General features: G+C 35.2%; 1 protein-coding gene across 1 annotated transcript; it reads right to left on the reverse strand.

Annotated features, from left to right (window-relative positions):
- Nucleotides 1-34,626: 34,626 nt before the first annotated feature.
- On the reverse strand, nt 34,627-52,968 carry LOC124365327 (F-BAR domain only protein 2-like). Its single transcript, XM_046821301.1, has 4 exons — nt 52,938-52,968; nt 48,598-48,675; nt 47,832-48,516; nt 34,627-34,729 (listed from the first exon to the last, which is right to left on the reverse strand). The coding sequence occupies exons 1-4, from the start codon at nt 52,966-52,968 to the stop codon at nt 34,627-34,629; spliced, it is 897 nt and encodes a 298-aa protein (XP_046677257.1).
- Between the last annotated feature and the right edge of the window lie 19,121 nt (nt 52,969-72,089).

Raw genomic sequence — 72,089 nt, forward strand, 5'->3', positions numbered from 1 at the left:
CACTGTGGTGTATAATTTCGCAAAATATTGTGTAGAGCGATGACTAGCGTCTAGTGCAGTTAATTTTTTAGTTCACAATTGCATTCAGCTGCAATATAATCATTAAAAAGAAACGTATTTACTTCCGAATCCAGACTTGCATATGGATGGGTAGAAGTGTGATTACTGATGTTAAATAAAACACTTACACTTCATCTAACATTTCCTTACCTACCATACTATATTGCTTCAGTAGTACAGATAGACTAGACAATGTTGTACTGCAACAAAACTGTTTATGGGTTAGTGAGCAGGGGTAGGGTACGATAAGCGGACCCGGGTTTTTATATCGAAGTATGTAATCATCCTAATATTCACATCTCAAATCCTAAACTATCAATCAATATAAAAGTATCTATAGTCCGCAATAACAAACATATGTTTTTAATTAAAATTTGAATTTAATATTAACGGTGATCAAACAAATTATTATAACCGAAATCAGGAAAACTGAAGACGACCATATTTGCTCCTCTCACAGTTAGATTTGTTTCTTTCCCACAAATTTAACATAATGGGTTTTTCGGTAAGAGTCTTACATGCTGAAGGCACGAAAAACATTTCTTAACATCTTTCAAAGCAATGTCGTGTAGTTTACTAACGTTGACTGCCATTTTTAATAATCAAATGTTACTTATATAAAATTGAAATATTACCCTACGTGTATTATTTGAAAGTGTTTACAGCTGTCGATATAGAAGTTAATTGTTCAAAATAATTTATTGGTATCGTTTGACTTTATTGATGGTTATGATTAAGTAATATCAGAATTCTATATATTTTTAGTTTACACACTTATGATATGGTACATTATGATATTTTACTCTAATTTATTACAAACCTTATTAAAATAAAACTATACAAAGAAAATGTTCTGCGCGTAACATGAGATTTGTACAGTGCAATTGACTGTGACAGATAAGTAACATCAAATATTTACTATCATTGTGTAAATTTGTGTACACATTTATACGTATAATTAAAAACACATTTAATATTTGCGAATTAGGCCAAGTCCATCAAATATAACGTATAATGGAGAGATAATTTAGCTATAAAGCGTAGCCTCAAGGGATTTTTTAAATGAGAACAGGCTTATATAGTATTTTACCCAAGGAACCTTAAGAATGTCTAACCAAACTTTTAGTACAAATTGGTCTACTTGTTTTTTTTGTGATTGAGTAACACACACACACAAGCACCAACACTTTATTTTTACATACATAGACTTATTCTGTAGATTTTCATATTCAATTTTGGATCAAATATAAAATAAATATTAGTAATACTATTAATTAAAAATATAAAAGGTACATTTTTATTTCAAAAATATCTTCTGCTATTTTTTTTTTTTTACTAATATGTTTACCTATTAGACCAACGTAAAACAAATCACTAATACTCAGCAACATTATAAGGAGGTACATGCGTCATCATTGAATTCTGTTTAGATAACATAACAAATTTAGCCTTATGCAAAGTTTCAAATAAAAACGCCATACAGAAGTAAAATTGTTCCCGCTTCTCGAGAGATAGCCTTTGCTGACGCTCAGCCAAATTTATTAATATATATAAATGTTCCAATAAGTATAGCAAACATCTATGCTTTGTGAAATTGGCTCAGCAGTTAGAATGAACAAATTAAGAAATATATCATATTATTCTTTTGAATGATTATTAACTTGATATCCTAACCTTTCTGATATCTAAAGAAGGTGACTTTAATCCCCATACATCAATTCAGCCACAGTCACATTTAAAAGCTATCATATGACTTGCTTCGTCACCAGTTGTAATTTGTGTTATTATAACCAAAATATAGTTGAGTACTGTTCTCGCACTGGAATTCCTATATTCTAATGACTAAGAATGGGAAATATGAATTTTTTCATATTTCAGTGATCACTGAAAATTTAAAAACATATTTGTTTCAGTCCATGAGGAATATCATTTGAAGTAGCGAATAAATTAGAATCTAATATACATGTTCTTTCAATGCTTGTAACCTATTGAATTATGATGATAGGCTACAATTTTTCATTCATTTTGAAGTTTCATCTTTTCTGGATGTTCCTTGAAACCTTTTCTCTAGATCATGAATATTTAAACTGGGTTAAGACCACATTTATCTTCAGAGTATCAAAGTATTTATAAAACATTACAAATATTACGTTCATTCATGGTTTTTTTGAGAAAAGTATTACAAAGTAGACGTTCACAAAGAAAGAGCTTTACATGATACGTATCAGAAGGATTAGTTTAAGATGACAATATTATGCTTCCGAGAACAGTAAAAGAATTGTAACGAAAACATCCTTTGTCAGCGGAAAGAACATCATTCTAACAGGACTCACGTTTTTTTACTTCCTTTGAACAAATATCTATATTTGGATACAATGAAACCTTTCGAGGTTTTAAGAAAAAGAAATGTATGTTTATTTCTTTGTAGGTTTGGATACAAATATTAAATTTCAAAATGGGGCAATGTAAATAAATTTTTAATAATAAATATAAATAAATGTCGTTCGACAGGTATTTAGTCTTTTGATAATATTTTAGTTTGGTTTTTTGAAGACAAATGTGACAGGAACGTCCAAACATAAAATAATTGATTGATATCCTAACCTTTCTGATATCTAAAGAAGGTGACTTTAATCCCCATACATCAATTCAGCCACAGTCACATTTAAAAGCTATCATATGACTTGCTTCGTCACCAGTTGTAATTTGTGTTATTATAACCAAAATATAGTTGAGTACTGTTCTCGCACTGGAATTCCTATATTCTAATGACTAAGAATGGGAAATATGAATTTTTTCATATTTCAGTGATCACTGAAAATTTAAAACATATTTGTTTCAGTCCATGAGGAATATCATTTGAAGTAGCGAATAAATTAGAATCTAATATACATGTTCTTTCAATGCTTGTAACCTATTGAATTATGATGATAGGCTACAATTTTTCATTCATTTTGAAGTTTCATCTTTTCTGGATGTTCCTTGAAACCTTTTCTCTAGATCATGAATATTTAAACTGGGTTAAGACCACATTTATCTTCAGAGTATCAAAGTATTTATAAAACATTACAAATATTACGTTCATTCATGGTTTTTTTGAGAAAAGTATTACAAAGTAGACGTTCACAAAGAAAGAGCTTTACATGATACGTATCAGAAGGATTAGTTTAAGATGACAATGTTATGCTTCCGAGAACAGTAAAAGAATTGTAACGAAAACATCCTTTGTCAGCGGAAAGAACATCATTCTAACAGGACTCACGTTTTTTTACTTCCTTTGAACAAATATCTATATTTGGATACAATGAAACCTTTCGAGGTTTTAAGAAAAAGAAATGTATGTTTATTTCTTTGTAGGTTTGGATACAAATATTAAATTTCAAAATGGGGCAATGTAAATAAATTTTTAATAATAAATATAAATAAATGTCGTTCGACAGGTATTTAGTCTTTTGATAATATTTTAGTTTGGTTTTTTGAAGACAAATGTGACAGGAACGTCCAAACATAAAATAATTGAATCGTAAATAATGAGGGCTTTGTGGTGTAATGGTTGCGAACTTGCCGGGAGTATGGAAGATCTGGGTTCGAGTCCCTGCAGAGCAAGTACTTTTTATGATTTAATGTATATTGATATTAAATTAGACTATGCTAGTTACATGCACAATCATCGAGATATGCGTACAAAGAGAAGGGAACGTTTGTCAGCTCTTTCCTCAGTAATAGGCTTCGCAAGCAGGCATACAATAATTTTAAATATTATGAAACAATCCAAATAATAACATAAAATTTTAAGCCGATTGTAAGCATATTTATCGATATTTCAGTTAATATTAATTATTTTTAGTCGTTACACCATATTCTTCACATACGTAGGACAGGGTAAACAATGATAGGGACTTACAGCCCTTCCACCCCATAATGCCAGGATAATTTTAATCACAGAAGATCAGTGCTCTCCTGCAGCATGTCTATTGTTTATTTTCCAACGAGTTGTTACGATAGATTGATACAAAAGCCAATTAAAATATTTTTTTTATAAACATTTTCGAGTACTGTCAGCGTTCTTGACCCCAGAAGACTTCAGAGGTAAACTTTCTTCTAAAGCAATCACTACACTGCGGATCGTTTGTAACGACTAATTGCAAAAAAAGTGTTTAAAATTTTATAAAATACAAAAAAATATCAAATATAATAAATTGTTTGATTTGATGAAGTACTCAATGACAGAAGATGGAATCAATGAATTGACGCAACCTCGCCGAAAACTTGTTCTCTCTAATGGTCTAAATGGGTTCCACAACCTCGATTACAGGCAATACACTTATTGTGCTCTCTATTACGCTATAAGGTTCAGTCTCTATGCATTTGGCTCACGGAGCTATGAGACAAAACTTTGAAAATACTATAACACAGAAATATTACAAACAGTTTGATCTGTTTTTGGTATGTCCATGTGAAAATTCTGAATTATTACACCTTAATAATTTTTTGAGTTACTGCTTTATAACTTAATTTTATAAATACATTTAGAACAAAATATTCATAATTACACGATATTATTTAAAAAATAAAAATGTATTGTTAAAGTTGTTTTGTTTTTTAAAAACTGCATTTAATTCTCTATGATTGATTCAAAATCTTAAATTTTGGAGGCAATGATTTTTTTATATTTGCATTGGCTGGGCGTTAGCGAAGCCTATCAAATGAGGCGATGGGGTAAACGTATTTTTTATCTGGCTGTGCGTCCACAAATTATTTTAAAAACAAACAGACCTAAAATATAATTTAAATATTACATGAAGCTTTATTTATTTACAAACAACTCTCAGTTCAAACGACGGTGCTTATCATGAGACTTAGTGAGTATTAACGAATATTATCATCTTGTTCTTATGGATAAGAATGATGGAAATGATAAAAAAGGAGAGTAAATACATTATTGAACAAACTCAGTATACTCACATATATTTTAACAATGAGTTATGAACACTTGTAGCCTAATTGACCCAAACCATCTAACATCCTTTTATGTTCGTATATGGACTATAGTATCACGTCCCATTAGTATATGTGAACTGAAAAAACAACAAGAAAATCAATATCGTTAGTTCTTACAGCCTCGCAGCGTGTCATCTGAAACACCTGACGAAGAGGGTTGATTTTAATCCTCGAAACGTAGTGTTATACATTTTGTGACATATAACAATGGTAATGTCCAAAATCGTATTGTCCTTCTTTTATATTATAAAAATCATCTTAAAACTTTTTATTTCATAAACAAAAAAGATATAAATTATATTTTTATGGTTTAGACCTAATATAGCAATATGCGCCATATATACTAACTTATCTGAATTGCTAGGAGGGCAAAAAAATTCAGTTAAATGAATTTCAGTATAATGAACAAAATCAATATTTTTATAGGACTTTTCGTGACACGTTCACGACGTCAGCATTTTTTTGGACTTAATATCCGTTAAATGTTTAATAATAATGGGAAAAACCGTAAACGGTTTTTTGACGTCAAATGTAAGTCGAAAGTATAACGTAAAAAGGTATTGTAGCCTTCGAAATTTTTCACAAAAACAATTATTTCATTTTTTTTCTCCGTGTACTCTAAGCGGCACAAAAAATATTTATCTTAAAAACTAAGCAATCGTACACCTGGCGGGGCACGCGGTAGTGGGAGGTATTTATTTAAGCGCGGGATAAAATTTTTTTAACAAACCACGAAGACAGGCAAACAATAAAAATATAACACATAATTAAACGCATAGTAACGAGTACCTCATCGGGCGCAATGGCGCACTTTACAAAGACCTGGTTTGGTACACGACGGTAGTTGTGTAAAATCTCGTGTACCTGCTGGTCGTGGACGTGTTAATAATATTCTAATCTCTGTAGTTACAGTTTTCTGAAGTATTATCACACACTTAGTGGTATAGTGTTGAAGAAGGTATACAATTATAAAATTAGAAGATGAGAATAATAAAATTGTATAATGTGCATACGCTGGATAACTAAGTACAAATCCATTGCATAAAAGACCTTATATGACAAAAACTCTCTGCTGGACACTTGTGTCATATTTAACTGATTATAAATATATTTTTAGAAGCACAAAAAGAAACTAGAAACATGTCTCATGGCTGAGTTATTTATAAATAGATATGGTATGGATAGGGTCGGACATTGCAATATTGTAGTAGCACCAGCTCTTTTGGAGCTAAGCCAATGATTGCTCCGTTGGGGTATCTCTCACTTCTCTTAGCATAAGTAATATTTTGAGTGAGCATTGAGTTAATTTTTGAGTTTAGGAGTAAACTACATATTTAAAGATAATATGATATGAACATTTATATGAACGACATGTAATAAATGTAAAATGTTGAGAATATATATATATATATATATATATATATATATATATATATATATAAAACTTTTTCGGTTATTCATTGAAAAGTTCATTAATACTAGCGGTATAAGCATTTCCCCATATAACTCCAGCTTGACCCTCCAGTACGCACCCAGACCCATTCATAACTAAATTCCATTCATTCATAAAAAGCCGAATTGTGTATCTAGTATATTCATGTATATTATTAATGTGGTATAATTTCATATTTAATTGTCATTTTGAAGGATACGTAATTTGTAAGCCGCTTTTATATTTTAAACTTGAGCTTAATTTGGTTATCACTTTGTTCTTAGCAGACAACAATGGTTATTTAAAGATAAAAAATACATAGTTATGGTTCCATTTACTTTCCTATTGCTATATTGTGATAAAAACTGCAATGATGCAGAAAAACATTTAGAGTTTTAGACCTTGGAGTTCAAGAAAGAAGTAGTATCTCTATATCTATGTGATATTTTATACAAGAAAACTGATTATTCGATATATTATTTCATTATATTTCTCATTATCTCTCATCAGGTATCCTGAAATAAAACTATCGTGTTAAAACTCGATAAGCTATTTTGAGTATAATCAAATTTAGTTTTTTAAGAATACGTGAAAATATTTTAAAAGCAATAACCTAGAAGGATTAATTGTTAGTTTTGTTTTAGAAAATGCCTTTTAACCTGGTATCATTTTTAGATTCAAAACCAAAGACGATCTATGTAACACAAGTGGTTAAGATAACAGAGTATTTTACACGTACACTTACAAGTGCAGCTTAACAGGTCAAGGATTTTTCTGACATGTAGACATTCAGATGCATGAAGCAGCATAAGTTAAGTGGGATTATAGCTCATATGCAGGCCTGTTTTCGGTAGTCTAACTCTACAATATAGTTCTCGATATGTTATTGTTGCTATGTTTATGTGTTGGATTGATTCTTCCCGGATCCATCTCACAGGTTTACAACTGTAGACCAGGTAGTATTTTAGAGATAAAATATTTTAGTACATTAAAAAATCTGAATTCACACTGTAGAAACACATATATTGAAAGCTGAATTTGAAGTTATTTGTTTTATTATTTAAGTTTTGCAGAAAACTATACTTGATTTTAAACATCTCCTCTAGTATTCTGTCGATAGTTGATTTAAAGATGTATAACAACTTTTTTTTTTATCATTTTAAAGAGCCCACTGACGTCCATTCATTTAAAGATGTGAATAAAATGTCATTCACTTACATTTTATAGCTTTCAATTACTTATCTTGCCATATGCAGTGTAGCTTATACAATGGGAAACGTGGGTGTTTCTTATAGACTATCAGGAGTAATGCCTCAACTTCATTTCATAGTTTACCTAAAAATCAATATTATTATTGTGTTAAACATTTTATAATCAATTATAATCCATGGTATTAAAATCTCAAACATTTTATATTGTTTATGTTTATATAAAGTTGTGATTGTATATTCTAAGCTTGGCTGAAACCTTTGACCTCTGCTAAGTTTTAATTACATTATAAATACGTTATAACCAGTCAGCTGATATGAAGAATGAGTCAGTTACCGCTTGAGAATAACTGCTTGAGCAACACATACCTGTATGTATTTTTCCAAACAGCTGTTTTATGCAAATATAATCTCATAAGATTCTCCTAAAACAGGAATAACAGCCAAAATGACCCAGAAAAGCCAGCATATCTTAGATCTGAGGCTTAAAAGAGATAAAAAGGATTGAAAGTTTTTTAAGCCATTGTTGCAAATTCATATAGCTGGGTGTATGTCAAATCCACAAATATCTAGTTTTGATTAGAAGATAAAAAATTATTATTCTAAATATACCACTACACAATTATTAGGGATCATTTTAAATACCTCTAATCAATATAAATAATAAATAAACTCTTAATTTAGATTTAACATTCATAACAGTACAAACCTAACTAATGCTTTTAAAGACATATATAAATACCACATACTGCGTTAAATAAGCCTAAATAAAATCTCCCTATATTTTTGTCGTTCCCAGGTACGAGTCCTGCCTCCAACCCCTACATAACATTGATACCAATCCGCCCCCCTGGTTGTGGGGCATGCCCTCCTGCCGACTGTAGGACTCTGCCTCCCATAGTCTGGGGCTTCTGCTGTGGCTGTGCTCTGCCTTTCGGTAAGATCTCAAGTAAAACCCATTGCTTTGACCTCTGGCATTAAATAGTTATGCAATAAACTTGTCAAATAACTAATATATGTAACGTTCCAGATCGAACGTTTCCCGCCAACTGTTATGTCCGCCCCTGTCTCGTCTGCTGTTCTACGACTACAACTATCTAATATCTGTAATGTTACAGATGGTTTTCAAATAACGTGACCCGGCAACATGTTATGTCTGCCCCTCTCTGCTCTGCTGTGTCACGGACTACAACTATCTACGTCTGTAATGTTCCAAATCGTGTTCTTATAGCTTTCTGACCCAACATTTTATTCCCGCATCCTTCTCCTCCGCAGTGTCACGACTACTACTATCTCATGTCTATAATGTTCCAGATCGTGTTTCTATAACGTGTCCCGCCAAAATGTTATGTCCGCCCCTGTCTCCTCTGCTGTGTCATGACTACAACTATCTTATGTCTGTAATGTTCCAGATCGTGTTCCTATAACGTGTCCCACCAACTGTTATATCCGCCTCTTTCTCCTCTGCTGTTCCACGACTACAACTATCTCATGTATGTAATGTTCCAGATCGTGTTCCTATAACGTGTCCCACCAACTGTTATATCCACCTCTATCTCCTCTGCTGTTCCAATACTACAACTATCTCATATCTGTAATGTTCCAGATCGTGATCCTATAACTTGTCCCGTCAACATGTTATGTCCGCCCTTGTCTCCTCTGCTGTGTCACGACTAAATTATCTTATGTCTGCAATGTTTCAGATCGTGTTCCTATAACGTGCCCCGCCAACATGTTATGTCCGCCCCCGTCTCCTCTGCTGTGCCATGACTACAACTATCTCATGAACTGCTGTTGTTGACATTGGGGATTTTTTTTAGTACACTATAATTCTTGGAAACAGTTACAGCTATTTTGAATAATTTTCTTCTTTTCAATAATTTATTTTATGAAAACTTACTTTACAAAATAATAAAATGTGGACAATATTTCATCTAAATATATCATAAACAATAACGTTATCAACACTTTTACTCACCAGTCCCTTCCTCCCCCCCCTCGATCACAACAGCACAATTGGGAGACTATCATTATATCTTCAGTGTCTTCATTTTATCATTATATCTTTCTCCCATTATATATTTACTATGTACATCTGTACATAACATATTTAGCGCTGTAAAGCATCGGTCTTTTGCCTTCGTTTGTTAGATGCACTATATATATATATATATATATATATATATATATATTATATGAAACATATTATTTATATTTATGTATATATGAAACATCATAAACACATTCAAAATGTATTATGTAATGAATGAATAATGTAACCCGCTTTAAAATATCGCTCATTATTTGTTTGAGATTTATTATCGGCAATTAATACTATTGTTTCCGGAGTATCCCATTTAGATATACTTAATAATACCATGCGGAGTCACAGTGTGCCTTTAAGTAATTCTCATAGGATAAAACAATAAAATCAAAGACACACCCCCCTCTATTTATTCCGCCCCCCTGTTTCTGCCATATCACCACTTGCTATTGGTGGTGGTTCGGCAGTCACAGTTAAGTTGTTTGTCTCAAGATTAAATGGTAGAAATGGCTTCTTAGCCCTAATTTTGCATGGTAAAAAATCCATTACTTTACTTCACAATACGTTTAGTATTAAAAAGTACTATGCGGGCAAGCAACTACACAAACTTTTAAGCCTCACTTCATGTATTTGTGAAAACATAACTTTAGTAGGAACGTACAAGTGTTTAGATATAACAACAGATACCAATACCACATTGGTAAAATCCAGAAATTGAATTTTTCGTGTATTGCTGTATTTAATAGGTTAAATAAATATTGAGAATACATATCAGAACACCTACGGAAACATAAATATCTTATATCCAGTATACATTGTTGAATTACATACATAAACGCTGTTTCATATTTTATTTAAATTCCATATGCCGGACGTTCAAACACGCTTTAGTCGCATAGAAAATAACGTATTGTGGACTCACCTAGTGCATTGATGTGAATAAACAACAGTTGCCTGGTGATTAGGCACGTAGTGAGGTGTTAAATGTGTAACTTTTATGGACATTTGGCAACAGTTACGGTTGATTGATAATATAAGTGATGTTTTGTAATCCTACTAAGCGCAGTGAAATCAGTACACAACAGTTTCCTGGTTATTAGGCACGCAGTGAGGTGTTAAATCTCTAATTGTTTCTGGTAATGTGGCAACAGTTACGATTGTTTGATATTATAGGTGATGTTACACCGACTATCACCTACTATGCAACACAAGTGTCGCACAAGTAATAATATAATGAGCCATATAAACTATACCGTTATGTGATTTATAAAAATACTGTAAAAGAAAATAGTTTTAAAAAAATTTCAATTTTATACAATTCAAATGGTGTGCTGTTTCTTTAAAACATATCGCTTGAAGTGAATTCATTACAAATTTCATTTAACTTAAATAGACTATTTAGGGTGAAAATGTATAAACCCCCTTAGCATAATACTATTAACGGTACTTAATTTGAATTAAAAAACACTTAACTTATGTAATACCCCATTTTTCTTAGTTCAGATGTTAAACGTACAGTTATACAGTTTAACTTAGTTTAAGAAAAGTTCTTAAAACATATGCCAACAAGTTTTAAAATACATGTAAAAACATTTTGTGTTATTAGTTTTATACTTTAATACTTATAACTTGGAGTGAACAAAGTCATTTTTTATATTTCCCTTTTGTATTTCGGAAAATTAATGTATAGGGCCATTAATTTACAACAGGAAGAAACCCCTAAATTTACAGCATCACCTGAAATAAAGCACGCTTTACATATTAGTGTAAAGTTATAACATAATTATAAAAAATGGAATACTTTTTATAGCTGTGTATTTTGAAATTGTGTCAAAAAATTAAAAACTCACTATAATAGTAAGTTTCATAATATGGTAAATATGTGGTAAGGAGTTTATAGATCTAAGTAGTTTTAGAGAAAAGTTGTACTAAAAATAAATAAATAATATGTTTTCAGGTCAGTGTAAATATAAATTGTAAAAATAAAAAAAAATATTTTGTAAATAACTTGTCCGTGTGATAACGTAGTACTGCTTAATATTCAAGACGTACAGAATAAATATATACAGGCTGAATGCTAATGGAAGTTTAAAACTGTTATATACATTATAGTAATCGAGCTTTTTACAGTTTCAGTATCTAAAGCTAAAGATGTCATAAAGGTGGTGAAGTAACATGAACCATTTACCTTGCCACAGCGGAGAGGCTCTGTAGTAGTTCAAACATTACAGAGGAGTAGTGACGTCTACAGTAATGGAGGGTTCCGGCACTTAGCCGTCTACTCGTTGATCCTATAATGCGTGCACTTAGCTTTGCCCTTTTCAGGAGTACAACCATCATGATAAAGATAAATATAATGTTATAATAAATGGTTCATTTAAGCTGAATAATTATGAAACTATCACGTTGTATCGTAATCTATGAACCCACCGGTAAGTATTAATACTGATTGTAATAACTTGATTTGAGTTGTTACGAGTAAAAATATTTAGTTTTTATTTAATTTAGTATTGGAAGAGAAAAATTGAATTTAGCAGCTTTATTAAAAAAAAATGATGGCCAAAATCTATATCGAACTTTTCAACGGACACAACTTTATATGAGATAAACGTTGTATGAATCATAAGAAAATTGGGCACGTGCGCGTATATTAGGCGTGTGCGTAATCAAAGTTCTCAGCTTTCTGAGAATGAGTGGCTTATAGCGGTTTTAATACATTCTTCATGGTTTTCAAAAAAAAGGTGTTTTTCTCTTTTTTTTCCACAAGGATGGTACCTCTTAAATAGTTACGTTTTATATTAAACGTAAGGATAAAAGAGCACAAAGTAAACACGAGAAAGGGTCTCACAGGAAGGTCAAAATTTGCACATCATTGTTGGTCCGAAGACCATCATATGAATTGGGATGAAGCCAACATAATTAATCGGGAAACACATTTCTTCAAAAGGAAATTAATAAAGGCGAGATGCATTAAATTGGCTGACCAACCAATTAGTCAATGTTCAGTTGAAATTAGGCCGCTTTTATTGCCGATTCTAAAAAATTAACTGTAAAGAAAACCTAAATTATCGAACGGATCAGATATTTGTAATAAACCAATGCGGAGTCACAATAAGTGTTTTAGAAGTTCATCTAGCATGAACCAATAATAATAATAAACAAGCCCATTACTGTCCCTCTTCTTTTTTATTTCCGCCATCTTGTTTTATTCTGCCGTGACGACTGCCATTTGCTATTACTCTCTGGTCAGTAGTAGGTGGTTGGTAGACAAATTCAGACGTATTGTGACCTGTATTCTGTAGTTCAGTTTTAATGATAAATGTTGTGTATAGTATTCTTATTAAGTGCATCTTTTAGAGTTAGTGATGTTGACAAACAACATGGTGGTGTGATTCCTGACAGGCGGGCTACAACGCTTTGGTATGATTTGTTTATTTTAACCTAGTTTGTAATTATTTATGTGTTAGGTTAGTTATTTATCTGAGGAAGAGATAAGATTTTAGATCTCGAATGTCGTGTTACTGATTTTTATTTCACTGAAAGATGGCAAATGTCCGAAAAAATCCTGCTTCACTCACAATCCTTCCATCGTCAAAAATGAATTTCAAACCCTTCTTGAAATAGGGTTCTGGTGCATATTACCAGACAAAATATATATGTATCAAACTCACACATAATATATATCAGCTATAGTGGGATGGGTTTGTTCTGATGAAATGTGAACTTTAGCTCAATAATATTGGAGCTAAACTCAAAATTTGCCTAAACACTTTTTACTCCAGGCCTAGCTAGAATAATGTTTGGAACGTTCGTATTATTGAGCTATGTTTTCTCTGCAAATCGAAACCTTGATAATGAAAGATTACACAATTGTAATTACGAGCATTTTGAACAAAGACAAAATCAGCTTTGTCACGACAATAGATTGTTGTTCATTTGCTATTAAACAAAGCTAGTTAATCTCAACAAAAGCATTTCTTTGCACTGCCCTGTGTTATATAAGCAAAGTGAATTCTATTTCTAGTCTGTTTTATTACATCTAAATTATTTAAACAATTATAAACTAACAAAGTGGACGATTAAAACAGAGTAGCGCTGATTGTTTTCCTCATAATAAATTGTTTAGCCTGTTAATCGTGCCAAACTTTTACTCAGTTGGTGGCACATATGGGGCCAAGAATGTATGATAGGTTCCTTAGTACTCTTATGGTATTTATGTAGTGTTCCATTAAATAACTCCAAATGTTTCAAAAGTAAATATAATATGTATTTAAGTGAACATACAACTCACTTACGAGTATTCCAATCTAAAGCGTTGTTCCCCAGAATAGTGCTCGAGGTTACTTTTACTAATGTAGGTCACTGATATTAAAACTCAGAAACTTTAGTTATGCAAAATACCTCTCATATAAGTACGTAAATATTCACTCGTTCTCAGATTTCTTATGTTATTTCATTAATACAATTGGCTCAACTTAAGTGACTTAAGACTCGATAGTGTAGAACAGTTTTAGCTCCATGTCCGCATTTGTATGTCGCTGCGCACAATATCTCGAAAACTTAATTAACTGCAGTTTTCGGATTTTGCATTACGTTTGATTTCTATATGACCAACACTTACTTGGATGATGTGCAGGTAAATCCATGGGTTTTGGTTGAGTTTTAGCGAACATTTTTCTATTGGTTTTTAGGTAAATATGATGACAATGAGAGACGTTAGTAATAAATAAACTTGTAAAAAATCTGCGTACAAGTGAGTTAATTAACTTTCTAAAACATTTAGTCATAGATTAATACTAAAAAACTGAGTTGAAATTCAAACATTTCCAACGTCAATTTATTTTATTTTAGGGCACTATTTCAATATAGTATCCTCCATAGCCCACAGAAATTTTTGTTAGTATCGTCGTAATGTTTTGCCATGGCACTGTGTTACTTTTGAATTAACCATTCAAATGAAGTGTCACAAGATAGGGGTTGCAATTTTAAACTCTTTTCTTACCCCCCTTTTTTGAAAGGGGAGGGGATATTTGTATCTTTCTAAAAGGCCAGAAAACGTATTTTAATGGATGTAGTGAAGACTTTATATCGATAACTCAATCAGATTGGAATATATCCAGGAGTATCAGGACTTAATTTACATCCTATATATCCCTAAATGCCGGATTCAATGCTGCCAGCATCGGAACGCGTTTTTCACTTCGTAGTTGTACTGTTGTCCGCTAGATTGCAACACTGAGGCAGGCACTGAACATAATGAGAATTCTTTCTAATCTTTTCTATCATGTACAGATTAAAACTGTAATATTTTTAGTCATCTGAGATTTAATGTTACAGGATTAGTGAAATATAAATACCGTTTACATAAGATCATTAGAAATGATAAATATCACATTATCTAAAAAACGTTTTGGTAAAAATAAAGCAGCAAGATTTTGCTTACATAGACATATAGTATATATGTACATATACATACATTAGTATGGTTATTAATTTTGCCCTTTAATAATAAATTTGAAACGCTGAATGTAGAATGTTATTAAATTGGAAAATTAATTTCCTACTTAACTCAATTTTAATTTATTTGTAAAACAAACAAAAAATTGAATCTTCTAAGTTATACGGTCCGATACAACTCAGCATATAGATGGTTTGGTTATTGGGTTATATTATTAGAGGCCCTATATATATAAAATTTGAAAACATTTCTCACAATGTAATAGATGTATTATCCGGGTTACCGTTTGAAAGTAAATCACTTATTATTTTACCCATACATACAGCATAGAAATCAAATTATTATTTATTGTTTTCAAAGAATAAAACTCTATTGAAGTATGTATGAATGTGATAAAGGGACACATGCCACACACTGAGATGTTTGGACAACAGAGTAAACTGCTTTATTCATTTTTGACAGCTTTTCAGGCCGTAATGAATGAAACATCAGCGGAATCTGTCACTCGGGGGAAATCCTGCCACTTCTTTTGGGAAACAACTGCGGCTTAGAACTTATCATATTTTCATTTAATAACACATATCAAAGGAAATATTAGACTCTTAGAAGTAATTATTATTTTTAATATACATTTTATCAACACTAAGTAGATGACTAATTCATTATTTGCTTAGTGTCTGTGACATAAAACCCACAACGTTTTTACATAAAAAATATTTATTTGTAAATATACAAAGTGTAAATAAATCAGGCTCTTTAAAAGTACCAATATGTGGTTTTGTACTAAATGCACATTCTGCCTTTGTACATACGTTAATTTTGAATATATAGTTTTGAAATTACAATTAAGCATTAAACTGTCAGTTTTTTTAAATTAATCTGATAAAATATTATTGCATATAATTATTGTACTGTATATAGTATATTATTGTATGATTGTGATGATAGATTGCAGTCATCTTTTCAAAAGTCCTACGAATGTACCTTGATCGAGGACTAACTTGTAATAAGCACATTGATCATATTTGCGCTAAAATCTACTAAGGCATCTTTGTTCTTTATTTTTGTTTAGGCCTTTAGCAACATACTGGCCGAGTCAAGTATTTATTACGGTTATTATGGCTTGATCTGCCCCTATCTTGCCTATGAAGAGGTCGTTTGGGGAGCTTGCGCAAACACTTAATTATAAACAGCATTCAAACTCAAAAAAGCAATTACTAAAGTCATCGCAAAAATCAAATTCCGAGTCATGCAGCCAAGCATTTAAGAAATTATGGTAGTTGAATCTGCCGCCATGCCTCTTAATATAGGAAACAACCTTATTTTGAATGAATAAATTGTGTTTTAACCTCAGTTCAAGACATACACATGTATGAGACACGTGGCAGAGAAAACTAGCAAACTGGGCGACACAGAACGGTGGTTTATGAACGCCTGCCCTTGCAAGCGGGTGCTCAATTCGTAAACATACTGCCCAAATCAAGGCAAAGAAGCTCCAATTCCTAAGACGTTAAAGATTCGCCTAAAACACTTTTTGGTGTGTCAGGCATTTTATAATGCAGGTGAGTTTTTGGCTTTAAACTGGGAGACCGCCCAATTAGGGGTCTGACCCCAAGTGTGTTGCATTGAATGAAAGAGGCGTGATTGTAAAGATTATATGTATGAATGTGTATTGAATTATGTGTAATGAGAGAAGTTTTAGGATATACATATTATTTGCCTTTTGCAATACAATGTAATGTTATGGCAGAAATAAAAAGATTTTATTCAATTTGATAAATTATAGTGCATGACTTACAATAAATTGCATTTCCAATCCAGTGGTAATATATTTTACTTAAGATTAAATTTTAGTGTTTTATATCACTGTGCGGCAACTTAATTGTAACTAGCCAATACCTTTATCGTTTCAGAAAGTATAATTTAATTAAACTTAAGAGACTTTTAAAAGTGTGTCAGTTTGATTCATTAAGCGTGACCCTCATTATGATTTCCCTTGGAGACACTTCCACAACAATAATCAGAACTGTCCTTTCTTTGGAGGTTAATTTTTCAAGTTACTTTAATTGAGACAATAACTTGTTAAAACGGCTTAGTTTTTTCATTAGACCCATACTATTCAAATTAAATTTTTATTTGGAAACAAAAATCTGGTGAAATTGGTGAAGGGATGGCTGAATAAAATATATATCTGTGTAATAATTTTATATTTTATTTTTTATTACGAGGAAGGTTCAATAAAATATCAGGGCAATTTGATTTATCATATTAAAATGTTGCTGAGATTATAAATATTATACTATACACAGTTCAACTTAGTATCTGAATAATGTTCTAATATCGTACTATTTTCGTCCTGCAAAGGAAAACACTAAAAGTAAGGGTTCACTGTTCAGGCCTTTGTACTCAGGTCCTCGGGCTAATATTATAGTCTAGGTGTTAAAGTTTGTGTTTAAATTTGCCAAAATAAATGCAACGTTAATGATTTGGTTGAATAAAAACACTATAATTAGGGGAATCCCACCCTGCGCGCTTTGTTAGTTGCCATCTCGACTCGGAACCGACCGCGTTAGTGCAGTTGTTAGACGGCATCTACGCTTGTGACCGATTCCGTTCGTGTTTTGTATTAGAGCAAGCGTGTTAGTGTCAATACAATATTTAGTTCGATATCGTTATTTTACTGTGTGTGTGTTTGTAACAAACTTTGTTGACTATGCATTTTATGTAGTTTAATATTATTATTATTACTATTTAAATGTCAACAAATTGGACAGCATTATTCTAAGTTGAATTAAAGAGGTTGAAGGATATTTTTTCACAATTTATGGTAGTGATAACGAATCTGATGATCCGTCAAAGCAATCAACACACAATTCGAACATCGAACCTTCTTGTAAAAGTGATGGGGATTCATAACGTTTTGCTCCAATCTTACAACCCAAATGCCCTGTCAGGAAAGCCAGATTTGCGCTGTTCAAGTGTTTAGCTTGTATATGGTTTACAAGCAAGGGAAATATTACGAAAACCATGCACTGGTGCCATAATTGTGCAAAAAATATATTTATTCTGAATTTGTCCTTGTATGTTTTTAAATAATTTAAAATATTTTATATTTCATTTATGTTATTATTGTTGTTAATTAAATGTTATTATTTATTTACACCAAAATAAGTATAAATTTATCCAAAAACAGATACAGTATATGTAATAAATTTAAAATGGAATTTAGAAGTACAAAAACAAAGGTAACATATAAAAATACAGGGAATCTGCTATGCATGTGGATAGGACGGGACTTCTAACGTGTTAGCAAAGATTGGCTATATATGAATCGACAACGTGTTCACCTTCAAAATTAAAAGATTACTAAAGAATGATTTTATATTTACGTAAAAAATATTACTCTTTTACACAACGGTATATTTCAGCTAATCTTATTGAGTTTTATATTCGGTATTAATGTTATATTCATATTTGCTAATTTAATTTATCAGTTAATAGTATGGGAAACTAACTTGGTTCGTCGTAAAAATAACAAACTGTCTCCATTCGAGTAATAAAAGTCCTTATGAAAGCAAAGGAAACGTCGAAATGTAGCTATAACTCTTAGTGGCTAAGGAATCGCTCCTATACAAAGAAAACTCGATAAAGAAAGTTACTGCTTTAGCTGTAATACTTTTTCAGTATTATATTAACTGATTGTTGTAGACGTTTATAACAAATAATCTTTTACTGTTTTGCATTCTTCATTGACACTTTAGTGGGTTTAAGAAATGTATGAGATAGTTAGTGAGGCTTAGGCATATATGATTATTTTTTAAAAAAAGGCCATGCTGAAATTCTGTTTTAAAAGAAAAGTGTAAGTCAACTGGAAGGTCTAGTTTGAAGACAAAAATTCACATTCATATTCATGTGCATCAAATATTAGTCCTAACATAACCTAACCTATCATAAACTAATCAAACCTATCCTAGCATAACCTGACCTAACCGAACTATCGGATAAGTTTAGTTTATCAGATAATTAAAGCCCAATTAATGATATATTTAATCTATCAGTGCTCAATATCCTTTCTTTATAATGAGCTGCAAAATTTTCGATAACTGATGGTACTTATTTTGTAAGCTTTCTTTACTATTTATAAGATGAAAAAAATGAAAACTAATAAACGAATAGTACTTATGTTATCAGGAGTTACTCAGAATTTTACTTTTGAGCGAGGATGATTTTATTTGAACCCGAGACACGTACTATGGTGTAATATTACTTTGTTCTTAAGAGAAACGCTGATGTAACTAATTGAACAAAAACTGCATTACCTTTTTAAATTTCATCCGAAATAATTTTGAAATAAGTAAAAATTACTGAACAATATTCTAATCCTTTACTTTATTTTAAATTTACGTTTAAAATGGGATTGTTGAATTACAGGTTGGAGATATAAGTACCTCTAATATTTCTAGAATTTCTGTCTAATATTTGGTGGCACTTTGTTAAGTAGTTCAAATTTCAGTGAAAATAGAACTATTTTAGGCCAGAGTGGAAATATCCTGAGTTTAAAGGCAGCCTAAACCCGAAATCTATAGATTTTCCCTTTACCCACTTACGATATAAAACATTATGAGATTTTACTCTGGTTTATTTAAATACCTATTAAAACAAAACCAGACAAAGAAAAGCTTTTACGTGAAAAATTAGTTTTGTAAAGAGTAATTTTGAAAGATAAATAACAGGAATCACTTACTAGCACCTGTTTAAGTTGGTGTACATCCTTATAATTATGTATGATGGAGTCCATAAATATAACGGATAAATGCCAAGGTAGCTTTAAAGACTAGTGAAGCATAGCCTTGAGGGATATTGTAGACAGAGACTCAGACTTGAGATTTTTATACAATATTATGGAGAAATTATAAAACGAATATTAGTAGTACTATTAATTAACAACATTAAAATTACATTTTTATGACAAAAAATAGTGTCTTCTAACATTATCTTGTTACAACCATATTTACCCATAGAACCTCCGTAAATACCTAATACTCAGCCAAATTCGAGGGATTCACATGCGTCACCATCGAATTCAGTTATGATTACACAACAATTTCAGCCTTATGCAAATTTCCTAATAAAATCTATCCTCGAGAGCTAGCCTTTGCAGATGCTCAATCTAATTTATTCATATATAAAGATCTTTCAATAAGTATGGAAAAACTGTATGCTTTGTGAAATCGGCTCAGCAGTTAGGATGAACAAATTAATAAATATATAAGTTTTTCTTTTGAATGGTTGTTTTCTTCTTGATATCCTTAACTTTTCTAATATCTAGAGAAGAAGACTCTAATCCACATTCCTTAATTCAGCCGTGGTAACATTTAAAAGCTGTCATATAACTTGCTTCGTCACCAGTTGTAATTTGTGTTTTTTCATATTTCAGTGCTCACTGAAAATTTAAAACACATTTGTTTCAGTCCATGAGGAATATCATTTGAAGTAGCAAACAAATTAGAACCTAACATACGTGTTCATTCAATGCTTGTCACTTATTGAATTATTATGTTAGGTAACAATTTTTCATTAATTTTAAAGTTTCATCTTTGCTGGATGTTCCTTGAAACCTTTTCTCTTAATCATGAATATTTACACTGGGTTAAGACAAAATTTATTCCAAAAGTATTACAGTATTTATAAAACATTTCAATTATTACGTTCATTCAGGTTTTTTTGGAAAAAGTAATACAAAGTAGACGTTTACAAAGAAAGAGCTTTACATGATACGTATCAGATGGATTAGTTTAAGATGACAATATTATGCTTCCGAGAAAAGTAAAAGATTTGTAACGAAAACATCCTTTGTCAGCGGAAACAACATCATTCTAACAGGACTCACGTTTTGTTACTTCCTTTATACAAATATCTATATTTGGTTAAAACACATTTTAAGGTTTTAAGAGTAAGAAATATCTATTCATTTCTTTATAGGTTTAGATACATACTAAATTAAATTTGACAATGTGGCAATGTAAATAAATTTATATTAAAACATTTTGATTGACATGTATTTAGTCTTTTGATCATATGTTAGTTTGGTTATTTAAAGACATATGTGACAGGAACAGCCAAACATAAAATAATTGAATCGTAAACAATGAGGGCTTTGTGGTGTAGCGGTTGCGAACTTGCCGGGAGAATGGAAGATCTGGGTTCTAGTCCCTTCAGAGCAAGTACTTTTTATGATTTAATGTTTATTGATATTAAATTAGACTATGCTAGTTACATGCACAATCATCGAGATATGCGTACAAAGAGAAGGGAACGTTTGACAGCTCTTTCCCCAGTAACAGGCTTCGCAAGCAGTCACAATAATTTTAAATGTTATGAAACTATCCAAATAACATAAAAATTTAAGCCGATTGTAAGCAGAAGATTTATTGATTTTTTAGTTAATAATAATTATTTGTATTCCTTACAACATATTCTTAATATTCTCTTGGAAATAGGAAATACGTAGGGCCAGGGTAAACAATGCTAGGGACTTACAGCCCTTCCACCCAAAAATGCCAGGATCATTTGTTGTCCAAGGCTTTGTTGTCCAGACTAATCACAGAAGATCAGTGCACTCCTGCAGCACGTCTATTGTTCGTTTTCCAACGACTTGTTTCCAGATAGTAAGACAAAAGCCAATTAAATTATTTTTGTAAGAACGTTGACAAACTTCCGAGTTTTTGACCCCAGAAGACTTCAGGGGTAAACTTTCTTTTAAAGTAACAACTGCACTGGGGCAGCGTAACGACTAATTGTAAAAAAAGGTTTTTAACATTTTAAAAAATACACAAAAGTATAAGATAAAATCGATTTTTGGATTTTATAAAAGACTCAACGACAGAAGATGGAGTCAATGAACTAACACAACCTCACCGAACACTTGTTCTCTCTAATGGTGTAAATGGGTTCCACAGCCTCCATTACAGGCAATACACTTATCGTGCTCTCTATTACGCTACAGGGTTCAATCTCTATGCATTTGACTCACGGAGCTATGAGACTGAACTTTGGAAATACTATAACATAGAAATATTACAATGAGTTTGACCTGTTTTTGCTATGTCCATGTAAAAATTCTGAATTATTACACCTTAATACATTTTTGAGTTACTGGTTTATAACTTAATTATATGAATTAATTTAAAACAAAGAATTCATAATTACACCATATTATTTAAAAAGTGAAAATTAAATATTAAAGTTGCTTTGTTTTTTATAAAAAACTGCATTAAGTTCTCTATAATTGATTCAAAAATCTTAAATTTTGGAGGCAATGACTTTTTTTTTATTCTTACAAAGTAATTAATACATTTTTATTTGCATTGGCTTGGCGTTAGCGAAGCCTATCAAATGAGGCGATGGGGAAAATATATTTGTTTTTCGGTCTGTGTGTCCACAAATTATTTTAAAAACAAACACACCTATATACTTCAAATATTACATGAAGCTTTATTTATTTATAAAACAATCTCAGTTCGACGACGGTGTAAGCACCGTGATTTTTGGATTTAGAGATCAATCCATGAGTCTTAGAGAGTATTAAAGAATATTCTTATCTTGGTCTTATGGATAACAATAATGGAAGTGATAAAAAAGGAAAGTAAATACATTTTTGAACAAACTCGGTATACTCATATAGGTTTTAAAAATTACTTTTGAACACATGTAGCCTAATTGACACAACCCATCCCACATCATTTTATGTTCGTATATGGACTATAATCTCACGTCCCACTAGTATAAGCGAAATGGAACAACAACAAGAATATCAATATTGTTACTCCTTACAGCCTCGCAGCGTGTCATCTGAAACACCTAAAGAAGAGGGTAGATTTTAATCCTAGAAACGTAGTGTTATACATTTTGCGACATATAACAACGGTAAATTTCCAAAATCGTACTGTCCTTCTTTTATATTAAAAAAATCATCTTAAAAATTTTGATTTCATAAACACGAAAAAATATAAATTTATATTTTTATGGTTTAGACCTATTGTAGCAATATGAGCCATAGATACTAACTTGTCTGAATTGCTAGGAGAGCAAGAAAATTCAGTTAAATGAATTTAAGTATAATGAACAAAATCAATATTTTTATAGGACTTTTCGTTACACGTTCATGACGTCAGCATTTTTCTGGACTTAATATCCGTCAAATGTTTAATATGGTAAAAACCATAAACGGTTTTTGACGTCAAATGTAAATCGAAAGTGTAACATAAAAAGGTATTGTAGGCTTCCCACCTTTTCACAAAAACAATTATTTCATTATGTTTTTTTTTTTTTAATTTTTATCCGTATACCTTAAGGGGCTCCTAAAAATATTTATCTTCAAAATTAAGCAATCGTACACCTGACAGGGCACACTATAGTGGGAGGTATTTATTCAAGCGCGGGGAAACATTTTTTAACAAACCACGAAGACAGGCAAACAATAAAAATATAACACATAATTCAATGCATAGCAACGAGTACCCCATCGGGTGCAATGGCGCACTTTACTAAAGTCCGGTGTGTATCTGGTTTGGTACACAACGGCACTTGCGTAAGATCTCGTGTACCTGATAGTCGTGTACGTGTTAATAATATTCTAATCTCTGTAGTTACAGCTTCCTGAAGTATTATCACACACTTCGTGGTATAGGGTTGAAGAAGGTATACAATTATAAAATTAGAAGATGAGAATAATATAATAATAGTAATATAAAGTGCATATGGTGAATAACTACGTAAAACTCCATTGCATAAAAGACCTTAAATGACAAAAACTCTCTGCAGGACACTTGTGTCATATTTATCTGATTATAACTATATTTTGAGAAGCACACAAAGAAACTAGAAACATGTCTCATAGCTGAGTTATTTATAAAGAGATATGGTATGGATAGAGCCAGACATTACCATATTGTAGTAGCACCAGTCCTTTTGGAGCTAAGCCAATGATTGCTCCGTTGGGGTATCTCTCACTTCTCTTAGCGTAACTAATATTTTGAATGAGCATTCAGTTAAATTTGGAGTTTAAGAGATAACTACATATTTAAAGATAAATATCATATGAACATTTATATGAACGCCATGCAATAAATGTAAAATGTTTAAAATGTAGAATGTATATATATATATATATATATACATTCTACATTTTAAACATTTTACATACATATATACTGATCGCGAGAGAAAAGAAGAGACCTGGATTCTGGCCTATCTGAAATTTGCAGGCGCTAGTATTAGTAAGTTGCCGCGCCTTGTTTCGTAATTCCATTATTGTTTCACTGTTCCATTGCTATGATAAACAATTCGCAGGGTTGGCTGTGGGGCGAAGCGCCTGAAATTACCGCGCGGCAACACACTAGTACACAGCTGTGCGCCGGCACGGGCCAGGTCTCTTCTTTTCTCTCGCCAACAGTACTTTTGTGGTTATTCATTAATAGATTCATTACTACTAGCGGTATAAACGTTTCCCCATATGACTCCAGCTTGACCCTCCAGTACGCACCCAGCCCATTCATAACAAAATTCCATTCATACATTAAAAAGCCGAATTGTGTATCTAGTATATTCATGTATATTATGAATGTCATATAATTTCATATTTAATAGTCATTTTGAAGGATGTGTAATTTGTAAGCCGCTTTTAAATTCTTAACTCGAGCTTAATTTGGTTATCACTTTGATCTTAGCACACACCAATGGTTATTCAAAGATAACAAATACATAGTTATGGCTTCAATTATTTTCCTGTTACTATATTGTGATCAAAACTGTAATGATACAGTAAAAATATAGAGATTTGAGGCCATGGAGTTACAGAAAGAAGTAGTATCTCTATATGTATGTGATATAAAAAAAAAAAAAAAAAAAAAAAAAAAATTGATTATTCAATATATTATTTCATTATATTTGCCATTCTCTCATCAGGTATCCCGGAATAAAACTATTGTGATCAAAACTCGAATAAAATAAGCTCCTATAGAATAAAAATTAAATCTAGTTTTTTAAATACGTCAAAAACTTCAAAATCAATAACTTATGATTAAGTGTTGGTATTGTTTAAAAAATGCATTTTTACCTCATAACATCGTTAGATTCAAAACCAAAGACGTTCTATTTAACACAAGTGGTTAAGATAACAGAGTATTTTACACGTACACTTACAAGTGCAGCTTAACAGGTCAAGGATTTTTCTGACATGTAGACATTCAGATGCATGAAGCAGCATAAGTTAAGTGGGATTATAGCTCATATGCAGGCCTGTTTTCGGTAGTCTAACTCTACAATATAGTTCTCGATATGTTATTGTTGCTATGTTTATGTGTTGGATTGATTATTCCCGTATCCATCTCACAGGTGTACAACTGTAGACCAGGTAGTATTTTAGAGATAAAATATTGTAGTACATTTAAAACCATCTGAATTCACACTGTAGACAAACATATATTAAAAGCTGAATTTGAAGTTATTTGTTTTATTATTTAAGTTTTGCAGAAAACTACTTGATTTTAAACATCTCCTCTAGTATTATGTCGATAGTTGATTTAATGATGTATCACAAGTTTTTTTATCATTTTAAAGAACCCTCTGACGTCCATTCATTCAAAGATGTGAATAAAATGTGCCATTCACTTCCATTTTTTTGGCAATATATATATATATATATATATATATATATATATATATATATATATATATATATATACTTATCTTGACATATGCAGTGTAGCTTGTACAATGGAAAACGTGGGTGATTACTATGGACAATCAATAATAATGCCTCAACTTCATTTCATGAATGACCTAATAAATCAATATTATTATTGTGTTAAACATTTTATAATCAATCCAAGATTTTAAAACCGAAAACATGTTTAATTGTTTATATTTATGAAAAATAAGCTGAAAAATTTGACACTGGTAATTTTTAAATACATTTATAAATACATTATAACCAGTCAACTTATATGAAATTGGTTACCGCTTGAGAATATCTGCCTGAGCAACATGTGTATTTTTCCAATCAGCTGTTTTATAATAAGCAAATATAATCTCGTAAGATTCTCCTAAAACAGGAATGACAGCCAAAATGACCCAGAAAGGGTAACTTAGATCTGAGGCTTAAAGGAGATAAAAAAAGATTAAAATTCGAGTTTTTTAAGCCATTGTTGCAGATTCATATAGCTGGGTGTATGTCCACAAATATCTAGTTTTGATTAGAAAGGTTTTCTACTGATGAAAAATAATTATTCTAAATATACACTACTACAGAATTTATTAGGAGTACCGCATACTGCTTTAAATAAGCCTCAATAAAATCTCCCTATATCTTAGTCGTTCGCAGGTACAAGTCCTGCCTCCAACCCCTACATAACATTGATACCAATCCGCCCTCCTGGTTGTGGGGCATGCCCTCCTGCCGACTGTAGGACTCTGCCTCCCATAGTCTGGGGCTTCTGCTGTGGCTGTGCTCTGCCTTTCGGTAAGATCTCACGTAAAACTCATTGCTTTAACCTCTAGCATTAAATAGTTATACAATAAACTTGTCAATCACAAGGTTTAAAAATTAAATGTACTCTTTTCAAATAAATAATGTGTGCAATGTTTCATATCGTGTTCCTATAACGTGTCCCGCCAACATGGTATGTCCGCCCCTGTCCCCTCTGCTGTGCCACGACTACAACTATCGCATGTCTATAATGTTTCAGATCGTGTTCCTATGACGTATCCCGCCAACATGTTATGTCCGCCCCCGTCCCCTCCGCTGTGCCATGACTACAACCTATCGTATGTGTGTAATGTTTCAGATCGTGTTCCTATAACGTGTCTCGCCAACATGTTATGTCCGCCCCCGTCTCCTCTGCTGTGCCACGACTACAACTATCATATGTCTGTAATGTTTCAGATCGTGTTCAGATAACGTGTCCCGCCAACATGTTATGTCCGCCCCTGTCTTCTCTGCTGTGCCACGACTACAACTATCATATGTCTGTAATGTTTCAGATCGTGTTCCTATAACGTGTCCCCCCAACATGGTATGTCCGCCCCTGTCCCCTCTGCTGTGCCACGACTACAACCTATCGTATGTCTGTAATGTTTCAGATCGTGTTTCTATAACGTGTCCCGCCAACATGTTGTGTCCGCATCCGTCTCCTCTGCTGTGCCACGACTACAACTATCATATGTCTGTAATGTTTCAGATCGTGTTCCAATAACGTGTCCCGCCAACATGTTGTGTCCGCATCCGTCTCCTCTGCTGTGCCACGACTACAACTATCATATGTCTGTAATGTTTCAGATCGTGTTCCTTTAACGTGTCCCGCTAACATGGTATGTCCGCCCCGGTCCCCACTGCTGTGCCACGACTACAACTATCGTATGTCTATAATATGTCAGATCGTGTTCCTATAACGTGTCCCGCCAACATGTTATGTCCGCCCCCGTCCCCTCAACTGTGCCAAGACTACAACTATCATATGTCTGTAATGTTTCAGATTGTGTTCCTTTAACGTGTCCCGCCAACATGGTATGTCCGCCCCTGTCCCCTCTGCTGTGCCACGACTACAACTGTCGTATGTCTATAATATGTCACATCGAGTTCCTATGACGTGTCTCGCCAACATGTTATGTCCGCCCCCGTCCCCTCTGCTGTGCTACGACTGCAACCTATCGTATGTCTGTAATGTTTCAGATCGTGTTCCTATAACGTGTCCCACCAACATGGTATGTCCGCCCCCGTCCCCTCTGCTGTGCCACAACTACAACTATCATATGTCTGTAATGTTTCAGATCGTGTTCCTATAACGAGTCCCACCAACATGGTATGTCCGCCCCAGTCCTCTCTGCTGTGCCACGACTACAACTATCTTATGTCTATAATATGTCAGACCGTGTTCCTATGACGTGTTCCGCCAACATGTTATGTCCGCCCCCCCCGTCCACTCTGCTGTGCCACGACTACAACCTATCGTATGTCTGTAATGTTTCAGATCGTGTTTCTATAACGTGTCCCGCCAACATGTTGTGTCCGCATCCGTCTCCTCTGCAGTGCCACGACTACAACTATCATATGTCTGTAATGTTTCAGATCGTGTTCCGATAACGTGTCCCGCCAACATGTTATGTCCGCCCCCGTCTCCTCTGCTGTGCCATGACTACAACTATCATATGTCTGTAATGTTTCAGATCGTGTTCCTATAACGTGTCCCGCCAACATGGTATGTCCGCCCCTGTCCCCTCTGCTGTGCCACGACTACAAATATCATATGTCCTTAATGTTTCAGAGCGTGTTCCTATAACGTGTCCCGCCAACATGTTATGTCCGCCCCCGTCCCCTCTGCTGTGCCACGACTACAACTATCATATGTCTGTAATGTTTCAGATTGTGTTCCTATAACGTGTCCCGCCAACATGGTATGTCCGCCACTGTCCCCTCTGCTGTGCCACGACTACAACTGTCGTATGTCTATAATATGTCACATCGTGTTCCTATGACGTGTCTCGCCAACATGTTATGTCCGCCCCCGTCCCCTCTGCTGTGCTACGACTACAACCTATCGTATGTCTGTAATGTTTCAGATCGTGTTCCTATAACGTGTCCCGCCAACATGTTATGTCCGCTCCCGTCCCCTCTGCTGTGCCACGACTACAACTATCATATGTCTGTAATGTTTCAGATCGTGTTCCTATAACGTGTCCCGCCAACATGGTATGTCCGCCCCTGTTCCTTTTTCTGTGCCACGACTACAACTATCGTATGTCTATAATATGTCAGATCGTGTTCCTATGACGTGTCCCCCCAACATGTTATGTCCGCCCCCGTCCCCTCTGCTGTGCCACGACTACAACCTATCGTATGTCTGTAATGTTTCAGATCGTGTTCCGATAACGTGTCCCGCCAACATGTTATGTCCGCCCCCGTCCCCTCTGCTGTGCCACGACTACAACTATTATATGTCTGTAATGTTTCAGATCGTGTTCCTATAACGTGTCCCGCCAACATGGTATGTCCGCCCCTGTCCCCTCTGCTTTGCCACGACTACAAGTATCGTATGTCTATAATATGTCAGATCGTGTTCCTATGACGTGTCCCGCCAACATGTTATGTCCGCCCCCGTCCCCTCCGCTGTGCCATGACTACAACCTATCGTATGTCTGTAATGTTTCAGATCGTGTTCCTATAACGTGTCTCGCCAACATGTTATGTCCGCCCCCGTCTCCTCTGCTGTCCCACGACTACAACTATCATATGTCTGTAATGTTTCAGATCGTGTTCCGATAACGTGTCCCGCCAACATGTTATGTCCGCCCCTGTCTTCTCTGCTGTGCCACGACTACAACTATCATATGTCTGTAATGTTTCATATCGTGTTCCTATAACGTGTCCCCCCAACATGGTATGTCCGCCCCCATCTCCTCTGCTGTTCCACGACTACAACTATCTCATAACTGCAATGTTTCAGATCGTGTTCCTATAACCTGTCCCGCCAACATGTTATGTCCGCCCCCATCTCCTCTGCTGTGCCACGACTACAACTATCTCATGAACTGCTGTTGTTGACATTGGGGATTTCTTTTAGTACACTATAATTATTGGAAATAGTTACAGCTATTTTGAATAATTTTGTTCTTTTAATAATTTATTTTATTAAAATTTACTTTAATAAATATTAAAATGTGGATATTTCATCTAAATATATAATATACAATAAAGTTAGCAACACGTTTACTCACCAGTCCCCTCCCCCCACCAGCACAACAGCACAATTTGGAGACTCTTTATCATTATATCTTTGGCGTCTTCATTTTATCATTATATCTTTACTATGTACATATTTAGCGCTGTAAACATCGGTCTTTTGCCTTCATTTGTTAGATGCACTTTATATATATACATATATATATATATATATATATATATATGAAACATATTATTTATATTTATGTATATATGACACATCATAAACACATTCAAAATGTATTACATATACATGAATAATGCAACCCGCTTTAAAATATCACTCATTCTTTGTTTGAGATTTAGTATCGGCAATGAACACTATTGTTTCCGGTTTATCAAACAGGTTAGATATACCTAATAATACCATGCGGAGTCACAGTGTGGCTTTAAGTAATTAATTCTCCTAGGATAAACCAATAAAATCAAAGACACACTCCCCTCTATTTATTCAGCCCTCCTGTTTCTGCCATGACATCACCACTTGCTATTGGTAGTGGTTCGGCAGTCACAGTTAAGCTTTTTGTCTCCAGATTAAATGTTAGAAAGGGCTTCTTAGCCCTAATTTTGCATTGTAAACAAATTCATTACTTTACTTCACAATACGTTTATTATTAAAAAGTACTATGCTGGAAAGCAACTGCAAAAACGTTTATGCCTCACTTCATGTGATTGTGAAAACATAACATTAGTAAGAACGTACAAGTGTTTAGAGATAAGAACATATACTAATACCACATTGAAAAAACCCAGAAAATGAATTTTTCGTGTATTGCTGTATTTCATTGGTTAATTAAATATCAGAACACCTACGGAAACACCAATATCTTACGTCCAGTATACATTGTTCAATTAAATACACAAACGCTGTTTCATATTTGATTTACATTCCACATGCCTGTCGTTCAAAAACGCATTAGTCGCATAGAGAATAACGTATTGTGGACTCACTAATTGCAGTGATGCGAATAAACAACAGTTGCCTGGTGATTAGGCACCTAGTGAGGTGTTACATGTGTAACTGTTATGGCAATGTGACAACAGTTACGGTTGTTTGATAACAGAAGTGATGTTATGTAATCAGTTCTAACCCAAAGAAAGATGATATAGGTACAACATAGTCGCATGCGCCAATGAACTACACGTAGTTTTTATGTCTCCGGTTTAAATTAAGTTTTTTCGTGTTGAACAATTTTGCCTCTTAGTTTGTGATGTGCATTATGGTTCTAATACGACTGCGGACACTTTAAACATTGCAATAATTGCAGTAAAACGGACATTGACGGTATGTACTGTGTTCTGCATATAACCTCACTATTGTGCTAACCTGAACTGCAGAGCAACCTACAACATGCCTTCGCTTTGTTTTTCTGCAGAGTACACAGTGCCTATGTACTAGTGCCTACATCTTCCCTCCAAGGCACTCGTAGACTAGTGAATAACGCGCTGGCACCTACGACCTCTGCCTACACGGATCGAATCCTAGTGTCGAGCTTATCTTTTTACTTAAAACCAAAGAACTATTTTATTAAATCTAATACGAATTTTATCTAATCTGAGTTGTATTCGTTACTTTTTTCTATTTTATTTTTTTCGTATTGTTAATATTATTGCCTGTTATTATTTTAATTATTACTGTTATATTGTCAAATTTTTTATTATAAAATGTGTTATTGTTAGATTTATTATTGTTAAATTCGTTGTTATAAAATGTGTTATTGTTAAATTTGCATAGTTAAATCTGTTAATATTTATTATTGTTTACTAATTTGAATTGCGGCATTGAATTGCGGCATTGAATTGCTCTGGACTGTTTGTAAGTAGCCCAACCAACTAAAAAAAGGTCGCTGTTATCAGTGAGAGTGAATTGATTCCTGGAAGTGCGACGTGGACCGCAGACTGTTTCATTCATGTCCGAGTTTGCGCACGCGCACTGATAGCTCACTGCAGGCTGCCAGCCGCTCCTAATTTCCCTCCGAATGACTGGCTACCCGATAGACGAGGAGTGGTGAATGCAGCATTGTTTTGATTTCGCATAACGTTCGCCTGGACTGCAACATATCTGCGGAGCGTCGTGCACATTGCAGTGACTTGGTTGCGGGGGCGCTACGAACCTGAATAGGACACTCGAATGCATATAAACAAATTAGTATTAACTATATATTTTATTATATTGCATGCTAGGTTACATTCTTGAACATTTTTACATTTTATTATTTTATTTAATACCATTGAAAGACTAACATGGTTTTTACTCGTGCCATGTCAACAGCAAAACTAAGCAACGACAATTTATTATTAGACAGTGTCAATTTGGATGAGTCTGCTGAGAGTGTTGTTGTGAGGTTGTGTACAGAACTTAGGAACATTGGAGCAAACAATCCAGACGTGGAGCTAAGTTGCATTGAGGCGGAGTTAAAGCGTCTTGTGGCGCTGCAGAATGAACAGCTTTGTGCGCGGCGAGACCTACAGGTTCAGATGGACGGGCTCAGTTCCGACGTCATTACCTTTGAAAAGATGCTTCATGAGGAAAAATGTTTGAGACGAACTGAACTGAACGACTCATTTAATGTTCAGGAATTATTAAATGATGAAAAAGAAACTCTTGCTGTAAATAATAATTTATTGACTTCTAGTCTTAGTAAATTAGGTTCTAAGTTTAAAGATGTGACAAATGAGCAAATGTTACTTAGGTTAGAGTTAGAGAATAAGGATGCTGTAATTGATGAAATTAGTAAGGATTTAAAAACTTGTACACTCGAAAAATCTAATTTTACATCAACTGTTGAGAATCTAAAAGCTCAGTTAAAGGAAGCTGAAAACAAGGCTTGGTCTAGTAGTAGGTGGCTAGATGGCAAAGTGTTAGACTCATATTTTGATGCTTTTAAAATTGACGATGAACTTTCGTTTAGAAAAACTTTGTATTTAGGCCCAACCATAACCCAACTGTTGAAGCTTGGATCTGACGATTTTGTAGGGGTATTGTTGAAGGATTTGTCTTTTACATCGGCAGATTTCGCTTTTTTTTGTGTGGGTGACAACGAGGCGGTCCTTGCTGATGATGCTGGTTCGCACTGGAGCCTGCTTTTTATAGAAATTAAGGCAAATGTCAGTTATCATTTAGACTCTCTATCTCCTTACAACTATGAAAATGCAAGGAAAGTTTCTGAAAATCTTTGTTTTTGGGAGGGTTGTGTTGTAGAAATAGGTTGTCCGAGACAAAAGAACGCCTTTGAATGTGGTTTAAACGTACTAGTTAACACTAGGATTATAAACCAAGGTTTTTGTAAGGGAGCAGCTTCGGAAGACACTGCTTTCCCTGAATGGTTTTCATGTTTCAATCGTGAGAAACATAAACGTGGAGATGATAATGATAGTATACTAGAAGTACAAGAGAAACATGTAAGCCTGAAAGGCGCGGTTTCTTTGCTTCCTGATAAAAAAATCTAAACAATGACTTCAGTATTGTTAACAATAGGGAATGGAAAACTGTTAAAACGAAGCAAAGGCGGAAAAAAGTAGCCATGAATCACTCTAGATTACATTGTAGAAAAAGATATGATATACTAAGCACAGTTGAAACCGATGAAATAATTATTAAGAATGTATCTGGTACATGAAAACAAAAACCTGTTCACTGTACTAAAAAAATCTCACCATCAAAACATGTTAATTGTAGGCTGGCTGTAAATAAATCATCTAATTTTGTAAAAATAAAGTGTAAAAATAAGAACAGAATCGTATAGTAGTGCCATATCGGAATCAGAGATGTCAAATAATAAGGATACCCTCACTGAAGCTACTGTTGGGTTGACTTTCAGGTGTGCGGGCTCTGGTGTTGCTGGAGGGTTGGAGTCAGGAAGTGTTGGCCCTCTGGGGGGCGTATTGCTGATTGGAGACTCTATGTTGAAGTACTCGGGTCGGGGATGCGCTCTTGCGGGAGCTGAAGTGGATGTGTATCCAGGCGCGAGAATCCATAACATTAAAGAAAAATTGATCCGTACATATGTAAATAATCAGCCAAAAGTGGTTTTTATTCATGTGGGAACTAACGACCTGTGCAAAAATTACAATAGTGGTGAAGGTTATAATGGCGGCTGGGGCAAGCAAGCGGTACTTCACACCATGGCCGATCTGTTGAATGTGGCAAAGCACAGTTTTCCTAATTCATTGATAATGTTAAGTGGGGTCCTTCTTCGTAATGATATCAGTGCACTGGCGATAGCTAACGTTAATGAGCAGCTGGCATTGATGTGCAACAATTTTGGTGTGTTCTTTGTGGTTGCTAATCTTTGGTTGTTGAGGCGTCACCTTGCTCGTGATGGCAGACACCTGAACAGGATTGGCAATGGTCACTTTGATGTGTTTATATTGAATAGGGTGCGTGAAGTCCTTGACGTCTGTGGGATGCCTGGAGGCGATAGATTCCACGAGGGTGTTGTTGTTTCTGAGTGTCCGGTGGAGCCTACTGTCTCGCCTTCAAGGTCAGAGGGATCGGCTAAGCGGCCGGAAAACTGGGACGATGGCGATCGACGCTCACACGGTTAGCACACGTCAATATCCGTTCAATAAACACGGGCTTTGAAGAGCTGTGTTCAGTTGTCGAGGATTTTGCTTTTGATTTTCTGGGTGTCACTGAGACATGGCTTACACCTGCAGTTTCTTCTGATTACTTCGGGATTCCAGGGTATGGCTTTTTGAGCAGTGATAGACTGCTGGAGATTGGTAACCGTGGTGGTGGTGTTGCTCTCTATGCAAAAAATGAGTTGAGTTTAAAGCAAATAATTCTTGACAATGTCGATGATATAGTTGAGTATGTTTGTGGATCGGTTTTGTTGAGAAGTTTTAAGCTTTGTGTATGTGTTGTATATAAACCACCAACTGTTCCTTATTCTTGTTTGAGGTCGATTTTCCATTCATTGTTTGTAGATGAAATGCCAAGCTTTGACGGTGTGGTTCTATTAGGAGATCTAAATATTAATCTTCTTGAGTCTGATAAATCTGATAGTAAGTTTTTATTGAATATTCTCAGTTCTATGAACCTTCGGCAGCTCGTAGAAAGTCCTACACGGATAACAACAACTTCTTCAGCCTTAATAGATCACATAATTTTTAATAATGAGATGGATGTCTCAAATATTGGCATTGTTGATACCTCGTTCATAGTAGATCATAGGGGAAAACCTATGACCGATCAAAAACTAACTTATTGCGATATCCACACAAAACGAAGCCAAAAAAGAAAGATATATTTCTTATAGAATCTTTTAAAAATTTGATACCTCAAGGTTTCTGAAATTGGTAGCTGAAGCCGATTGGGACAGCATTCTCTTGAAGGATGATATTAATGATATTGTCGGCTGCCTGTCCGAAAACGTTATAAGAATATTTGATATATGCGCACCAATGGTCAAAAAGAAAGTAACAAAAAAGAGAGCTCCATGGAGATGTGATGCAATTAGGGAACTGACTAGGCAAAAAAATAAATATAAAGCTATGTGTATCATAGATAATAGCGTGGAAGCAAGAAGACGATACTGCGAGGCAAGAAATAAACTGAATGCATCTATAAGGAAGGCCAAAAAGAAATATTACAATATAATCTGAACTTAAAAAACTCGAAAGCTTTTTGGGCTACTCTTCGATCCTCGGGTGCATGGGAATCCAAACAGGCAGGTAATGTTTATGGTTTTTCACCTGATGATTTGAATGACTATTTTTCTCGAATGGGTTGTGAAAAAAGAATCAGTAAGGAACAGCTGGAGTGTTATGAGAACAGTCAGTGTGATAGAATTAAAAACAGTTTTTCATTTAAGACCATTACCGAACAAGACATAAAAAGAGTGACGAACAGCATCTCTACGGCCTGTGGAGCGGACGGTATAAATATTGTATTGGTGAAAAGTCTCAGTCCTTTCTGTGTTGGTGTTATCACTCACCTAGTAAATAGATGCCTGGTGACTGGCTGCTTTCCTGATTCTTGGAAGCGAAGTATTGTCTTGCCTCTGCCAAAGTCTAACAATCCTTCATTACCCTCTCACTTCAGACCTATCTCGATTCTTCCAGTGGTCTCCAAAATATTAGAAAAGATAGTAGTTGAACAAGTTTCATCCTTATAGAACAAGAACATGTCTTGCCTGAACATCAATCTGGTTTCAGAAAGGATTTCAGGACTTCCTCTGCTCTTGTGGATATTCCTGATGACATGTATTCTGCAGTTGATAGGAATCTCTGCTGTACCTTGACGTCTTTAGATTATTCACAAGCGTTTGACTCTGTCAATCACCGAATGCTCATCGCAAAACTAAAATTTTATGGGTTTGATGATGCCTCTGTAAGATTCTTTGCATCTTATTTAAGTAGAAGATCTCAAATCACCAAAATTGGTAATGATTCCTCTAACATACTGCACAGATCTGGTGGAGTTCCACAGGGCAGCTGCCTCGGTCCTATTTTGTTTTCCATCTATACGTCTGATCTTGCCAACACGATAAGGTATTGTTCCCTGCACTCATATGCTGACGATTGCCAGCTATTGCTTTCTTACCCATCCTCAGAAGCAAAAACGGCACTAACAAAAATTAACAATGATTTGTCAAAAGTGCTAATGTGGTCGGAAAGAAATGGGTTGGAGTTAAACCCAGATAAATGTACAATTTTAAATCTGAGATTTAATAATGCCGGCCAATCTCTTCCCGGTGACGTCATGTTGAACAACTCGCCCCTGTCTCTCAGTGAAACTGTTAAGATTCTGGGTGTTAAAATAGACTCACAACTAGAGTTTACAAGACATGTAAAATATATATCAGAAGGAATATAATTTGTAGATTGAGGATTATTTGCAGGCTGAGGTCGTTCCTGCCGGTGTCAGCTAAGCTCCAGATTGTCAAGTCATTGATATTACCTTTAATATATTATGCTTTCCCCGCATTTGGAAATAGTTTGACTAAAGAAAAATTATTAATTTTAACAAAGTTAGAAAACAGAGCCATAAGATTTGTGTATGGTTTGAGGAAATATGACCATATCAGTTCTTATCGTAAATTGGCTCAAATACCATCAATACAGGACGTTTGCAAAATTCAAACTGTGACTCTTGTCCACAAGGTATTGACAACCAGTAGGCCAACATATTTAAAAAATAAATTAGTTGCCCGGTCAATAATCAGGGAGCGTAAGACGAGACAGGATGCCCTGCTGGCGGTGCCGCGCGTGCTCCTTGAAAGAGGGAAAAAGGGCTTTTCTCACTTCGGTCCCCAGCGGTACAACGGCCTGCCGTCTGAAATGAAATATTTAAGTATGAGGGCGTTTAAAGAAAAATTTAAAAAAATGTTAGCTTAAGGAATATTGTTAAGTTATTTTTATTGTTTGGTTGTATATTGTATGTTTAGTTTATACATGACCTGAGTTATTTTGTAAAACAACATCAATGTTGAAATCGCTCATGAATAAAGGCCTTTTTATTTATTTATTTATCCTTCTATGTGCAGTGAAATCAGTAAACAGTAGTTGTTAGGAGATTGGGCACGTAGTGAGGTGTTAAATGTGTAACTGTTATGGAAATTTGGCAACAAATACGGTTGTTTGATAATAGAAGTGATGTTATGTAATCCTTCTATGTGCAGTGAAATCAGTAAACAACAGTTGCTTGGAGATTAGGCACGTCGTGAGGTGTTAAATGTGTAAGAGTTCTGGTAATGTGACAACAGTAACGATTGCTTGATAATAGAAATTATGTTTTGTAAGCCTTCTATGTGCAGTGAAATCAGTAAACAACACTTTCATGGTGATTAGGCACGTAGTGAAGTGTAAAATGTGTAACTGTTATGGCAATTTGGCAACAGTTACGGTTGTTTGATAATAGAAGTGATGTTTTGTAAATCATTCTTTGTGCAGTAAAATCAGTACACAACAGTTGCTTGGTGATTAGGCACGTAGTGAGGTGAACAGCAGTGAAATCAGTAAACAGCAGTTGCCTGATGATTAGGGACGCCTTGATGTGTTACACGTGTAGTAGACATGGTGTTATGTAATCCTACTAAGTGCAGTGAAATCAGTAAACAGCAGTTGCCTGATAATTAGGGACGCATTGATGTGTTACACGTGTAGTAGACGTGGTGTTATGTAATCCTACTAAGTGCAGTGAAATCAGTAAACAGCAGTTGCCTGATGATTAGGGACGCCTTGATGTGTTACACGTGTAGTAGACATGGTGTTATGTAATCCTACTAAGTGCAGTGAAATCAGTAAACAGCAGTTGCCTGATAATTAGGGACGCATTGATGTGTTACACGTGTAGTAGACGTGGTGTTATGTAATCCAACTAAGTGCAGTGAAATCAGTAAACAGCAGTAGCCTGATGATTAGGGACGCATTGATGTGTTACACGTGTAATAGACGTGGTGTTATGTAATCCTACTAAGTGCAGTGAAATCAGTAAACAACAGTTTCCTGGTGATTAGGTACGCAGTGAGGTGTTAAATCTCTAATTGTTCCTGGTAATGTGGCAACAGTTACGATTGTTTTATAGTGTATGCTATGTTGTACTGACTATTACCTACACGAATGACAATGCAATACAAGTGTCGCACAAGTAATAATATAATGATCCATATAAACCGGTATATGATTGATAAAAATACCTACACTAAAAGAAACTAGTTTCAAAGAAATAACAATTTTATACAATTAAAATGTTCTGCTGTTTCTTTAAAGGATATCGTTTGAAGCAATTTAAATCTAAATTTCCTTTAAATATAGACTATTTGGGGTGAAAATTTATGAACCCCTTTTAAAGTCTAATATTATTAACGGTCTTTAATTTGAATTAAAAAACAAGTATTCCCAAGAGATTACCTTTTTTATTTAATTTTGGCCTCTTTACAATACGGGAAGTGTTTAAATAGCAACGTTATATCTTCCAATACAAATTCCTCTGTGTGGGCAGAGAAAAGGATATGAACAAAATATAAAATCGTCAAAACGATAATATGTATTAACTTGTGACTTGCAAAACTCTTAAGCTGTTGATTCGGCTATTTGTATATCGTAACTTTCAGTTTATAATCTTGTTAACTGGCTCTGATATTAATATAATTTACTTATCATTTAAAAGTTGGTTCCTGTTGTGTCAATATAAAACAAATATGTCCTGTGACTTATTTATCATTTGCTTCTTTTAATCTGTACTGCCTTCCAATTTCGACCCTTTTCAAACCATTGCTTGTATTAACAATCGATGTCGCCCTCAAAGGAAAGTAGTTAATCGATTTCGCATATGAAATACAGTGCGTGCAAGATGTACCATCAATGTTGTAGATGCATATCAGATGGAAAGTAGTTATAAAAACTCGTGTCAATATTTCCTGCAATACTTTATAATAGGTTAGATAATTTGGTAACGAAATCCATCCATGGTTCCAATTCCCAGAGTCGAAGATCTGATCACAACTCATCAATCTTAGTATCATTATAGAATTTCGCCCGTAAGTTAACCAAAATATCTAATTTTTGCATTATATGGGGAAGGTTAATATTATAAAAATGAATTTAAAACGACACATAAGTTAAAGTAAAATTAATACAAATCGAAAGTCTTATGTTACGTACTGTGAACTCTTACCATTTAATAAGGAAAAAGCTGTTTAGCATTGGATATAAGTTTATTTAATGCTAACTTTTATAATAAACATATCTTTATTAAAGTAATAGCAGGTACCTGGGGCTTTGCACGCAATTTCGTAACGAAAGAGGGAGACAATGAGCATATTCCTCTTACATTTAAAACATTTCTGGTTCGAGTTAATCATATTTCCGACGCCATTGATGATATTGCCTTGTTGCCACGATCAAGAAAAAGTGTATATTTCTAACTATTATAATATTCTCTGATTTAAGTAATTTTTTGCCGTGGTTGATTTTATCTTCTTTCCGCGATCAAGAAAATATACATACAAAATAGAAACCTACTTCGGTCACCAAGCGTCTTCTTTTGATCAATGTAATGTACATCCAGTTTAAGATATTTCCGTTGCCAACAATTGAAACGTTGCAATGATTATACGGAACAGATGATTACATTTTAAAGGCTCTTTCCGTTAATACAATTTGTTTGATTTAATATATTTCTTATGGGGATTTTCGCAACTTAATAGACCGGTGGGATAATTTTGAAAAATCTATAGGCTTCAAAGTTAAACAGGGATACTATAAATGTTCACGAACAGACTTATTATTATATTTTATATAATTTAAAGAACATTTTGAAACTAAATTTACTGCAATTTAATATATTTTTTATCTTATCTAATAAATGCTAGATGAATGTATTATGCGTAAAAATGTTTGAAGGTCTACGAACTAGTAAAATAAACTTGACTGAAGCATTATTTGAATGAAGCAAATATTTATACCTATTCTGCTTTGGCTTCAAAATGCATTGAATTTAAAACTTATAGTTTAGTATTGTACTACTTTGAATATACTAATATATTCATTTGATATTAAAATAACTTTAATGTAAATACATTAGTGAGGAATAAAGCCGCCATAAAGGTAATTGAGTGAAGGTAGTTAAATGTTGGCACTAACTTGCTTCGGCAGAGAGGCTCTGCAGTAGTGCCAACATTACAACGGTACAGTGTCGTGGGCAGTAATGGAGGGTTCCAGCACTGAATCAACGAGTGGTCTTACTTCCCTCATCCGAATACACTAGCATTCTTAATTGAATAAGTCAACACTTCTTTTTTCATAATTCTTCATATTACTGTACATAGAACTCATATACAAAAATCGTGCGCATTCTAATACGTTGACTGTTGTACTAATTAAGAACTCAATAAATACGCAAGGGAAAGATGTTTTGGCGAAGAATGGCTTGATTTTCCTAAGGACGTGATGTTGTTGTTTGTGTCGTCGCCCCAGGCACACAATGGCAGTCATTGGAGACTATCGGGTAGGGTCACACAATATATACAAACAAGTCCATTGGAGCGAAAACACCCCTATTACTACCGATCCAATACAAAACAGTGTTTATAATGAATAACAACTGGTTTGAATTAAATTACTCATGTGATGCATTTTAGAAACTTCTTTTTTAATGGGTTTTAATAGTTAATTTAAATTCAAACACTCAAATAATAATAAAATTTATTTTTGTGAGTTCTATCGTTTTCCTTGTAACATCTTTAAATCCACATAACTGAAACAAAGTTGTTATAGTATAAATTATAACAATTTTTTACAAAATAAAAATATTTCATTAAAAATAAAAAGAGACGTAATATACGAAACCAGCAATATGTGTCTAATGTAAATGTGAAAAATAAAATTAATATTAAATTGGAACAAAACAGTAACGGTGAGTTTTGGAAAGGCCCAGGGTCTGTACTTCTTGAACTATGTTAACTCTTCTTTATTAAAATCGTTTCATAATCAGCGAGGAATATCATATTTAGGATTTATTTAAATAAGGTTTCTTACATGTTGTTATAAGTTGTATATACGAGTTCCACTGTAAGCCTCTGTAATTGTATAAAGCTATATACTCTGGTGTACATAAAACATAATGGAATTTTATCTTACTAAATGTATAGTATAAAACCAAAATCTGATTTGTAACTATACTGTTATAATAACTGCACTATAACTTAAAATGCAACAAGTAGGGTCACTAAAATATCACATATTTTTCCAAATTTAGGAGATTAATCATTTACTTATTTCCTTATTAAGTTGCATGTATAAACGTTACTAAGGTTCCAAAATTATTTTTGAAGTGAAAACTTCTTTAGGCGCGTTGAGCGTTTTGGTAGAGGGTAAAATCCTCGGTTCGCGTCACCGACATGCTAATGATACTAACCTGCATGAAAAAGTCAGTCTCGCTGTGTTAAAACTGTCCCGGCGGAGTATGAAAACAGACTGCGAAAATCAGTGACCTTTACGGCTTCCTCTCGCGATTTAAAAGTGAAGCCAATGTCGTACAATTCTGTAAGATGCGTCAAATTAAAGCTCTTAATATTGGCCATCTATTGGTTACACTTTTAAATATTAAAAAAATTTCGAAATAATTTTGATTATTGTTTACATTTTACATAGCGTTTACAATGACAAGAAAAAAAGTAGTAAGCGAGGATTTTTTTTATTTTTTGGTCAGACAAAATTTGTCAGCGAGAAAGTTGTGTGAAAATAGATGAATATTTTTTTTCTAATTTATCATTTTTTTATTGGAAGTTTAGTTTAGCCTGTAGTAGCGTATGAAGTGATGAGTGAACGTTTCTGCCGGAACTGTAGTTGGCGCATTGGCTCACTGATACCGTATTAACTCAATAAATTAGTTTATTGTGCATTAAAAATACCTTTACGAAAGAACCAAGTTAATTTAACTAATTTATTAGTTTTAAAAATATTGTGGGTTTAATTGTTATTGCAATTATATACTTTATCCGTAGCAATAACTGTATTATTTACAACGGTGTTCAACTCACTGTTGTTCACTCGGTGTTTACTCACTTGTATTCTATGTTTAACTAACTATTAATATTGAGCAATTACAACAAGTATAATGATTGCATTGAACTTTTTTTCATTAAAATAATATTCTTTAATACTTACAGTACTTTTTTATTAAGATATTGTTAAGATAATAATTGTATATTAATTATTTTTCACAACACTTTGTATTTATATTTTGTTCATGATTTGTTTAACCCATCATATGTAACTAATAAATAAAACATAAAAAAATTCATATAATTTTTGCATATAGTTTTAATTACTCTCAACTTAATAGTTCCGTTTTCACTTCTATCGGCAGTCCCACGACAGCTACTGTTTTTTATTATTCTAAACATACACAAATTAAATTTTAATTGATGCTTTATAAGCAGTATTGAACATGCTTAGTCAGCTAAATCACTAAAAGAAATAAACAGGAATTTAATTATTGAAATTTCAATTAAAATTAAAGAATTTGCTGAAACAAATTTAAAATTCCAACAGATGTCCAATTGCTTGTTTTTCAATGATTAAAATGCATTTAGTAGTCTAAGCAATGTATTTCATTAACTTTAATCTTTCTTATATAAACGTAACTTTTATTTTAGATTTTTCAATTGCTGTAAATTTTCCTGCAATTTAAAATATATCTTTTAATTTTGCCATGAACTATAATTTTAATAAATTATTATGTATTTAACGGTTTATTACGTTCAAATACATAATCCTCAAAACCATGCTTATTAATTTCTACGATAGTCAAGAATTCTTATATCATTAAAATATACAACATTTCTTACTAAATTCAAACAAAATCATGTGTATTTGCCTGACTCACGGTTACGCTTGACCTTGGCGTAATGTTCGCAATCAATACATCAACAATTGCAAATAGGTTTCCCTCAAAAGCATGCCTTATACGACCTCAGCTGTTAAGTACTTTCTACCTTAGATCCTGCCTCCATTGATTTAATAAGGATGAAACACTTAAGATTATTTTTCAATTATAAAAATGTATTTCTAAGCAAAGTATTTAATAAAATTTAATCTTACTTATATAAACGTATATGTTATTTATTATTTTTTAAATGCTGTTAATTTTCTTCCAAATTAAAATTTTCCTTTTAATTTTTAATTTATATGTATTATTTTTAATAAATTTTATGTATTTAACGCTTATTATTTTGAAATACGTAATACTCAAAACCATGCTAAATAACTTCTACGATAGTCTAGAAATCTTATATCATTGTAATATACAACATTTCTTACTAAAGTCAAACAAAATTACGTATATTTTCCTGACTCACGGTTACGCTTGACCTTGGCGTAATCTTCGCAATCAATATAATCAATAAGAATTGCAAATAGGGTTCCTTCAATAGCATACCTCATACGATTACAGATGTTAATTACTTTCTACCTTAGGTCCTGCGTCCATTGAGTTAATAAGGATGAAACACTTTGACTTAGGAAACTCTGCCAAGTTTTGTAATATTATGGCAGAAAATGTGTCCTGTGTAGTGTTTGCAGATTGTCACTCGCACAAGTACTGTAAATACTCGCAGCATATTAATTGATGGACAGCCAACCAAAGCTTCTATTTTTATGTCTTACTAATGTTCGTTAAAACTAGCAAAACTTTGCTTTAATCAATTTTGAATCTGGTTTTCATGTTTGTCGTTTTTAATTAATAAAAATCTGTCATTATAAGAAATCACGCACATAAATGTTTATGGTTTTTGATATATTATATATTTACATTACATTTTTCAAGTATTACCTATCATTTACTTAGTTTGACCGTGTTCCTATTCTGAAATAACTGCGAAATTGATATTGGGAGTTTTTCAAGAGGTGGTTTTTTTTTACAACACCTAATATTACAGACCCATGCATTTTGTGATTGGGGCTAAACAATAAACAGCTTAGGACAAAATGTATTCTAAAGTTATAGATAACGTTTTTTTATTTTATTGTATCGACACTTTTAAATATAATATAGGTGTAGTGTTGTGCTGAAAATTACATAAATTAGACTGATTAACTGAAAATATATTGTTTTTATTCTGAAAGGCTAATTGTACTAGCTCGTTCACTAGGCGAGTGCGAATCTTGATTGCAATTCATTCAACGATATTTTGTACAATATTATGATAAGACCAGTGAATACCATTCCTATTGATTAGACACGTACCGATAGTCATGAAGCGTGATACGGGAAATGCTTCCTGATAATGGTTATACAATCACAGATTGTATCAATAATCACTGTGAAACATGTATAGCAGTGTCTATTACTGTACTAACAAGCATGCTATAACCAAGTACAGAAATATTCCCTTTATGTACTTAACATTTCGTCAGCTTTGATAATCTCATTGATGGTTCTGTTGTACGAGTAATATATTTTCCACTAGAAGGCAAATTTAGAGCATACCCATTGAAAAAGGATCATAGCTGATGTAATATCTACTTGACATATGCTATCATTAGGTATCAATTTCATGTTTTATTCTTGACTTTTAATAGATACTAAAGGAATGCTCTAAAAATAGGTTGCAGTATGCATAAAGTTTCTATAAGACCATCCATACTATCTAATATTTTATGAACATATGTTCCCACGTGTTATCGTCATAGAGGATTTTTAGTTGGCTGATTATTAGCAAAGCGTATATTTCGAGAAAAATTTCAATTCCGTCTGTCAATTTGTTTGTGTATTTGTCCGCACAATGTCTGGAGAAATAGATTATTATACTTTGTATAAACATGTTATACAAAATTTTACATTAAATGGGATATTTCTGCAAGAAAGGATTATAATATAATGAATGTTTTGTATAAACATTATTCCCAGAAAAAGCAGCAGGAATCTGGCATTTTAACTTAAAATCTAAGACGAAATTCAGTTTTTCCCTCAATAATACGATTTTGTAAGCATTTTCCTCGTCCAATTTTTTTCTCATATAACGGTTGTTGGAACTCTTCTCATTCCAAAATTCTTTTAGACGTTTGTTGATTTATGGTTTAAGTGCGTGCTAAACACAGAACAATATTCACATACGACTGGAATCTTTCTAAGTAAACTGTGTTGGTGGTTTACAATGTTCTTATAAGTTATACCATTAATTAACGAAGTACAAAAATATAAACTTGTTATATCTGCTTGTATATTTACGTGATATATTGATCGTTTGATTATTAATATAGTATTACTTGAACAATGAGGATCTACCAGGGGCCAATGCACTGTAATTATTTTGTCTGCTTCCTTTTTTGTATGGCATGAACTGTGTACCACTACTGTTTGTAGGAATAGTAGTTTTAACAGTTGTTGACGAGACCTATTGTAATTTTCGTAATTTATTAATGATCAATAAATATACAATCTCATTTTTATATATATATATATATATATATATATATATATATATATAAATGTGTGTGTGTGTGTGTGTGTTTGTCTGCCTGTTTTCTTCATAATATCTTTGACATATCTAAGCCATAACATTTTTGCAGTAATTCTACATTTAAGATAAAATCGACTCTTGATGATGAATGTAAGTCCATGCTATTTTATTGGCCGCTATTAAAGGGATATCTCAGAGGGATATGTCGAGAATTAATTGAGTTAGGGGCTTGACATCCTGATAATATCTTTATTAAGGAACCAAAAGGGCCTTCGTAAATCTATGTCTTCCTCTGTCTGTCCTCTGTCTGCTGCGTTTGATAGACAGGTTCCAGAGACATGAACCTTGGCATATACATACTACGTGTTGCTATGCGTTATTGAACACTGGACATTGATCTCATGGGTAAACATTATAGGAACAATAAAATGATATAACATAATAATGTTAAATAATTACAATGCAGTCATATTACCTTTAACAAATGACATATTGATACATATGTCCTACCAAACTGTATCTTTGAAAAATTTCATGAAATCTTAACCTCGTCTGTTGTGACAAGTGGTGTTACGAACCCTAATGTTCAAATTAAGAGACGCATTGTAAAGGAATATCATTGTTTGTATCTATCATTACTGTTTTTATATGCTTGCACTCATAGTTCTCAATGTGAGATATACAATAGCTATTCTTAAATTTATAGAGTTAGAGTTTCAGGAGTACTAGTAGAAAAATCACGTCCTGTACTAACCTTATACGACGACTGTTGTAGCAGTGTAATAGACACTTGGCCCACCTTAACCTCACCTTAGTGACCATGTCCACTCCGTGCACGGCACTACAGTAAAGTCCAGATTATCCTTCTCCAGCTAGATCTCTCGGTGTAATGCTTACTTTAGACGATGACTGTTGTAGCAGTGTAATGGACACTTAGGCCACTTAACCTCACCTTAGTGACCATGTCCACTCTGTGCACGGCACTACAGTAAAGTCCAAATTATCCTTCTCCAGCTAGATCTCTCGGTGTAATGCTTACTTTAGACGATGACTGTTGTAGCAGTGTAATGGACACTTAGGCCACTTTAACCTCACCTTAGTGACCATATCCATGCTCTAAAAGATACTACAGTAAGGACAGGATTGTACTCCTCCAGTTAGATCTCTCGAAAAGCTTACTTTAGACGATGATGTTTGTAAGAGTGCTATGGACACTCAAGCCTATGTAACGTCAGCTTTGTAACAATATCCGCTCTGTACACAAGTCTGGTTTCACCTCCAAACAAGTACTTCTGGTAATTTTAAAGTATTATTACCTTTAGTATTATTACTGCATTGATTGTATTATTATGTTAGTGTATGAAATGAGTTTACCCATCCACTGATCTTACCCCTGGTTTCTTAGTTTAATACTGTAACTAATATTTATTTTAACTGAAACTTTTTGGACAAACAGTTAAAAATGCTTTCCGGTTTAATTTACAAAACTAAATTTAACAAAGATATGAAAGAAAATATAAATTTTCTAAATAAAGTCTTATTGAAGTGTATTATTCTAATTCAAAAATTTAAATTGTTTTTACGTATTTCAGTGTATCTACCATACTTATGGATGTTATTGTTTTTGATACACAAAAAAACATATTTTTCATATTTGAAGTTATTGAAAGCAACAAAAGTACACATTTTCTGTTAAAATCAGTATTAAATATAACATGAGTCACGTTTATTACTTCTTCCCTTACTTTGATAGCAACAATATAAAATTAACAGTAACACTGTATTTCCCTTACAACCTATAAGAAGTATTCTTTCTTTAGTATCTGTAATTGTCAATGGAAACTTTTTTAGAATAATAGTTTTTGGACACATGGCATCGTTATATCATATAAAATTTACAACACAATATATATATATATATATATATATATATATATATACATAGTTGGTGTCTGTCGCTGTTTTGTGTCAACAGTACTGGGCTGGATCACCCCCACTTCTTGGAACAGGTCTTGTAGATCTGAATACCTATTGTTGTTGACAGGTGCAGGGCTGTTGGCGGATGTGAGAGTGGGGCTCTGCAAGGGAGCGTAGGGGTGACTTCCAGTGGGGGTGGATGCACTGGACCCCACAGGGCTTTGGAACAGGTTCAATCCAACCAAGTCATTATTCAACTTGCCTCCACCAATCTGTTGTGACACCGACTGCGACCTCTTCATTGTGTGGTCTTCAGCATTGGAGCCTCTCCTTCCCGTTGCTGTTCCTAGGGGCGAAAGAGAAATATTCTCAACTGTAGCTCGAAGCTCGTCCACACTAGCACTGATGGGCCCAGTTCCATTTCCCAACGGCTTTATCTCAACATGAATCTTCTGCTCTCGTTCATCCTCAGAATCAGTGTCGGAACTGGAGTAAAAGCTGCCTTTTTCGTGATCCCAGGGGTCAAGTTTGGGCCGTATGCAATACCCTTCCTCATCCACTTCTGGCGTCGGAGTTTTCGATTTCTGACCATCTTCCTTTTCTTTAATATCAGATTTTTCATCCTTGTTGCTGGTATTATCTTGGCTTCCATCTTTCTTCTTTTTGGCTTTCTTCTCTTTTCTTTTCTCTCTTCTACTCCTTAAAAACCCCTGGGAGTTAGGCATGAAGAGATTGAGAAGGGAGGTAGTCCGGCGGGATTGTTTAGCTCCTGACCACTGACTGGCATTACCTTCACGCTTGATCCCTGGTGCGGGTGTCGGCTTCGCCTCCTCAGATACAGCACCGCCCACTGACACCTCCTCGAACTCTATATATATATATATATATATATATATATATATATATATATATATAATTTACGAACCGTAGATGAAATGGAAATCGAAATTTATTTCCGTAAATTTCATCTTACTTAAGTTTTCAGTTTCACACAGCTTTTACTAACTCCTAATTTATTTTAAATCCTGAGGAACTGGGTATCACTATGGAAAGTCATCTTCAGACAAAAAACGTCACACTAAAACTCTTTGCGGAACCGCTTGACACCCAACGATCACCAACCAATCAGCGATCGCAAATTGGTCAGAATTATTGGTTATTGGTTGAGCTTCAGATAATTACTATAAAGTTACCTCCTCTAATAATACTTATAAGCTTGTCAACATTATCAGTTTTGTAGATTTCTTCATACAGTACCTGTCTTAAATAATTTATCTCAACAATTAACATTTTATAGTTTCAGGAAGATCGTATTTTAAATTAAGAAATGAACAATGTATGTTATACGATATCAGCAATTGTTCTTGTAACATGACCATTAGGTATGAGTCCACACTGCTAGTCACATAACAGGTTTGCTAAGGCTGCATACAAAAATAATGCATTTTATATGTCACAAGCGAAAATTTTACATGATTGCCTTCAGTAATTTCCAAATTTATTTATTCTACGACTACCTCCTTGCCGTCATTGTTACTCATAACACAATAACGATATAACAATGTAATGTATGGTAATATAACAATTAGCCAAATCCTTTAGAGTGACCCGCATTACCATAGATGATATCTAAATATAAATATTTCAATCCTTTAGGGCCGTTAGTTTTCGAGAAGTCGTGCGTAAAGTCACACATCACGAAATCTAGAGAACAAAAATGACATATTTCCATACCCTCGATATGATTTGCCAATTTTAAGCCAATAAGTTTCCAAATGCTCAAAAGGAAATGAGCTAAAGATTGTGCTTAGTTTTGCCAATCAAGGAAGCAGCTGGAGCGGTGGACCTTTCTTACTTGGGTTCCTAGAAACACTCTTATCAGTATTCGAAGGAGCTTATCAGCTCTTATAAACAGCCTATCAATGTTGAACTTCCTACATATTTTTAGAAAGCTTTCTAACGAATTAACTATTTTCCTAATCACTATGTATCGCTATCTAGCTAAAAGGTTAGGATTAATCGTTAATATACGACTTAATTAGAAGAGTCTATTAGAGGTCGTTGCCAAAATTTCCAACTTAATCGTTTAATTGTAATCGTCGAGTGGAACCCAAATGTTAAGCCATCCTCAAGTCTTGGCTCTGTGAGGTACTTACATTAACGCTCGGGATTACGTAACAGATTTACAGGTTCTATGGTGATACACTTTACCTAGTTCTAACAGAAATACTATAAATATGAAATTTATACTCATACATGATATGTGATCGGTAAATAGTATATCGTGTATATGTTAAAACGGTACTGTGGAGCATTTACCACTTGAAAAATAGATTTATTCAGAGAATCACAAAGAAACTTTTACTATCCTATTAATATATATTCATCATTTAGTGTTAATGTATTATTTCAGGTGGGTGACACAGTATATATGGATCAATATTTGGCACCAGTTACAAGATAATAATTTTGTTTGCAATTCTTCTAACTTTGGTGCTGGGTGTCAGATAAGTAAAAATGTTTGCCCACGACGTATTTGTTGTCAAAGAGTAATGTTGCGTGTTTACCCACCTTTTATTGAGTGTTCGGTCTTAGTGTATGTTTAACTCATTTTAGCAGCAGATTCGAGGTGCCAGTATTCGAAATGTTGCAAACACACTCGATGTGAACTGACGAATTTTTTATTATGCTATTGTACCCATATGAACTCCTTAATGTTATATGGTATATTGGAAGCAATGAATAGAAGCTGGAAACAACTCGTTACTAAAGCAACAGCTGATTAGCTTATTTTGTTATAGAATTGATTTTCAAAAGTGTCAGATTTAGTAGCGCTCCGTTTTTCATTTAAATTTCAAACGCAACCTTAATTTGCTCCTTTGTTAATTGATAATATAAAAACTTACATTATGATTTAATAGCATTACAATTACATTAGTCAAATTAGAAATGTATAGGCCTTGTAGGTGTCATAGGTAAATGTCATAACCCGTGTCCCTTATTTTTGGTATGAAAACTTCTCATTTAAGACAATTAGGTTTTGAATAATTTTATGGAATAATTCTAAAATGTGAAATTTAATATGGTTATTAATTATAAAATGACTACGAGATCTAAAAGGCATGATAAAATGTCAAAATATGTGATTTAGCTGGTAAATCGAATAGCATCTTATTTGTTTATGGTATTTTCTCAAATATTTTATGTTTTATATTTTATACAAGTGAACTCTTATTTAGTTATTATTTTACTCTAATACTCATGAAAGTATATAAAGGAAATATTTTAGCAGTGACCATAACATAGATTTGTTAATATGATTCAGATATTGTAATTACCATTTTTGATTAATTTAAAATAAATTAAGTCATAATATAGTTGTAATTACATCAGCTACAAACAGCTGTAATATATAATTAAAAATGAATTAAGAACAGATTAACAGAAATAATAGAAAAAAAAATTAATTGCATAATATTTTTACAAAAACTGTACAAAACTCATACAGGAAGTTAAAATTAAAATGATTATATTTTAATAAAGGAATAAAAAAATTTAAAAGAATATTGTAGGAAAAATTGAGAAATCTTAATTACATACACCTGAGCATGTTTCTTTTAGTTAAGATACTTGAGTTTCTGTCTCTTAAGAACGTCATAATTGTGTATTACATGTATTGCAATTCTTTATTATTTGAATTATAGTCCAAAGTCCCAGAAATTCTCTATTTAAAATTAAATAGCTCGAGATATTAAGATATTTCTTGTAATTTCATCATCAAGTGCGGCAATTTTTTTAATATACTTCACTGGGAAGCTTTGATAACTTTATAAGCATTAAAGAACCCTGGTGACGCAACGGCGACAGGAAGACAAACTATTCTAACCTCCAAACAATAAAAAAGGAAGAATGAGCCAGGATGAAATGGTCATGATTTATATAGAGATACTTGGTAGCATGATCTTGCTCCCTAGATAAGGATGTTGAATGTTGCCTTAGTCCAAAGACTTATGCTTCGGAACATTGTGCAAGAGGAACTAGTTTTGGGATAGGAATCCTTCTTTAAAGATTACCAATAATCTCGGTAATTTTTTAAACCATCCAGTTAGAGGTAACTCTGATACAACATATGAACCTATATCCAAGTGCAATAAGTCGAATGAAGAACAGGTAAAGGACCGACGCAATAAATAGTACCCGAAATTATGAGGACAATCTTGGGGTCTTTTTGATATTTCCCATTTTTAGACAATTATATCCATTGTCCTGATGCTATTATAGGTTTGGGACATATTTTTCTCTACAGCCAGTATTTGATATCTCATATTCCGGGCATCCAAAAATTTTTTTTCTGTATCACCCAAGAAGGAATTTTAAAGGAAAATTATATATTGCTTTAAAGATTACTAAAAGTATATAAGTTTATAAAGGAACAAGATGTAATGGGCCAGAAACCAATTTGAATTTTATAAATACACCTTTTTATCGATATTTATAGCAAAATAATTTCTCCTAATAGATAAATCAATTCTCTCCCAGGCTAGTTTTTTAGGTCGAGGTCGGGGCGCATCAAAAGCATTAAAATGTTAAATGATGTATGACGGTTTGTTTTAATTGTACATAGCTGTAAGCAAATAATATAATAAAACATCTATTTCATCGCATTTTTATGTTAAATACCTTCTTATTTCGACGAGAAAATCACAACTAATGTCTATCTTAGGAAATAAGACAAACGAGGTTTTATGCGTATTTAATGATTTTTTCTGCTTCTATAACAAAGTATTAAAACTATGAAAACATTTATTTCTAAACTAAAAATAACCAATATTTATTTTCAAATGTATATGCACTGCAAAAAAATTTGAAATAACCTCTGATCAACATTTACTATGTTTAATACAATTTTGTAAACAAAATAGATTTTCTCCATAATTTCCGTCATAAACAACTCATCAACTATTTAATCATCCCCTAAACTGTTACGGAATGCCAGCAAAGCTCTTATATATAAAGTTTCCCTGCGCAATATGTGTTCATAACACCAGACACCAACCTCAGCCCGGGATATGAGACATTCCTTCTCCGAGATTGGCCACACTTGGTAACACTTGGCCGAAACTGTCTTACCTTGCTTGTTCCTCCCCACTCGGAGATTCATGTTATTTCCGTGATCAATAACATCTCGGATTTTACGTCTTGGATTGTTTTTGTGTCATTTTATGATATGATGGTAAATCATTATTTTTTTCAAAAGCAACTAGACACACACACCTTACACTTTAGATAAGAGGTATCAATTCCAAAATCCATTCGTAAAACTGGCGCATGTAAACAAGCTTATCAATGTATGAATTTTATTTTCTAAGCATTGTTTAAAAAATTAACAATTTTCTGTGTGTTAAGACACATTTATACAATCAAGAGGTATAAGCGAAGCCGTACGCAGCAACTGTCATTATATAAGCTGAACTACGTACTATTTGCGCAATACTCTTAAAATAACCAAATTCAAAATTTATGATGACTGCAACGTTCTGTACTTAGAGTTTATGAATAACAATTACGCATCTTTTTCTGTTTATTTATATATATTAACCCCAAAATTTTCTTTCTTGTTAAAATATTGACAAAAAGGAAGACTAATGTATTCTGTTGATGACATAGTCTGGCCCGAGTCTCGTGATTAATAATGTGCTGTCACTAAACTTTTCACCCTTTGTAACATTAGCAAAGATATTCTCTATATTATCATAGATTAAAACATGCATTCTATTACAAATTTTATAAAAACCTTTGTTCTTAAAATATATTTATGATTCCTATTTACTCATTAACACAAATAACAAAAAGTTATGTCTATCTGTTTACCATCTTCACTAAATATCAGAAAATAAGTTTTATATTGGGTAGGGTGGTAATCGATAGAAAAATTGTAAATGGGCAATAACGTTTTGCTGTCTATATACATGTGTAATTTTAATGCTTATTTGTTTGCAATTTTCTTAAAATAATTTTTTTGAGGGAAGTTTGCTGTTACAGAAAGCTTTATTAAAAAATACAGCCAACAGTGACGTGAATTGTGGTGCATGACATTCCTAAAGATTTGTCTGCTGGATAGCGAAAATTTCTTACATTAGCCTTATGGATAACCAAGATGGTATGAAAATGGAATAATAGTAAAGTTCAAAAACTTACCAAGTACGAGAATATGATATTTTAAAATATGACATAATAACATATTTAGCCTAATGGAATGAGATATAGTCTTTTAATTAGCACCCAAGCTCATCAAAGACACGTGGTGTGGCGTACATTAGGTTTACAAGGGAATATTTGCCGAAATATGTACTACAATCGAGTATTATTAATACCCTTAGTATTTTCCGCAGTTTTTATCCATTTGATTCGTAATATTAAAATTTACAGACAAAAACAAAAGATAAAAAAGTGAGTTTCAATTTGAAGGCGAGTTAATTGAATAATTATTCGATTTCAACAGTCCTAATATTGGATTATATTGACGGTAACACACATTTCTATTTACTGTCAGATATTGAATTTCAAAATTACGTGCGAGGGGCGGTATACGGTGTTTGTGAGTAAACTATAGTTAGACTGAAAGTACCGGGATATACTGTATTATATTCAAACAAGCATTGGTTAGCGTATTGTTGAATTAAGTTGCACAATCATCTAATACCGCTGCCTCTACACTGTGTTGTATAATTTCGCAAAATATTGTGTAGAGTGATGACTAGCGTCTATTACAGTTAATTTTTTAGTTCAAAATTGCACTCAGCAGCAATATAATCATAAATACAAAATTATTTACTTCCGAATTCACACTTGCATATGGAAGGGTAAAAACGTGATTACTAATGTTAAACCAAAGCACTTACACTTCATCTAACATTGCCTTACCTACCATAAGATATAATATATTCTTCCACTAGTACATACAGTGTTAAGTATTATTGCGTAAATAACTTGTTTTTTTTATTGCCTAATATGAAAAGGCTACTTTTATTGAACAATAATTATGTATATATTTTTTGTGCAACTTGTACTCTATATTTGCCTTTATTTACTAAACTGTATATACTACATTAATCCTATATGTCTTTCTGCGGCCTAGCGCCTACAATACAATTCTTTACTGGATTAAAATATTCACGTACAGTGACAGACCAATGAACCTTTGTTTCCCGAATCAGCTGTTTACTGTACACTCACCAACCAATCACAACGGTTGACTTATCAATTGCCCACCTTGCAAGCGTAGGCACGCTTGCTCATTATACTCTCGGTCCCGCTGGGGCACTTATGTACTCTCTAGCCACTGCTGACCATACTTACTCTCTCCCCCATGTGTTACTCTCTCACTTAAAATATTAGTTCATCTCTATTTGTTGTACATTTACATTAACATTAAAGTCAGTGCTCTGGATTGGCAATCTCTACCAGAACGTCTCTGCTCCCGGACACCCGCGTCTACCGTGCTCTACAGGACTGGCCACAGTGTTACGAACTATTCGTTTGCGGTCGTATTGTGCGTGAGTGAATCCGTGAAGGACATCTTCCGTCTTCACGCCTGTCGACAAGACAGCAGCCTACTTCCACACTTACTGATCACAACCTGGCCCTCAACAACAGCAGACTACGGTTAGGTACCTCTCATGAAAACAAAGGTAACTGTTTATTATCTTCACTTTATTTGAATATGCACTGTTCATAAACTCATTATGTGTAACCTGGTGAACTCTTGTTAAAATCAGTGTGTTCGGCGTCTTCACTGCCTAGTGTGAAGTGGTCCTTCTTAATCGAGCCTCTAAAATATTATCTCACGGTTCTCATAACCAAAATTCATTCTTTTCATGGTCCTTAGCGAGCCGGATAATAAGAACTTTAGTCCATTGGTGAATATCAGTGCAATCTCAACTCTTATAAGCTATATACAGTGCATATTTCAAAGTGTGGTTTCAGGTTCTTTCACGATTGCAAAGTCCGTGCATATCGATTTTCCAGTCCCCTCTCCAGTCATATCAGCTGTGATCATATCAGCTGTGACGTCTGATCATATCAGCTGTGGTGCTCTGTCGACTGCATTGTTTTGTTGACAAACAAGCTTTCAGACTGTTACAGCACAGGTGAACTGATTACTGTGTCTAATGGTTACCGCTTCTCAATACTTGTTGGTTATCAGCCCTACTTGTAATACTCATTATTCTAAGTAGGTTAAATATAAACAATCTTGGTTATTGACACTTTACCTTGAGCAGGACTTACACCCTTATTGCAAAATTAAATGTTTATTTTGTCAACACTATATTCTAGTCTCAGCTTAAAAAGAAAAAAAAGCTACTTACTGCTCACAATTGTTTATTATAATTTCTATTTCAACATTGCTCACGCATATGTATGCATGGTTTATGGTTACTGTCACAACACTACCATACTTTACCACTGACAGTTTACATGTAGTACGTGCTCATAATGTTTCCAGAGCCTCTGCTACATTATAGCTGAATTTAGCTCAACAGTAACCTTAATTGTTGTTTATTATTTAATAACAACTTGTCTTGTTTACGTTTTTCCATAATAACAGTTTATTTTATTTTCTCAAAACAAAACTCTACTATAGGTATATACGAGCCTACTCTTCATATTGCATTATTATTGAGTTTTTACCTCAAAAAACTAAACAATTGGTAACTGAAGATGAAATCAATGATTTCGAAATGTACATAGTAACAAAAATAAAAGTTTACAAAAAGTGTTAAAAGGTTTATTTATATTGTATCATAAATATTTTTTAAATTGTTTTTCATTGTATTATATTGTTTAGATACTTCTTATTTCTTGGGGAAAATACTTCAGAGGAAAATAATTTAGTTTCTATTTTTATCACTGTCTCAATTCAAGAGGACAATATTTTGTTTACTTTTCACCTTTGAAGTTTTACTCAAATTGATTAATTTTCTACAAACACTTTCAATATGGCGATGTCTCTTAAAGTGGCCAATGCAAAGCGAGAACATCTCTTTTCTCAGATACAAAGTATCTATGATTTAACTAAGAAGACTTCCGATCCAAATATACTTCAGCAGTTGCTTGTTAGAGCTAAATCTATTCAGAGACTTAGACAGGAATTTTCAGCGATATTAGACTTGTGCCACGAGTTGGAATTAAAAGTAGATGCCGACTATACACCTAACTATTCCGCATTAGCGAGCGTGGACGAGTTAGTTGATTACATTTCTGCTAACGTGCTTATGATTGAGACCAAGAGAAAAGCTAAAGCTAATAAAAGCGAAACTATTCCGCCTGCCTCCCCTCAAGTCAACGTCCGGCTACCGAAATTGGAATTAAAAACTTTTGACGGAGCTGCCTTGGACTTCTGTACGTTCATCAACGTTTATGAACAGGCCGTACACAACAATGCGCACTTAAGCGATGTAATGAAATTTCAATATCTCTTGAGCGTGCTTTCAGGCGAACCACTCTCTCTGATAAAGTCGCTAAATATAACTGAGCAAAATTATGCAATCGTTTATCAGCTGCTGAAGGATCGCTACCATAATACTAGGCGTCTACTCACACTACATTTAAATCAAATACTAGACCTTCCTGTCATCTCCAGCACATCTGTGAAGAATATCCGTGCTTTCCTTAATCTTTTTCACGAACATACGCAATCACTTAAAGCATTAAACAATGACATCACTAGTAACAACCCACTTCTCTCAGCCTTGTTATTACGCAAGATTGATAATCGGATGGTCACTTGCCTAGAACAGTTTCGAAAAAAGGAAGAGCTTCATACTTTGCCCTCGGTTGAACAAATAATTGAGTTTCTCAACCTGGAATGCAGCCACATTGAGGACAGTAGTCTACATGACAATATTGTGGACCCCAAGAACGCGTCAAGTTCTTATTTTGGGTCAAAACCCAGATTTGATAAGCCCAAATCGTCTCTTAAAAACGTGAGCTTGTTGGCGGCTTCCTCTCCACCCTCCTCGGCCTATAAACAAGGCCCATCATGTTTTTATTGCCATCAGAGCGGTCATAAAATTTATAGCTGTCCCAGCTTCGGCCAAAAGACACCTCAAGAACGGCACGGGATTATTAAACAGCACAACCGCTGTTCTTCTTGTTTGGGGACGCACAGATTAAGTGAATGTCAGTCTAAATTCACGTGTCGAACATGTCGTGGTCGTCATCATACCTTGCTACACTTCACTGATCGGCCAACACGGTCCATTGTTAGTACGTCGGACCGCGTTCGTCCCGTTGTGGAGAACGGCCGTGACGGCGGCCGGCCTTCAACACCTACACCTGCTGTCCGCCCTCCGCCTGCGACCACAGCGCTCTCACCTCCTAGCCCGGCCGAACACACCACACTACACGCTCATGGCACACTGCATCAAGACCTCGCCCCTAGTACCACGGTTCTTCTGGGTACTTCTCTTGTCAAGCTCACTGCCTCTAACGGACAAGCTTATGTCTTTCGTGCGTTAATTGATTCAGGAAGCATGCTAAATTTTATTAGCGAGAAAGCCTCCCAACTGTTGGGTACACAACGCCGTCCAGCCACTATTAATGTCGCCGGCCTTTCTCAAACCTCTGCTCACACACGCGGATTTTTAACTCTGGGCGTGGAAACTCTTGCTGGCCACCCAGTTGCCGCCCCGCACTCGTTCCACATATTGCCACAAATCACTGTAGACCTCCCACGAGTGCAAATATCTCAGGAGGTCATGAATAAGGTTAAAAATATTATACTGGCTGATCCAACCTTCCACCTCCCTGGTGGCATTGACGTGCTTATTGGTGGAGCGCTATTTCCACATATTCTTACTCACGAGACCTACTCTCTTGGTCTCAATTTACCTCACGCCCTGGGCACCTGTTTTGGTTTCGTGCTGATGGGGACGGCTCCCTGCACACCACTGACGCAGTCTGTCTCTACTATGGCTGTCTCTCTTCTCTCGACTGCTGAGGTGGACCTCCACGCCTCTCTGCAGCGTTTCTGGACACAAGAGGAACTGTCTGCTCCCAGTAAAAGGTCTGCAGAGGAAACTCAATGCGATAAATATTTTTCTACCACGCACTCCAGGGACCGTGAGGGTCGATATATGGTCCGCCTCCCTTTCAAGAACACCAGTACTCATCTGGGAAGTTCCAAAGTTCATGCTGAAAGTAGACTCTATTCACTTGAGCGCAAGCTCCACGCTCCCACTAATGTGGAGTATTATAATTTATATTCTGATTTTATACATGACTATCTCTCTCTAGGCCATATGCAGGGCTGCCCTACTCCTGACTTAAGCACTCCCCACTACTTTCTGCCACATCACGGTGTTTTTAAAGCACAAAGTAGCACCACCAAACTACGCGTCGTTTTTGACGCCAGTGCCAAAACCAGTTCCGGACTCTCTCTCAACGACACTCTGTTGACTGGACCTAAACTGCAAAATAATATTTGTGACATTCTTCTGCGCTTCCGCCTTCAGAACGTAGTGTTCTCTTGTGACATCAGACAGATGTACCGCCAAATCAAGGTGTATCCTGACGATCAACATTTCCAACTGATCTTATGGCGTGATCACCCCACCGACTTGATGTCCACGTTCAAGCTCACGACAGTTACCTACGGCCTGAACTGTTCACCCTACTTGGCCATCAAAACGCTACATCAATTGGCAGAAGACGAAGGTCATCGCTACCCCCATGCTGCTGAGATTCTCAAGCACCAGAGCTACGCCGACGACCTGATCTGCGGAGCTGAGACTGAAGAACTCGCCGCTGAACTTCAAGATCAACTCATCAAACTCCTTCGGCTCGGTGGCTTTGAGCTGCGGAAGTGGGTCTCGAACTCTCCGAGACTTCTGCAACACCTTCCTGCAGATCATCGGGAAATCCCATGATCTCTAAAATATTATCTCACGGTTCTCATAACCAAAATTCATTCTTTTCATACAGACTAGACACTGTAGTACAGCAACAATACTGTTTAAGGGTTAGTGAGCAGGGGTTGGGTACGATAAACGGGTCCGGTTTTTATATCGAAGAATGTAATCATCATACCTAATACCTAATATTCATATCTCAAATCCTAGACTATCAATTGATATAAAAGTATCTATAGTCTACAATAACAAACATATGTTTTACATTAAAATGTAAATTTAATATTAACGGTGATCAAATTATTATAACCGAAATTAGGAAAACTGAAGACAACCATATTTGCTCCTCTCACAGTTAGATTTGTTTCTTCCCCACAAATTTCACAAAATGGGTTTTTCGGTACGAGTCCCACATAGTGAAGCCAGAAAAAATCATCTTTCAAAGCAATGTCGTGTAGTTTACTAAAGATGACTGCCATTTTTAATAATCAAATGTTACTTATATAAAATTGAAATATTACCCTACGTGTATTATTTGAAAGTGTGTACAGCTTTTTTATATAGATTATTTAAGTTATTGTTCAAAATAATTGATTAGTATCGATTGATTATATCGATTAGGTAATATCGTTTGCCAATTTAGATATAACAAACCGGGTCCGCTTATCGTACCCTAGCCGTGAGCAGAGAAAACTTTCTCATATTTAATCTAAGACAAATCCATCCGAACAGAATATTACACTTATTAAGTTTTAATTAAAACATGTAAAATAATACTAATGGCGATCTTACTACTGTAGGTTAAAACACATGTCTTTTACTTATGCACTTCCTACATTGACGGCCATCTTCAAGGTTCATGTTTAGGCCTCACTATGTTCCAGAAATAAGTTTAAGTTTATTTTAATTACAAATAAGATAAAAATGAATTGGTTACAAATTAATGCAAAATGTCTCATGACTGAGTGACAAACACAGTGTGACAAATTATAGCTTTAAGTGATTGAAAGCTTGCACAAAGCCGGGATATTTGTCTCTCCACTAACAATAAGTTTTTTGCTCTCGGCTTGTGCAGGCATACCTTTAAAGTGATCGTGCTCGTTTTAGGATTGACGGATTTTGTTTGAATTGTAATAAAATACAATAAAATAACAATTGTAAAAAATAGTTTTTATATTGTAAATGGTTTATAACTATATTGGTTCATTTTTGATAATTTTAAAGAAAATTATAACCTTAATTTTGAGTGTTCCCTATAGTTGATAAAACCCATGTGTTACGTCTCGTATCCTTAGGGTAACTACTTATAGAGATAATTTGAAAAAAATACATAATGGCGACTAGTGGTGAAACGACACGTTTCTTGACCGATGTACACGGGAAATGTTTTTTTTTTTTTTAAATCATGAGTACTATTGTTCATGAAGCACAAATGTGTCACCCTTATATGAAAACCCTGTATAATCCATACATGAGACGCCTAAAATATCTTAAATTTTACTTAAGTGCGTCACACAATGTGTCGCGTGGCAAGCGTCACTGAAGTTGTATGAAAAATACCAAGTATACAATGTGCTATCAGAAAGTATTTCTAGATCATAAACAAAAAACAAACTTTCATCACCAGTTATGATCATGGTCATGGATATGAGATTACTTACAGATGTCACTTTGAGCTCACTGCACACATCAATACGTCACTGTTTCTAATCGGCAGTCAAAAGCCAATACACAAATTTTGCAACAGTCGATACGATGAAAGCTTCCATAGGTAATACCGACACTACTACCTAAGTCGTTTATTGTCTGACGACGGTCTTCATGAACGAGGTGACGAATTTTGTATGCGGTCTTATCTGTTTTGCTCTCGAAGGCTATCCTGAACGATGACTACCTTCCATTGAAGTTTTACCAGCCTTAAAACGAGCGTATCACTCAAAAACCTGTGTTCTGATCAGTGAATGTTCTTCAAAAGCTTCTTGAAGTATTGCTAAAGTTCCAATTGTGATTTCTGGATGCAAGCTGGTTTCTAGAAATTATAAGCCATTACAAAAATCGCATCGTAATGATAACACACAACAACAAAGCGCAACTTGTAGACAGAACCTAACCACTCACAACAGAACTCGGCACAAATACTCAGAGGGTACTGGCGCATCGGTTTGTACAGTCGCGGCCAAAAATAACGAGTACAGTTTTATGAACTTTCTCATACCTGATCGTATATAAATATATGTGTGTCTCGTGTTAACAATGTCTAATGATTGTACTCAATTGTACTCAAACCTCCAGAGGGAAGATTCCTAATCTTCAGCTCATAGATAACTTCTGTTTTACGCAGGTGATAGGCACTCATATTTAGATAAGATACCAAATTCAAAAGTGGAACAGAAATACTCATAAGTTTCCCAACTCAAAAATATAAACACCCTTAAAAGTTCACAAAACCAACATGAGCGTATAAAATAAAAATTTCGAAAGAGTACGCTCAATAAGTGTCACAACAACAATAAATAGAGATATGTTGTCCAAATAAACTACAAAAATGACCAAAACACAGAATTCAAAGCAAATGTCAGAATTATTCCATAACTGAAAAGGAGAAATAAGTTTGTTTGATATTTAGGTTTTTGTACTTTGTTTTGTTAAGGAAATGTGAATAACTACTTATTCCAAGCAACACTAATGCAAACCGATCATATCAGCAGCAACAGTTCAAGTTCATAGAAATAGTTAATATTTACAAAAACACAAGTATGAAGGACAAATAAAAAAAATGTACAGTTATAACTATTACTTCAGATTACTCCAAATAATCCAGGCCCCACGTTGGCAGTGCCATTTTGCAACGTTCTCCCCTAGGGGAATTGTGCAAATGTCCGGTATCACTCAGTGGAGAAAGGGGGTGGTCCTTGACAGCGCGCCGTAAGGGTAAAGGGTAACCTACGATTAGTACTTCTTCTTCTTTAAGGTTGCTCGGTGAGGGAAAGGGCACCACCTTGTTGTAGGACAGGTAACAGGCAGGGCTCCAACAAGGAACAGTACCCCTGCTCCAAGGAAAGTACCAATCAGGCTCCCTACTACCATACACTAAAGCTATTTTTTGTCAACCAGGCCTTTGGACTACACAGATAGTTGTATTGAAATATTCTGAATATAAGGTTAAATATAGACCCCTAATACTTATGCGATGTTATCTAAATCCAGTTACTAGGACTGAACAAAAGAAACAAAACACTGAAATGTTTTGCAATTAAACTAATTATTTATGTGCAGGAATTGTATGACATTATCACAAGTAATCCAGCCTTACAGTAAGTAAATGCTTTAGACAGAAAATAATCAACAACAAATATAGCAAAGATACAATGTTACCACTTATTAGAGAGAATTACAAATGGCTAAATGAACTCTATTTATGGTAGGGAGCGCTCCACTTCCTCAAAACAACATTCAACATACATAAATAAATACTATAAACACATGCAATAAATGGCCTAGACATGTAAATAATAGACGACACAAGTAAATATACTAAAGATACACTATAATGCACTAAGGTGTGCAGTTAACGTCTGGAGGGTAGCGTTGAACCAAATTTTAAGGGCTCCTTCCACAATACAAAGGCTCCTGGTCCAGAATTAGACATCAGTCCGCGTCCGACTCACTAATCCATAAGAGCACTCTGTGAAATAATCCAAGTCGGTACTCACCAACTGGGAGTCACAACACAAAAGGCCTACTACGTCCGGTCCAGACCGTGGCGCGGAAGAGCGCGGCGCGGCGAGAGCGGATCCGCGGTGCGGTAATGGTAGGTGTAAGGCGGCACGGCTAGGAGCAGATCCCAGTGTCAGGGTAGTGCAAGCTGGAGTACCCACTAGCGGCTCGGCAATAAGTCCACCAGGCTCCGGGCGCAGTCCAGAAGTGTACCCATACCAAATCCCAAAAGCCCTGATTAATATGTTCAACCAACAGAGAACATTAGATAACAACAGTTCTCAGTAGCAATTGAAATGGACATTTACATACAAATCAAAAACAACAATGAAACATTTAAAAATAAACACATTAGGTTTTTGTTAGTTTGAAGCAAAAGAAAATATTATGCTCGAATGTATATTCAGCTGATTAAGCAACAATACTCTAGGGGATAATGAATCTACCTGTATTTATGCAATTTCTGGCTATAAAATCATGAGAATTGTAAGCTTGACTGTTCATATCAAAGGCTAATAAACACTGTCGAAAATAATAAACAGTTAAAGTACCCTACATGTACACAGTATGATTTAACATAATAGGCAGTATAATAACAAAATTGAATTTATAAATTTAATATGATATCAAAGACTAATTATTAATAGCTTGAGGTAATAATTTACCTTGACTTTTATTACAAATAAACATTGATACATTAAGAAGAAACGTTGAAACTATTGTATCGTACTAACATGAAACTGTGACACATCAAATTAGGACTGTACACGGTCTGTTACAAAATATATGTCAATCATGGTTGTATTTTATGCGACTTGTATGTATTTATATAATTAAATACTTACTTTACTATAAAAGAGATTAATTTTCTTCGATTAAAACATTTAAAACATTGCAGTTATAACAGTTCAAGTTGTGATATTAATTCTCAACATATGTACTATTTATAAGTTTACCTCTTTCTCTTAGAAATGTTGTCAACATAGTTAGCGTAATTGGTTTTGAAACAAATACTTTAAACAAATTATTAGGTAAGATTATTAACTATTAAAAGTAAATGCCACGTTTTAGCTTTACACGTTCAATTCAAACCCTAACAGTTTTTCCAAAGGCTCAGTTGAGTGATTCTATAATCTTGAGTAGTGTTTTAAACTTTAAAATTAGTATATTGAATTCACGTAAGAGTGACGAGAACTAAGGAAAATATATGGTAGTAGTTCACCTTGGCCAATTTATTAGTCGGCTCCCGAAAATCCAGCGAAGCTGAAGGGCTCGTAGACACACAGCACCGACGCAATCCAGTCACTCGCAAGCTTCCTCACTAATCAATCCACCAGCTGTTTGTTATAAGTTCACCTGCCGCAGCGTGTCGTCCGGTCGTGCGGTGAACAGTCCACCGGAGATAAAAGGTTACTCAATGGGCTATTCTTTTATGCAGAACAGGCAAGAGTGACGTACGGGCATTGGTATAATTGGTACAATGTCGGCGCGCTACGACATTGATGAATTGAAATTTATATAATGTAGAGTGATCAGTTCTACATTATTTATACCATAACTCACCATAAACTGCACACGTCACAAATACCCCCCTGCCTGTAGAAAATTTCCCAAATTTTCTTCACTTGATGAACCTTTTGAGGTCAGCCACATGCCATTTCCCGATACGTTTACCTTTCATACCAGCCAGGGTGTATACCAAAGGAGATACTTCCTCAGCCACCAAAAAGGGTCCTACATATTTAGGTGCTAGCTTCGCTGAGAAATACTTTGTTGCGTCCGACTGTGGGTAATTCCTTTTGAGGACGACATCACCCACTCGGTAGTGTACAGGTCTTCTACGAAGGTTATAGCGACGAGCTCTCCGTCCATGGGCATTCTTTAACCTATCAGCAACCTCTTGATAAATGTGCTTCAGCTCTTGTAGCTTGTCACCATAATGCCTTGAATCTTCTGGAGAAGGTACCACAGAGCCATCCTCAAGAACCTCAAATCCTGCACCAGCAGTGGCGAGTTCTCGCCCGAAGTTCAGGAACGCTGGCGAATACTGTGTAGTCTCGTGGTACGCTGTCCTAAGAGCAAATCCTAGCTTAGGTATGTACTTGTCCCATTCTCGGTCGTTGTCTTTCACGTATGCCCTTAACATAGTAACAATGTCCCGATTCACCCTCTCTGCCGGATTGGCTTGGGGATGGCGACTGGCGTTTAAAAGGATCTTGATGTTATACTGTTTTGCAAGGTTGGTCATCGGCTTTCCGATGAATTCTGAGCCATTATCGCATATAATGTAAGCCGGGACGCCATAAACCATGAAAATATCATCCTCTAAGTGTTTGGAGACCAACTTCGCTGTAGCAGCTCGCAAGGGACGCAAAACAGAATACTTAGTGAAAGTATCGGTGATGACTAACAGATACTTAAATCCCTTCAATGACCGAGGTAATGGTCCTATTAAGTCTGCAGCAATCATTAGCCAGGGAGCGTTCACACCACGTTGTGTTCCCATCACACCAGCAGGGAGTTGTTGGTCGTATTTTATGCGCTGACAGACATCACATCGAGCAACGTATGTAGCCACATCCTTCCGCATCTTGGGCCAGTAATAACGCTGCTGCATCCGTTTGTAGGTTTTCAGAACGCCCTGGTGGCCAGCGGTTGGTTTATCGTGACATTCGGCTAGAGTTTGAGAACGAAGATCTTTCGGGATAACCAATCTCCAATTATCATCTTGTAGCGAAGGCTCCAAAGTGGTCACTCTCTTCCAAAGCTTTCCATCCTCAGTTCGCCACTGGCTGTACTGTTCTGGGTTAGCTAACACGTTCTGCAGCATGGTGGTATACCAATGATCCTTAAGTTTGGAGGGAAAATGGATGGCATCACACCACACGGTCTCTTCAGTGGGGAGGTCAGGTGGAATTGTCCTCGATAGTAGATCCGGCACTACGTTGTCCTGGCCTTTCCTGTGGACTAGGCGGAAGTCGTAAGGCTGGAGTCTGAGAGCCCAGCGTGCCAATCGTCCAGTCGGATCTTTCAGATTGTTTAGCCAGAGTAGGCTATAGTGGTCGGTGACCACGGTGAACCTCGTACCTTCCACATATGGCCGAAACCTCTCAACAGCCCAGATCACCGCCAGACACTCTCTTTCCGTGGCTGAATACTTCTGTTCTTGGCGGGTCAAAGTACGGCTAGCATAGGCCACGACTCCTCCATGTTCGTACTCCTGGCTAAGTACCGCACCTATCCCAACGCCAGAGGCATCACAGGAAATCGTGAAGGACTTAGCAAAATCTGGACAAGACAATATCGGGGCTGTTATCAGGCAGGATTTTATGTCCTGGAATGCCTTTTCTGCTTCTTCAGTCCATTCAAACTTGGTATTTCTCCTGAGAAGTGACGTTAGCGGATGCATTCGAGGAGCGAAATTGGGTATAAAACGGCGATACCAAGACGCCATGCCCGTAAATTGTCTCACTTCCTTTTGATTCCGTGGGGTGGGAATTTCCACAACCGCATTGATCTTATCGGGATCAACCCTCAGTCCATCACCACCGACGAGGTAGCCTAAGTACTTAAGTTCTTCTCGACAGAACTTGCACTTCTCCCTATTAAGAGTGAGTTTGGCTGCTCGGATTCTCCTAAAGATTTCCGACAATATCCCAAGGTGCGCCTCAAATGTAGATGTTACTACTACAATATCGTCTAAGTAGACAAAAACGTTCGGCTCGAGGTCGGGTCCCAAAACGGTGTCCACAAAACGCTGCCACGTTGCGGGAGCCCCACACAGTCCAAAGGGCATCGTCACAAATTGATAGAGGCCACGACCTGGGATCGCAAAAGCCGTCTTCTCCTTGCTAGCTTCTTCCAGCTCTATCTGCCAATAGGCACTTTTGATATCGAGACTTGACAAGAATCGAGCATCTCTGAGTCGGTCCAGAATGGTGGTAACTTGTGGTAGGGGATAAGCATCCTTGCGGCTTACGGCGTTGACTGCCCTAAAATCTACCACGAATCTCTTGCTACCATCAGGCTTGTCCACCAACATTATTGGCGATGACCAAGCGCTTTGGGACGGTTCAACGACTCCCAGCTGCAACATACGGTCCAACTCCTCATTTATCAATTTTTGGCGAGCTGGGGATACGTTATAATATCGTTGCTTGATGGGTTGCGCGTCTCCCGTGTCTATGACGTGCTTGACACGATCAGTCCTACCTAACGTAGATGGTTCATTTTTAAAGTGCTCTTCTAGTAGGTCTTGAAGTTTTCCTCGTTCTTTCGGGGTCAAGTGGTCTTCAGACGTAATCCCTTCAATAGCGCTACATAGGAACGGCGTCTCCCTTGGAGCAAACTCCCATCTTCGATTACGCATATCAGCTACTATGTGCATGCGCTCCCAAAAATCGATGCCCAATATCAAAGATTGCTGCAATGATGGAACAACACATACACTCAAGTTCTCGGTTCTACCCCTTAGAGAGATGGGCAGATCTACAAATCCCTTGACCTCGTGTCTGTTAGAGTCAGCAGTCTCTACAAAACGTCCAGAAGCAGTCTTAAGGCGCGTAGGGAACTTTTCCAAAATCCACAATCCTTTTCCTCCAAGAAGCGTTTGGGAAGCACCGGAGTCTAGAAGTGCAGTAATCTCTCGACCAAACACTCTAACTTTTAAATACGGTCTAGGGTCTGACTGAAAAGTATGCAAAAGATAGTCTATAGTGGGGAAATTCTCGCTAGACTGGGAGACAGGCATACCCACTGAGCTCCTGACTCCCATCCCTACTCGTTTTTTGGAGTACATTTAGGGCACTCTCGTTTCAAAATGTTGTCCTTGCCACAGCCAAAACAGAACTTCTTCTTGGTCTTGCGACAAAATCGGAAACGATGGCCTTTCTCTCCACAATTCCAACAAGATACCTCTCCGCGATCTGGTCGTGGTGATGCCTTGATGTCAGCTACTCGTCCTTGGGTGATTACTCTGCGACGACTTGGATCTTGATAGGCGAGGTCCGGTTCAAGCGTTACCTCACTTCGTTGAGATCTGTTTCTCGTCATGCTTAACCGTCCAGCTTCAGCTCGACGTCCCATGGATCGAAGTTGATCTAGAGTTTGGATGCTAAATAAAGCCAATCTATCCTGCAACTGCGGATGGAGGTTGTAGTAGATCTGGGCCAGACGAGTACTCTCGGGAACGGGGACAGCAAGTCTGCCATACAGGCCTTCCACAGCCGCGATGTAGAGGTCCAAGGGTTCGTTGTCTCCTTGTACTCTATTGAATATCTCCTGATGAAGCCGTAGATCGTAATCAGCAGGTTGAAAGACTTCTCGCAGTTCCTTCGTTAGTTGATGCCATGACCGGATCCTGTTAGCGGCTGCACGATACCATACAAGCGCGGGGCCAGCAAAGAGATCGACAGCCGAGTCATAAAGTTCTTGGTGAGTTACTCCTCGGGCTCGACGAAGTTCCTCGACCCTTTCCAAGAAGGCTGCGATGCTAGGACCAGAGTTGTCGAATTTCAGGCCCCACTTATACACAGGTACATATCCGGGGCGTGAGCCTTCTCTTTTGTCTTCTAAATATCTCAGATCGTCTTGGCGGGGCCAGTCTTGAACAACTCTTCCCATCGAAGAATGATTTTCCTGCTTCTTCCGGTCTTCTTGAAGCCTCCACTCTTCTTTTTGCCATCTACTCTCTTGCTGTTGTCTCTCTTCTTGTAGTCTTCTTTCTTCTTGTTTCCACTTCTCTTCCTGTTTTCTTCGTTCCTCTTGAAGCTTCATCTCTTCCTGGCGAATCCAGTTATCTTGCTGTCTTTTCAAATGTTGTAGCTGCATCCCGTCTTGACGTTCTCTTTCTCTTCCAAGTCTTCCTTCCTCTTCATGTGTTCTTTCCTCTTCTGGTGAAACGATTGAGCCAGAAAATGCTAGAACTTTCGTGGGGACAAAGAGAGGATCCGTCCGCTTATCTGAATCTGGCTGGGGTTGTGGATTGCCAGCTGATAGAGTCTTGTTGTCAGGAGAATCCACCTTAGCCGCAGACTTAGAGTCCTTGAAAGAGTCCAACAATCCCTTGCATTTACCCACTAAGCACTGCTTGGTCTGCTCCTGATCATCATCCGCCGTCGCACCCACTGGTATCCTATCAGCTCGAAGGTATAAATGCCATAGGCGTGCAACAATACGATGATACTCATTATCGTTATAATTCCCCTCATAGTCACTCACAAGTGCTGATAAATCCTGGTACTTTGCCTCACACTCCTCTAGTTCTGTATCCGTATCCAAAGAATTAAATACAGTCTCCTCTATTGGCGTATTCGACGCTAAACTCTGAGAAAGTCGTTTTCTCAAATCTCCGGCTGTACCTCCAGAGGGAAGATTCCTAATCTTCAGCTCATAGATAACTTCTGTTTTACGCAGGTGATAGGCACTCATATTTAGATAAGATACCAAATTCAAAAGTGGAACAGAAATACTCATAAGTTTCCCAACTCAAAAATATAAACACCCTTAAAAGTTCACAAAACCAACATGAGCGTATAAAATAAAAATTTCGAAAGAGTACGCTCAATAAGTGTCACAACAACAATAAATAGAGATATGTTGTCCAAATAAACTACAAAAATGACCAAAACACAGAATTCAAAGCAAATGTCAGAATTATTCCATAACTGAAAAGGAGAAATAAGTTTGTTTGATATTTAGGTTTTTGTACTTTGTTTTGTTAAGGAAATGTGAATAACTACTTATTCCAAGCAACACTAATGCAAACCGATCATATCAGCAGCAACAGTTCAAGTTCATAGAAATAGTTAATATTTACAAAAACACAAGTATGAAGGACAAATAAAAAAAATGTACAGTTATAACTATTACTTCAGATTACTCCAAATAATCCAGGCCCCACGTTGGCAGTGCCATTTTGCAACGTTCTCCCCTAGGGGAATTGTGCAAATGTCCGGTATCACTCAGTGGAGAAAGGGGGTGGTCCTTGACAGCGCGCCGTAAGGGTAAAGGGTAACCTACGATTAGTACTTCTTCTTCTTTAAGGTTGCTCGGTGAGGGAAAGGGCACCACCTTGTTGTAGGACAGGTAACAGGCAGGGCTCCAACAAGGAACAGTACCCCTGCTCCAAGGAAAGTACCAATCAGGCTCCCTACTACCATACACTAAAGCTATTTTTTGTCAACCAGGCCTTTGGACTACACAGATAGTTGTATTGAAATATTCTGAATATAAGGTTAAATATAGACCCCTAATACTTATGCGATGTTATCTAAATCCAGTTACTAGGACTGAACAAAAGAAACAAAACACTGAAATGTTTGCAATTAAACTAATTATTTATGTGCAGGAATTGTATGACATTATCACAAGTAATCCAGCCTTACAGTAAGTAAATGCTTTAGACAGAAAATAATCAACAACAAATATAGCAAAGATACAATGTTACCACTTATTAGAGAGAATTACAAATGGCTAAATGAACTCTATTTATGGTAGGGAGCGCTCCACTTCCTCAAAACAACATTCAACATACATAAATAAATACTATAAACACATGCAATAAATGGCCTAGACATGTAAATAATAGACGACACAAGTAAATATACTAAAGATACACTATAATGCACTAAGGTGTGCAGTTAACGTCTGGAGGGTAGCGTTGAACCAAATTTTAAGGGCTCCTTCCACAATACAAAGGCTCCTGGTCCAGAATTAGACATCAGTCCGCGTCCGACTCACTAATCCATAAGAGCACTCTGTGAAATAATCCAAGTCTGTACTCACCAACTGGGAGTCACAACACAAAAGGCCTACTACGTCCGGTCCAGACCGTGGCGCGGAAGAGCGCGGCGCGGCGAGAGCGGATCCGCGGTGCGGTAATGGTAGGTGTAAGGCGGCACGGCTAGGAGCAGATCCCAGTGTCAGGGTAGTGCAAGCTGGAGTACCCACTAGCGGCTCGGCAATAAGTCCACCAGGCTCCGGGCGCAGTCCAGAAGTGTACCCATACCAAATCCCAAAAGCCCTGATTAATATGTTCAACCAACAGAGAACATTAGATAACAACAGTTCTCAGTAGCAATTGAAATGGACATTTACATACAAATCAAAAACAACAATGAAACATTTAAAAATAAACACATTAGGTTTTTGTTAGTTTGAAGCAAAAGAAAATATTATGCTCGAATATATATTCAGCTGATTAAGCAACAATACTCTAGGGGATAATGAATCTACCTGTATTTATGCAATTTCTGGCTATAAAATCATGAGAATTGTAAGCTTGACTGTTCATATCAAAGGCTAATAAACACTGTCGAAAATAATAAACAGTTAAAGTACCCTACATGTACACAGTATGATTTAACATAATAGGCAGTATAATAACAAAATTGAATTTATAAATTTAATATGATATCAAAGACTAATTATTAATAGCTTGAGGTAATAATTTACCTTGACTTTTATTACAAATAAACATTGATACATTAAGAAGAAACGTTGAAACTATTGTATCGTACTAACATGAAACTGTGACACATCAAATTAGGACTGTACACGGTCTGTTACAAAATATATGTCAATCATGGTTGTATTTTATGCGACTTGTATGTATTTATATAATTAAATACTTACTTTACTATAAAAGAGATTA

Source organism: Homalodisca vitripennis, chromosome 6 (assembly GCF_021130785.1).
Source record: "Homalodisca vitripennis isolate AUS2020 chromosome 6, UT_GWSS_2.1, whole genome shotgun sequence".
NCBI lineage: Eukaryota > Metazoa > Arthropoda > Insecta > Hemiptera > Cicadellidae > Homalodisca > Homalodisca vitripennis.

Excerpts from the sequence above, each read along its gene's own strand:
- LOC124365327 (XM_046821301.1), bottom strand. The coding sequence starts at position 52,968 with ATGAATCTCCGAGTGGGGAGGAACAAGCAAG. Across the intron at positions 48,676-52,937 it reads AGTGGGGAGGAACAAGCAAG|AGTTCGAGGAGGTGTCAGTG; the intron begins GTAAGACAGTTT and ends ATATATATATAG. Across the intron at positions 34,730-47,831 it reads CAGCGACAGACACCAACTAT|AGAGCAACACCACCACCACG; the intron begins GTATATATATAT and ends TTTTTTGCATAG.